This window comes from Zingiber officinale, chromosome 1A (genome assembly GCF_018446385.1).
Source record: "Zingiber officinale cultivar Zhangliang chromosome 1A, Zo_v1.1, whole genome shotgun sequence".
Classification (NCBI taxonomy): domain Eukaryota; kingdom Viridiplantae; phylum Streptophyta; class Magnoliopsida; order Zingiberales; family Zingiberaceae; genus Zingiber; species Zingiber officinale.
Window position 1 is genome coordinate 146,795,455 of NC_055987.1, and position 72,089 is coordinate 146,867,543.

General features: G+C 38.3%; 3 protein-coding genes across 5 annotated transcripts; 2 read left to right on the forward strand and 1 right to left on the reverse strand.

The window, feature by feature from the left end:
* The first annotated feature begins 18,227 nt into the window (after nucleotides 1-18,227).
* LOC122037881 (truncated transcription factor CAULIFLOWER A-like) lies at nucleotides 18,228-21,011 on the forward strand. The gene is made up of 8 exons (XM_042597338.1): nucleotides 18,228-18,412; nucleotides 19,220-19,307; nucleotides 19,433-19,494; nucleotides 19,628-19,727; nucleotides 20,186-20,227; nucleotides 20,327-20,368; nucleotides 20,576-20,697; nucleotides 20,826-21,011. Exons 1-8 carry the CDS (start codon nucleotides 18,228-18,230, stop codon nucleotides 20,908-20,910), a joined length of 726 nt encoding a protein of 241 aa, XP_042453272.1. The 3' UTR covers nucleotides 20,911-21,011.
* A 198-nt stretch (nucleotides 21,012-21,209) lies between these two features.
* On the forward strand, nucleotides 21,210-44,332 carry LOC122037879 (uncharacterized hydrolase YugF-like). 2 transcript variants are annotated; one of them, XM_042597336.1, is made up of 11 exons: nucleotides 21,342-21,509; nucleotides 38,303-38,397; nucleotides 39,954-40,051; nucleotides 40,119-40,168; nucleotides 40,398-40,493; nucleotides 40,590-40,679; nucleotides 40,918-41,010; nucleotides 41,128-41,223; nucleotides 43,636-43,701; nucleotides 43,833-43,953; nucleotides 44,079-44,332. In XM_042597336.1, exons 1-11 carry the CDS (start codon nucleotides 21,342-21,344, stop codon nucleotides 44,090-44,092), a joined length of 987 nt encoding a protein of 328 aa, XP_042453270.1. In that variant the 3' UTR covers nucleotides 44,093-44,332. The 2 variants fall into 2 exon arrangements, with proteins under 2 accessions (XP_042453271.1, XP_042453270.1); XM_042597337.1 differs by lacking the exon at nucleotides 38,303-38,397 and having other exon boundaries at nucleotides 21,210-21,509; nucleotides 40,389-40,493.
* Nucleotides 44,333-44,602: 270 nt separating this feature from the next.
* Nucleotides 44,603-46,658, reverse strand: LOC122037882 (squamosa promoter-binding-like protein 16). 2 transcript variants are annotated; one of them, XM_042597340.1, is made up of 5 exons: nucleotides 46,550-46,636; nucleotides 46,378-46,429; nucleotides 45,747-46,252; nucleotides 45,425-45,555; nucleotides 44,603-45,356 (listed from the first exon to the last, which is right to left on the reverse strand). In XM_042597340.1, the coding sequence occupies exons 3-5, from the start codon at nucleotides 46,160-46,162 to the stop codon at nucleotides 44,797-44,799; spliced, it is 1,107 nt and encodes a 368-aa protein (XP_042453274.1). In that variant the 5' UTR covers nucleotides 46,163-46,252; nucleotides 46,378-46,429; nucleotides 46,550-46,636; the 3' UTR covers nucleotides 44,603-44,796. The 2 variants fall into 2 exon arrangements, with proteins under 2 accessions (XP_042453274.1, XP_042453273.1); XM_042597339.1 differs by having other exon boundaries at nucleotides 45,747-46,429; nucleotides 46,550-46,658.
* Between the last annotated feature and the right edge of the window lie 25,431 nt (nucleotides 46,659-72,089).

Sequence of the window (72,089 nt, forward strand, 5' to 3'; positions counted from 1 at the left end):
GGTGGCGTTCACTCAAGAGGAGCTCGACGCACTTTTACAATCACGAGCGACAATATTAGTCGAGTAGCAACAACAAAGAGTGCTAGCCGATCTGCTGGCTCAACAAGCAATATCGGCCTCGGGAGGTCGAGCGACCCATGAAGACCGACCGGAGCAATTGTCCATCTAGGGGCAGAATAAAGGGCCGAATGACACTCACGGGGAGGCTCCTCCCGCGCCTATTCCATTCCACCAAGCCTTGTTTCAAACGCCCTCCGAGATTGCTCACACCCATCAAGGAAGGGACTCTTCTTCAGATGAAGCACCCGTGCGGGACGCAAGGCACCCCGAGCTTATTCGTCACCCGAGCGGGTCAACCGTCAATTCTCCGAGGCAATCCTACAAGATCTGCTGCCAAGACACTACACTCCTTTGGCGATCGGAGAATATAATTGGTCGACCGACTTGGACGACCATCTTGGTAAGTTCGATAACGCTGCCACTCTTCATCAGTATACAGAGGGAGTCAAGTGCCGAGTTTTCCTCACCACGCTCTCCAGCTCGGCACAACGATGGTTCAGAAGGTTGTCTGACGGGTCTATCCAAAGCTTCAAGGACTTCCGAATGACCTTCTTGCACCACTTCGCAAGCAGCAGACAATACCAGAAGACGAGCGTTAGCTTGTTTTCCATGAAACAAGGCCCCAGAGAGTCCCTCCGAGCATATATCCAACACTTCAATTAGGTGGCCATGGACATCCCATCGGTCTCGTCCTAGACCATGATGAATGCGTTCACCCAAGGGCTCGTGAACGGAGATTTCTTCCGGTCTCTCATCCGAAAGCTACCTCGAAACTACGACCACATGCTGAAGAAGGCCAACTAATGCATAAACGTGGAAGACGCCCAGGCAGCGAGGAGGAAGGAAACGCCATCCGAACCATTGGCGCCGACCGAACGGAGGCCGCCAATCAGCCATCAGGCACCACGAGGACCCCGAGCCGAAGGGGCGTGGCTACACCAGGAAGCAAGGCCTCATGCAGTTCAGCACGTGGCCGCCGAGCGTCCAAACCCGAAAGGAAAGGTATGGACCCCTATGTTCTGTTCCTTCCACCAGTCAACAACTCACAATACCCGTGACTGTCGCGAATTCAATTCGGTCGCCCAACCGCCACCCAGAAGTTATCGCCGCTGGTCTCCCTCTCCTGACCGGTGACACGGGCACCATGGCGTCGAACGGCGAGAGGAAGTAAGAAGATCATCGCAGCAGCCCCATCGAAGAAGCACCGAGCCCAATCGAGCCGCACGTGAGCGAAGCAGACCGTCCGCTCGGGAGGAGGAAAACAGGAGCAACGTGGCGTGAGGCAAGATCAACATTATAGCTGGCAGACCGACCAGCGGAGACTCCAACCGAGTCCGAAAATCATACACTTGGCGACTGGAGATCCACGTCGTTGGCTGCAGCAGGTGTTGGTTAGTTCTAGGAAAACGTACCGGTTCCACTGTACAAAAATTTTTTGTACAAGTGTCGAACCTTTCCTTAAATAACCTATTGTGTTCTTTAGAAGTTAAATTAGGAATCGCAGACGGAACTTAACATCCTTGATTCCAAATTTAACTTATCTGTTCTTAATGATTTAGATTTGAATCGCAAGCGGAACTTAACACTATTGATTCAAATCCACCTATGTTATTAATTCCATTAAATATTAATTTTCAAAATTAACTTCCAGGACTGCATAGCGAGTCACATGGCCTTCTTGGATATGGGAGCAACCACCACCGCCTAGACAAAGCCTTTTAAGGAAAGCTAATATTTAATTTCCTTAAATAACTCTAGGTTAACCAAAAAGAACAATCGAATCACAAATTCGAAAACAAAGAAAACACAAATTCGAAATACTAGATCTGATGTCTCTTGTGTTTGAAATTCTTATAAAAAGAAATAACTAACATGATGCGGAAAACAATTGCTAATTATACCTTCTCTTTGTAAACTAATGACCTCAAGATCTTCTGCCGTATTCCTCGCCTCGCCTGGGACGTTGTGTGGGCAACGATCCTTCAAGATGAACACCACCCAAAAGCTTTCTTCCTCTTCCTCTAAAATCCGGCCACCACCACCACCAAGGAGAAGAAAGCAAAGGGAAAAGAGAAGGAGAAGGGGTCGGCCACACCAAGATCTCCAAGCAAGAGAATAAGAGTTGTCTCATGAAGCCTCCTCACCCCTTCTTTTATAATACTTGCCCAAGGAAAATAAGAGAAGAATTTTTACAAAAATTAAAATTTTCCTCTAGTTTTTTCTTTTTTCTTTTTATTTTTCTTTTCTCTCCTCTTGATTGATTCAATCACCAAATCAATTTGGATGATGATTTATTTTTTTCTTTTTCTTTTCTTTTTAGCCGGCCACCTTGCTTGGGCACCAAGCAAGGGTGGGCATCCCCCATAAGAGGAAAGGAATATTATTTTTTATAAAATTTTACAAGAAGAAAAACTCTTATAAAATTTTACAAGCTCTCTTTCCTAAAGTAGGAGTTAAAAAAGGAAAGTTCTAAAAATTAAAACCATGTTTTAAAATTTTAAACTTCTCTTATAAAATTTCTTTTTTAACATGGTGATAGAATTTTAAATTTTAAAACTTCTCTTCCTTTTTTTTTTCCTAAACCATGAGGATGGTTAAAAAAGAAAAGTTTTAAAACTTTTAAACAATTTTTTAAAACATGTGGTCTAATTCAAATAAGGAAAGTTTTTAAATTTAAAATCTCTCTTTTAAAGACTTGTAGTTTTCTACAAAGAGATGATTTTAAAAATTCAAAACACCCCTCCTTGTTTGAATTATTTTGGTTGGTCCCTACTAGCTTGGTCACCAAGCAATAGGGCCGACCCCTATAGAAGAGGATGTGGCTGACCCTTGCTTGGTCACCAAGCATTGGACCGGCCCCCTTCTTGGACACCAAGATAGGCTTATATTTGGATGGACTTGAGGCTTTAATGAGGCTACGACATGGACCTGCTATGACATGGACCTAGAGGAGAAATTGGTTTTGACCTTCCGATGAGCTTGAGTATCCCGTGTTCACCCCGAACACACAACTTAAGTTCATCGATAATAACTCATTCCACCAGAGAGTTATTATCGCACTACCGCACCAATTCCAAATTATATTATGGGCTCCTTATTATCATGAGTGTGTTAGTCACCCTGTGTTTAAGATAACGAATGCCCATTAATTAAATAAGTTACTGACAACTCACTTAATTAATATCTAGCTTCAAGAGTAGTACCACTCAACCTCATTATCATGTCGGACTAAGTCCACCTGCAGGGTTTAACATATCAATCCTTATGAGCTCCTCTTGGGGACATTCTCAACCTAGATAACTAGGACACAAATTCCTTCTATAGTCAACAACACACACTATAAGTAATATCATTTCCCAACTTATTGGACATATTAATTTATCGAGCTAAATCTCACCCTTTGATAAGTCAAAGAAATAAATATTAAATATATATGATTGTTATTATATTAGGATTAAGAGCACACACTTCCATAATAACTAAGGTCTAGTTCTTTTATTAAGTCAGTACAAAAAGAACTTACCTAAAATGATCCTACTCAATACACTTAGAATGTACCAGTGTAATTTATTAATCAAGATAAACTAATACTTAATTACACTATGACTATTCCGATGGTTTGTTCCTTTCCATCTTAGTCGTGAGCAACTGTTTATAATTTATAAAGAACCGACAACATGATCTTCTGCGTGTGACACCACATACCATATTGTCTACTATATAAATTAATTAAACAATTACATTTAACAAATAAATGTAGATATTGACCAATGTGATTCTTTTATTTCAAAAATAAATATTTACAAAAGCTAGGCTTTTTGTATACGCTCTAACAACAGGGAGAATGCGAGTAGACCCGAGATTAGCTTCAACCCCAGAGATCTCGAAGGAGTCGAAGTGCCACAACGACGACACCCTCATTATCCGAACGGTAATTGCAAACTATACCATTCACTGTGTATTCGTTGACACAGACAGCTCGGTCAATATCATCTTCAAGAATGCGTTTGATGAACTCCAAATCGATCAGGGAGAGCTGCTGCCAATGACAACCCCGCTGTATGGGTTCACCGGCAATGAGGTACAGCCGATCGGCCAAATCAAGCTGGCCATATCACTTGGGGAGGAGTCGCTCCAAAGGATGAGGGCCACGAACTTCATCGTGGTAGACACCGCCTCAGCCTATAACGTCATTTTGGGTCGACCGACCCTCAATGAATTCAGAGCGGTCGTCTAAACTTTTTGTCAGAAAATCAAGTTCCGATAGAAGATCGGGTAGGAGAGGTAAAGGGCGATCAGTTGGCCGCTCGGCGATGCTACGTCGAGATGGTCAAGACGGAGGCCAAGTCCGCCCGGAAGACTCTCTGGCTAGAGGTTAGCACCATAATTGAAAAACCTCCTACTTTAATTTACGAAGAGAAGGAAGAGGTGCAGAACCACCCCAACTAAGCGGAAGCTACTACCTTCATAGTTGCCGATCTGAAGGTCGAGCAGAAAGCCGAGCTGATCGAATGTCTCCGGTGGAACCACGATGTCTTCGCGTGGTCGACACACGAGCTCCCTGGGATCTCTCCTAAAGTTGCGCAGCACGAACTCCATGTCCAACCGGACGCTCGGTCGGTGAAGTAGAGGAAGAGGGACTTTAGTGCCGAATAGAATGTAATCATCCGATCAGAGATAGAAAAACTCCTGGAGGTTGGCCACATTCGGGAGGTTCAATTACCGAGCTGGTTTGCAAATGTGGTGTGGTGCTGGTCTCCGAGCCCGAGAATAAGTGGAGAGTCTGCATCGACTTCAGAGACCTCAATAAGGCGTGCCCGAAGGACTTTTATCCTCTGCCCCGGATCGATCAAATGGTACATTCAACTGCAGGGTGCGAGTTGATATGCATGCTGGATGCTTACCAAGGGTATCATCAAGTGTTGCTCGCCCAAGAAGATCAGGAGAAGGTCAGCTTCTTCACGGCTGATGGAACCTACTGCTACAACGTCATGTCGTTCGGACTGAAGAACGCTAGCGCTACCTATCAGAGACTGATGAACAAAATCTTCCGGCAGCAGATAGACCGCAACATGGAGGTATATGTCGATGACATTATGATCAAATCCATCTGAGATGCTGATCTCTGCGTCGATATCAAGGAGACATGTCAGACGCTGAGGACATATGGGATCAAGTTAAATCCGAGCAAGTGTCTGTTCGGCGCAAGGAGTGGACGTTTCCTGGGCTACATAGTTACCGAGCGGGGCATTGAAACGAACCCGAGCAAAGTGAAAGCACTGCAAGATATGCCGCCGCCTAGAAATCTGAAGGTAGCCTAGCGTCTCACTGGGCGGATAATTGCCCTGTCGCGGTTCATCTCCAAGTCATCCGACCAGAGCCTGCCATTTTTCAAGATACTGCGCCGAACCACCATGTTTCAGTGGGACGAGGTATGCAACCGAGCATTTGAGGATCTTAAATAGTATCTCAACTCGTTGCTCATGCTCGCTAAGCCTGTTGTCGGCGAGCCGCTTCATATTTATTTGTTCTCAACCGAGCATACGGTCGGTTCGACACTAGTTAGGCAAAATGGTGATGAGCAGCCTGTGTACTTTCTGAGCCATATTTTAAAGGATGTTGAGTCTCACTACACCGGTCTTGAGAAATTGACTTATGCACTGGTGCTCGCCGCTCGGAGGCTCCATCCATACTTCCTCGTGCACACAATCATTGTGATGACCAATAGCCCTTTGGGAAGAGTCCTTACCCCAGAGGCGTCCGACCGATTGATCAAATGGACGACGGAGCTCAGCGAGTTCGACATCCAGTATCAACCCCGAATGACCATCAAAGCACAGTGCTTGGCGGATTTCGTCACTGAGGTACAGAATCCTGAACTAGAAGCTGTCTGGAAGAGATATGTAGATGGGTCGGCCACTCGGCAGGGGAGTGGGATCGGAATACTGTTGATCTCCCCCAAGAAGAGCGGATGTAGCTGTCCATTCGGCTAGACTACCGAGCGACCAATAATGAAGCCAAGTATGAGGCGCTCTTAGCTAGCCTACAGGTCGCTCGACACGTCAGAGCTATCCGAGTCCTCATACACTCAAATTCGCAGTTAGCCGCTCAGCAGCTGAACGGGACGGTCGAGATAAGCAACATGCGTCTGAGACTCTACGCAGAAGCCTTCAAAAAGTTGAAGGCCAACTTTTAGAAGGTAATCATATAAAAGATCTCCCGAGCGGAGAATCAAGCAGCAGACGAATTGGCCAAATTGGCCAGCTCTCTATCTCCGATCGTTATATCACATCGATCGAACATGTGTCCCTGGTAGCCCACATTGATCGAATGGAGGGGCTCACCTTCCCAAGCGGCTGGAGAACGATGCTGGTAGAGTTTCTGCGATCAGGAGCTACACCCTCCGATCGGGAAGAGGCTAATTTACTGAGGAAAAGAGCTGGTCGGTTCACTCTAATTGGGGACCAACTTTACAAAAAAGCCTTCACTAGGCCTCTGCTCAAGTGCGTCAGATCGGAAGACGTCGATTACATACTACGAGAGGTGCATCAATGATCCTGTGGCGGACACCCGGGCGGTCGTTCATTAGCAAGGAAGATCCTCCTGGCCGGATACTTCTGGCCGACCCTTCAGGAGGACGCCACTCGGGCAGTCACCACCTACTTGTCCTGTCAAAAGCATCACACCTTCTCGCATCGGCCGACCGAGGAGATGAAGGCGTCTATTGTGTCTTGCCCGTTTGACCAATAGGGCATGGATATCGTGGGACCCTTCCCTATGGCGACCGGTCAGCGGAAGTTCCTGCTTGTTGCAGTGGACTAATTCTCCAAGTGGGTTGAAGCCGAGCCTCTAGCGAGAATAACCGAGCAGATGGTTTAGAAGTTAATTTGGCAGCACATCATCTGCCGGTTCGGCATCCCTCGCCAGCTCGATCGGATAATGGTAGGCAGTTCGCCAGTCAGAAGCTCAAGGAGTGGTGTGAGGGGTACGACATCCAGCAGGCCATCACCTCAGTAGCATACCCTCAGTGAAATGGACAAGCCGAGGTTGCCAATCGGGAGATCTTGCGAATCCTATGGGCTCGGCTCGACCATGTCAGAGGAAGCTGGGTCGATGAACTCCCCAGCGTGCTGTGGGCGCTCCGAACGATCCCCAAAGAAGGAACGAGAGCAACCCCCTTACACTTGGTGTACGACTACGAAGCAGTCGCCCTCGTTGAAGTAGGAGTAGAGTCTGACCGGATACAACACTATGACAAGGACAACGCAAAGCGGAGCCTCCTGGAGCTGGACTTGGTGGACGAGGCGCGTGCTAAAGCCGATGTCTGTCTGATGGCCTACCGACAGAGGATGAGGCAGAACTACAATCGAAGGGTGATCCCAAGATCATTCCAGGTTGGTGACTTTGTGTGGAAGAAGGTAAAGTCGGTCGGCGACGTCACCAAGTTGGAAGCCCCATGGGCCGGACCCTTCAGGATCGTGGAAAAGCTCCACTCGGACGCCTATTACATGGAGGATGAGGACGGGAGGTGACTTGAGCATCCATGGAGCGCAAACTATCTCCAGCCATACCGAGCCGGATGAGAGGTGCGCTGATGTAATTAATGTATTTTCTATATCCCTGCGCTTTAAAGTGCAGGACTGAAAGCAAAAGCAAACGTTTGCCAAGTTCTTTGCAGAATGGCAAAAGCTCTTTAATGCTAACAAGATGGATTTACTTGGTATATATCCACCTCAAGAAGAGGTGACTAATCCAAGGATCTGTCCCTCACTCACACATCCACTAAGAATACTCCTTCTCATAAATATTCAGGAGGTGGAGAAACCTCGTACAAGACTCTCAATACAACAAGAGGAAGAAATAAGCAAATACAAAGAAAATCTTACAAGATTTACACAAATGAAACCCTAGCTAGCTTCTTCTTCTTGTTTGGGAATGCCTCTTGACCTTGGAAGTGCAGCAACACTTGTCTCCAAGAAGTTTCAAGAACTGGCGAGCTCGGTGAAGAGAGTGGAGAAGAAAACCTATGAGCAATCTCTCAGAACAATGCATGAAAAATCCTTTTATCGGGCGCACAACGACTAGTTTTCTAATCATAATCGATTACTCCAATCGATTACGCATGTTTGATCGACTAGCCTAATTGATTAGACATTCTTCTGTTCACACGAGAATAGCTCGTAAGCGATTAATCTTCCCTACTTAATCGCTTACCAAACTCTGTGTGCATTCGAGAAATCCAAGTTTAATCGATTACCGTAATCGATTAAGCATTCATAATCGATTAAGCATTCGTAATCGATTGGCCTAATCGATTACGACCCTCTGTGTGCACTTTGCGAAACCTTCTTAATCGATCCAGCCTTGGTAATCGACTAACATTGTCGATTACCAAACCCTAACTTCCAAATCTAAGTCTAGGAATCCTTTACCCAACATCCGGTCAATCGTGACCTATTGGAACTCCTCATTGCCTAGCATCCGGTCAATCTTGACTTACTGGGACTTCTTCACCAAGTGTCCGGTCAAACCTTTTGTTGGATCGTAGCGTTCAATAAAGGGGGGGGGTGAATATCGATTAAAAACTTGTCGAAAGTACGCAGCGGAAAGAGTAAAGCAAAGAGAAATGACACAAGTAATTTTTTACTTAGTTCAGAGCCTATGTCGACTCCTACTCCAAGGCCCACACACAAGGGTGCTTTTGGTGGGCAATCACTAATAATTCGAAATGAGAATTACAAAGAAAGTACAGGAATTATTAGAAAATGAAAAGACCGACAAAAAAAAGAATACAAAGTAAACTAGCGATTTGTCGGAGAGCTTTTCATAGCGTCGCAGGAGCACAGAAGATCAGATCGTGAGTTGTGTTGCAGCTTCAACCTTGACCCTCCTTATATAAGAGGTTCGGGGTGCCTGGAACTTTTAGGGTGCCCTGAACATGACGTAGCCGAGCCAACCAGGGCGCTCCACGTGGCGAGGTGACGCTGAGGATAAATTTTTGCCTCCGGACGCCCGGGTTCCTCCTGGGCGCCCGGATCCATCCCAGGCGCCCGGACCCCAGTTTTCCAACAGTTTCCTCCCTGTAAGACAACGTTAGTCCGGAGGTAAATATATAATGCATATATCCTGCAAAACAAAGTGTTAGCACAGTTCAAGTTTAACGAGTAGGGTATTAATTAGATTCCGTCTCTCCGAGACCGGAATCTAGTCAAGATCTCGACTTAGAGTTCCGAAATGGTTATAAGTCGGATCGGCGCCTAAGTTCCCTTTCCGGGAACGCGTCCTCACAGTCACTCCCCTCCAGTGACTTACCTTCACTTACCTGTCAGACGTCCGGTCAGCCCTTCGACCCGTCTGGGCTTCGTGCCAGCTATCCGATTAGCCCGTCGACCTAGCTAGACTTCATGCCAAACGTCTGGTCAGCCTGTCGACCAGTTTGGACTTCGTGCCAGCTATCCGGTCGACTCGTCGACTTAGCTGAGATTCGTGCCAGACAGTAGATCAGCCCGTCGACCTGTTTGGACTTCTTCTGCACACTTGATCAGAGTGTTAGATAACAACGAAACTAACTTAACCTATTTTGTCATTCATCAAAACTTGAGTTAGACCGTTAGTGCTAACTGCATCAACAATATCTCCCTTTTTGATGCAATGACAACCTGGTTAAGTTAGTGATAAATATGCAAGTAAAAGCCAAGCATAAGGTACTTTAACCTTAAGGTTGTTAAGTTAGCTTTTAAGTTTTGTTTGTTTTGTTTAACTAACTTAACCACCTAACTCTTCCCCTTTGGCATTCATTAAAAAATAACATAGAATAGCAAGGTAACTTTTTAAAAAAATGCAAGGTAAAAGAAATTTAGAAATGTAAGTCAGATTAGCTTGGGGGAGTGTAACATAGAAAAATGACTTAGGTTTTTAAATTTTATCTTTTTCAAAAATTTGTTACGTTTAACTTTTAAAGAGATAATTGTAACTGAATCTTTCAAAAAAGAGTTTTGTAATTTGGAAACATAATTTACAAATTAGGGTTAAGTTCAATTTACAAGTCAAGTTTTGAAACTAAGTAAAATCAAGTTTGAGTTTGTAAGAATTTAACTGAGTAAAATTTGTTTTCAACTCTGGGTTTGTAGCCTCCAATTTTAAAAATAAATTTTCAAATATATGTTTTTAAACCTAAGTAGAATACAATTTCCAAAAATACCATAATTTTCAAAATGAAGAATCCAATTTTCAAAAACCAACTTTTTACCTAAGTTTGGAGGTTTTTAATCAAAAACTAAGTTTAGAAGTTGTTATTTTCAAAATTGAATTTGAAAAGTTTAAAATTTGTAGGAAAAGCTAATTTTCAAAAATGATTTTAACTTTCAAAACTAATTTTGAAAATTTTAAATAGCTTTGTAAAATACTTAGTTTTGACTTATTTAAAAAGAGGTATTTTGTAAGAAATAATTTAAAATAAGTATAAAAATAGTTATCTTCTCCCTGAATCTGACATTACAAAATCTGTCTAACCAGTTAGCTACTCACTGACTATTTAAAGGATAGCATCTTTCACTTGGTTAGACAAGTTAAGTCTAAGCATCAGGTAGTGTTTGACTAAACTGAATGACTTAACTTGATTAATATCTGTTTGGTATTTTTTTTAAAAGAATTTTTAAAGAAAAAGAATTTTTAAAGTTTTTAAAAGATTTTTTAAAATAATTTTTTAAAGTTTTTAAAAGAATTTGTTTAAAAGAATTTTTTAAAGTTTTAAAAGAATTTTTAAAGTTTTTAAAAGAATTTTTAAAGTTTTTAAAATAATTTTTAAAATAAATTTTTAAAAGAATTTTTAAGGTTTTTAAAAGAATTTTTTAAAATAATTTTTTAAAGTTTTAAAAAGAATTTTTAAATTTTTTTTCAAAGAATTTTTTAAAAGAATTTTTAAAATTTTTAAAAGAATTTTTAAAGTTTTTAAAAGAATTTTTAAAAGAATTTTTTAAATTTTTAAAAGAATTTTTTAAAAGATTTTTAAAAGAATTTTTAAAATAAATTTTTAAAGTTTTTAAATGAATTTTTAAAGTTTTTTAAAGAGTTTTTAAAATAATTTTTTTTTAAAGAATTTTTAAAGGTTTTTTTAAAAGAGTTTTTAAAAGAATTTTTTAAAAGAATTTTGAAAGTTTTTTTTTAAAAGAATTTTTTAAAAGAATTTTTAAAATAATTTTTTAAAGTTTTTAAAAGAATTTTTAAAATAAATTTTTAAGTATTTTTTAAAAAAATTAATTTAATTTAATTTAATTTTAATTTAATTATAATTTTAATTGAGTTCTTATTCATCTCACCCGATCTACGTTTTCAATCAGGGAATCCTATAATTTTGTGAGATGAATTAGGTTCAATTTTGAGGTTTGGTTTAACTTTGTGTTAGATTCAGGTTTAGCTTTGGGTCCAACAAATATGCATTCTCTGGATAAAATTCTGGGCTATGGTGAGTCAGTTAGACATCATTAGAGTAACCATGCCTTCGAGGTTTTTCAAATAGTCCTATCCACTAACTTAGTACAAAATCTTGGTTTAACTGGTTAGGATCCATAAAGGGTAGCTTCGGTCAGTTCCACTTAGCCAAATGCACCAGGTCGAAGCCATATCTTCCTAGACATGTATAGACTGAGCTTCCCTAACGTACTATCATCCAAAACTTCAACAGTACCATAGGTCAAGTTAAACTTGATCCCTTTCTATTTAGTCCTAATTACCCTGTCGGGTAGGTTAGTTTTGGAGGTGCCAGCTATTCTGGAGTCTCCCCCTGAATTATTGGCCTTTAATTTTTGGTTCTTGGTTTATGTCTGTTCTTTTTGTAGTTGTAATTTACTTGATGATATTCTAAGTCTTGGTGTGGCTTAACATATTTAGATTTTGAATTTATTGTTCTAGGTTTGTATTTTAATTTTTGATTTAATTTATTTGATTTTATATAATGTATTTTTTCTTTGGGTATGTAATATTGGTTGAGTCCTACTTGCATGGTTAAGCACGCTTTCGGAACCCAAGCTTTACTTGATTGTTTGTGTTGAGTTATTAATGATTTAAATGTTTTATTTGAACTTGACTTATAGCCAAGTCCGGTTTTGTTGTAAGTTACTTTTTGATTATTTAATATTAGATCTAAATTTTTAGATCTAGTTGTAAATTTTTCTAACATTTCTTTTAATTTGTTAATTTCTAGTTTTAGTAATAAATTTTCCTCCTCAAGTGTGTCTTGAGTTGGATTTGGATTTTTTATTTGTTCCTTGAGATTTTGATTTTCCTCATGGAGTAATTTATTTTCTTTTTCTAGTTTAACTAATTTACTATTCAAGCATGAAATAATTTTTTTAAAAAATTATTTAAAATAAAATTTACCTCGTCGGAACCTTCGGAAATGAGTACGGACTCGTGGCTCGATTCGGGTTTGGACCCGTCTTCCGATTCTTCATCCGATTCTTCTTCGAGGGCCATCAGCACGAGGTGGCTCTGGTGCTTCTGATCTTCGGCCTCCGATTCGTCCGAGGAGGAGTTGTCCTAAGTCGCTTTGAGAGCCTTCTTCTTTGATGTCTTTGTCTTGTCGCTCTTCAATTTCGGACACTCGTTCTTGTTGTGTCCCTTCTTGTTGCATCCGAAGCACGTTACGTTCTTTGGTTCGGGGGAGTTGATCTTCTATAGGTCCTTCTTGCTGAAGCTGTTCTTTCTCCTGGCGAACATCTTCCTTACCAGGTTCACCAGGTACTCTTCATCTTCAGTCTCCTGATCCGACTCTTCTTCGGGTTCAGGCTTGTTTTTAGATCTCTCCTTGGAAGAACCTGCAAACAAGGCTACACCTTTCTTGGTCCTGGCATTAGTTTGCTCATGCAATTCTAATTCACAAAAAAACTCGTCTAATTTTAGTTTGGATAAATTTTTAGAGATTTTGTAGGCATCCACGATAGATGCCCATAAATTATTGCGTGGAAAAGCGTTCAAGGCATACCTTATTAAGTCTATGTTCTCTATTTGATGTCATATTGCGTGGAGACCGTTGAGGATGCCCTTGATCCTCACGTGAAGCTGACTTGCCGATTCTCCTTCCTGCATTTTAATGTTAAGTAACTTATTTAATAACAAGTCGTGTTTCGTTACCTTTGCATCACTTGTTCCTTCGTGTAGCTTGATCAATTTGTCCCAAAGTTCTTTCGCATTCTGGTGCAGTCCTACCCGGTTCAATTCTTCCTTCGTCAGTCCGCATTGGAGCATGTTGAGTGCTTTGAATTCCGTTGAAGCTTTCTTCTTCATATTCGGAGTCCACTGTTCTGGGTCTAGTGGGATTCCGGAGTTGTCGACCGACGTCTTGTAACCTCTTGTGACGCTGAACTATTGGTCGAAGTCCATCTTCAGGTAGACTTTCATCCGCTTCTTTTAGTACGAAAAGTTATCTTCCTTGAATAGGGGAGGACGTACTGTGCTGAAGCCTTCAAGTTGAGACATCCTGCACACAAGTAAAGAAAAAGACAAACAGAGTCTCAAGACTAGGTCTTGGATTAGTAGTGCAGGATTAAAATAAAAATAAACTGAAAAACTGATTTGGTGTTGCACAAAATCAGATTAATAGCAACGAAAAGAGTTTCCAAAAAGGTAATAATACCAGTTTGGGATAAGGACGAAAAATTGCAAATAAAAAAAAAAGAAACAAAATTACACCTCCCTGTATGATTGGTGGGTGCACCAAATCAGAGCGGTACCTGTTCTGATACCACTTGTTGAATCGTAGCGTTTGATAGGGGGTGAATATCGATTAAAAACTTGCCGAAAGTATGCAGCGGAAAATGTAAAGCAAAGAGAAATGACACAAGTAATTTTTTACTTGGTTCGGAGTCTGTGTCGACTTCTACTCAAAGGCCCGCACACAAGGGTGCTTTCGGTGGGCAATCACTAATAATTCAAAATGAGAATTACAAAGAAAGTACAGGAATTATTAGAAAATGAAAAGACCGACAATAAAAAGAATACAAAGCAAACTAGTGATTTGTCGGAGAGCTTTTCGCAGCATCGTAGGAGCATAGAAGATCAGATCGTGAGTTGTGTTGGAGCTTTAGCCTTGACCCTCCTTATATAGGAGGTTCGGGACGCCTGGAACCTTTAGGGTGCCCTGAACATGATGTAGCCGAGCCAATTCCAGAGCGCTCCACGTGGCGAGGTGACGCTGAGGATAAGTTTTTGCCTCCAGGCGCCCCGGTTCCTCCCCGGCGCCAGGACCTCCGGGCGCTCGGATCCATCCCGGGCGTTCGGACCCCAGTTTTCCAGCAGCTTCCTCCCTGCAAGAAAACGTTAGTCCGGAGGCAAATATATAATGCATATATCCTACAAAATAAAATGTTAGCACAGTTAAAGTTTAACAAGTAGAGTATTAATTAGATTTCGTCTCTCCGAGACCGAAATCTAGTTAAAATCTCGACTTAAAGTTTCGAAATGGTTCTAAGTCGGATCGGCACTTAAGTTCCCTTCCCGGGAATGCGTCCTCACAGTCACTCCCCTCCAGTGACTTACCTTCACTTACCTGTCAGACGTCCGGTCAGCCCTTCGATCCGTTTGGGCTTCGTGCCAGCTATCCGGTCAGCCTGTCGACCTAGCTGGACTTCGTGTCAAACGTCCGGTCAGCCCGTCGACCCGTTTGGACTTTGTGCTAGCTATCCAGTCGACCCGTCGACCTAGCTGGGCTTCGTGCCAGATATCAGGTCAGCCCGTCGACTTGTCTGGACTTCTCCTGCACATTCGATCAGAGTGTTAGACCGTTAGTGCTAACCACACCAACACCTTTGACCTACTTGGACTTCCAATCACAAGGTGTCCGATCAACCTTGACCCACCTGGATTTCCATTGCCTGGTTTCACTCACCAGGACTTCCTCACTGCCTAGCTTCATTCACTAGGGCTTTTCACCTGACTTCATTCACCAAGATTTTCCTTCTGCCTAGCTTCACTCACTAGGGCTTTCCACCTGGCTTCACTTACCTGGATTTTCCTTCTGCCTAGCTTTACTCACTAGGGTTTTCCAACTGCCTGCCTTTACTCACCAGAACTTTCCACACCAAGTGCCCGGTCAACACTGATCCACTTGGATTTTCTTCTTCTACCAACCTAGTCAATCCTAAACTATTGGGGAATTGCACTAACAATCTCCCCAATCGAACAATTGCTATTGCAATCTCCATACATTGTCAAATATCAAAACTTAAACATCAAGACTAACGCTTGAGCCAACTCAAGCTTAGTCAAACTGGTCAATTTTGACCTAGGGAAATTGCATTAACAAGGGGATCAACGCATTCGACGCATCCTCGTATGTGTCGGTCAGCTTCTTATTCTACCCATGACCGACTATATTTTCTGCTCGGTCTCTACCTCCGGCATGTTGTCTCACTGTTAACGCTGCAGGTTCATTTACGAGTCGCTCGATCATCGCCTGTTGTTGCTGTTCCAGCATTTTGTCATCTTGGGCTTGTATCAACATATCCAACTCCTCCTATGTCAGTGTCACCATCGTGATTTGTCCAACGCCCTCTATCTCCACGTTTCTAATACATGCTATGTTCCTACAGACGACGCCAATATTATCCTGTCCAAAAATCGTGAAGAAGGCTGGCTAGGGATGTGGCTGCTCTACTGACCTCGCGAAGACTCCGTTCTGATCTATAAAACAAGAAATCAGTGCTGAGCCAGGGAAGGGGTCCCCGATGTTGGCCCTCTAATGCTCAAGTCAATCACCGGAATAGTAGAAGAAGGTGGAGCAACAGTGAAAGCAGCGAAAACACAGGCGTGAACAATGAATATCACATACCTCCGTCGGTACATGAACCCCCTTTATATAGTGCCCCAGTGGACGACGTGCACACTCCTTAAGGCGCGGGTATGCTTTCCCAGCCGTCCTATGAAAGGACGTGTCAGAAAAGTGTCTCTGACACCATACCTTAACAAGCATGCAAATCCGTGATGAGATAGTAGAAGCTTCCGTCGTACGATTCGCCTATTGATCATGTCTTGTAGTCAGCGACATTACCTTCCAAAGGGATATTAAGAGATACGAGAATGGTCCCACTGTTTCGGCCGAGCGAGGTATCCGCTCGGCCGGGACTCCTTCAATCGGTCGACCTCTGCTACTTTTCCCGTAGTGACTTGGTTCAATATATTGTTTATGTTCGACCGGACAAGCGCTCCGATCATCTTAACGTTCCTATAATCCGTAATGAGTATTTGATGTTCTTGTTGTAGTGGTTTTGAACGTACGTGCGTTCTGCTAGGACAAGCTATTGGTCGATCGGACACTTCACACCCGATCAACAACTGAAGTCGACCTCCGCTCGGGAAACTTTTGGTGATTGATTTTCCGACGTTGACCACCTTGATTTTGACCTCCACTTTGATTGCTATCTCCGTCCTTGATCCGCACTTGGTGGACTTCTTTTATCACCGCATCAAGTGATATGAAATTATGACAAATACGTATATCAATCGAGAAAAAAAAATTTAAAAAATTGATCAATAATAATAACATATGATAAAATTTATTTAAATATAATATAATTTAATAAAAAATAAAATTTAATGACATAACAAAATTCATATAACCGATCATATAGAATAAGACTTTAATTATTATTGATATAATATTTTCTCATACTTTAGCATGATATTCTGTTCAACCTGGTCATGATATCCTCTTGTACGAGGACGAAGGGACAAAAAAAAAACTTACTTCGTCATAATTACTTTGCTTCTTGCATCGTACGTTCTCAATGGCTGCAGTTGCCTGATGCAGATGGAAACGCTGGAAAAGCAATTCCGTACGTCTTCGACGCGACAGCGGTGGGGCACCCGAGGATTGTGGATCGAAAGGCACGATATGGAGATCATGCAAAAGTTGGAACAAACGGGTGAATGCAGAACTTTGATTGATAATTTCGATTACAGTATCTAATTCCTAGCCTCTCTCGGCTGTCGGCAGTAAGTACATCAGGAAAGAGAATATGAATCCTCGTTCCAAAATGAGATGATTGGAATCTCTAGGTTTCCTAAATCACATGAGGAGCGATGATCTAACGCCAACACTCAAGGAACAGAATCAGTCCTGCAATCTTTCATTAAGATAGAGTTTCTGTTGTGAAGGAGACAGACCGAATGTATACGTGTCTGCCTTCTAAAATCCTAAAGTTGCGTGGACCTCATCGCCGCAGCCGCTCAGAAACTTGCCTTGCCCTCTCCAAACTCGACACGCAGTCGCCGAAGCCTTTTTTTTCTCATTTGGCGGGCTTCCCCTCCTCCTCATCCTTTAAGCGAAAATTAAACGAACGTCACGTCGCAACTTTACGAATCGCTACCTCTTGTAAAAAATATTAAATAGACGTCCTGCCAATTCTATTTATTTTCTCAATCGAATTTTAAAATTTAGAATTTCAGATATGATATATCTACTACATATAGATAGTTAGAAGTCTTGGGTCAGTTTTTAACAGGTATAAAATATCTCAGGTGTAGAGTTAGAAGTCTAACTACTACAGTAAGTTATAAACTATGTATTATGTTTAATCAAGGATGAAAATTTAATAATATTATACTTTCAAATTATAAAATTAATCGAGAGGATTCATTGAACATACTAAAATTAAATTATTTGACTATGATCTATTATTATAACTATCTGTTAGTTATTTAAATAATATCATTCTGATATATTAATTTTGGACCTAAAAAAAAGTATTTAAAAAATCTACTGGATGTAAAATCAATTGCTACTGTAATATATTGTTTTTGATAGATTAAGAAGGAAAGACCCGTGATTATGGTGCAGCGATTTTATATTTAAGGTTTAATTTTGACTGTGATGTACTGTAAGATGTTTTTTCTAATAGAACGATAAATAATATTGGTCACTTTAAATTTAAACTGTAGCTATGAATGATTTTAGAATAAAAATTAATTTAGGCATTAAATTTTAAAATAAAGAATTTAGAATGTTTAAAAAATAAAAAGATATTTTAGATGGGGATATAGCATCATTTTTGATATTTTTATGAAAAAAAACTCATTTGATGATTTAAAATTGGGTTTTGCCCATTTCATTTCTATGTGTCTAGTCAAGAGAGAGAGAGAGAGAGAGAGAGAGAGAGAGAGAGAGAGAGAAGATGGGAAGAGGGAGGATTGAAGTGCTGAGGATAGAGAACAATGTCAACAGGCAGGTGACGTTCTCCAAGAGGAAGACCGGTCTGCTCAAGAAGGCCTACGAGCTCTCGGTTCTCTGCGACGTGGAGCTCGGACTCATCATCTTCTCCGGTCGCGGCAAGCTCTTCCACTTCTCTACCGCCTCAAGGTTTTGTGTGTGTGTGTGTGTGTTTTTTTTTTTTTGCAATTTTATTTAACTTTTCATCTATAGTCCTCTAATCTTTCAGCATCTCTATTCTTCTTCCACTGTAGTTTGTTCGTGATGGCGATAAATAGGGTTGGAGCTGTTCATAATCCGATACATAACACAAGAAACCTAATTAGAAAATCACAAGATCTTCATAAAAAACTTTCTTTGTGATGGGACGCTTTTGCCCTAGTTTAATTAAGATCGTAAACACTTGTTTGTTGCTAACATCTACAGTTGTAAAAACAGAGTTGCTAGCTACCGGATGAGCTGCAGTTCTCTGATTCAATTGCGGAACTAATAGTCATTAGTCACATATCTGATTCAAGTAGTCAAACTGTATGCTTATCAAGATAAGATATTGATCCAATTATTGAATTCATTAGTCACATCCATCTAATCCAGATCCACTGTTTAAACTACAAATTCTAACTTGAAAAAAATGCATTCCTTCTATCACAATCACAATTTGGTGACAATTGATTGAAACCAAATACTTAGCCATATCTCAAAATAACTAATTAATATCCTATATATAATAACATAAATGAACCCGATAGAAAAGCCATAAAATAATTAAACTATTAAATAAACTAAACCACATACTGCAGTTATTACAATTAAATAACTCCATTTGTAATTTTATAATTTTTAGAAAAACTTGAGCTATTTTCACTGAAAGCTTCACTATTATTTTCTTAGGTTAATCTCTGTTTGCTCTGTTGTATGATATATTGTTTACCACTGATCTTTTTCCAATTGAACCAGTTTGCTTAACATAATTGAGCAGTACAGAAGGTGTAGCCATAACAATAATCCAACAGAATCCTGGGACTCATCAAATAATGAGACACAGGTGAATTAATGAACTACACTCCCTCTTCTGTTTAACTAATTAATTATGCTTTTGCATCGCCATTAAGTTCATGTATTCCTTGTATTAATCTCTCTTAATTTGTCTACCTGCATTGAAAAAAACAGAATAATTACCTTGAATTCTTGAGGCTGAAAACACGAATTGACTTTCTTCAACGTTCTCAAAGGTATTAATTTATTTGATTTTAATTTAGTTTCGCTTCATGAATTTGTCTCTTTCTAGTTTATATATATTTCTGTATTGTATTCATATTGCTGGAGAAGTGATTAATTATATATTAAGATAATCTGCTATTGCAGGAACCTGCTTGGTGAAGATCTACAGTCCCTAAACATTAAAGAGCTCGATCAGCTTGAGAATCAAATTGAAGTATCATTAAGCCATATCAGATCAACAAAGGTAGGTGAAATTTTAGAGGAATATTTATGCGAAGAGAAGTTTCTTTATATTTATGATGAGTTGTTCACTCTTTAATTGATGCAATTATTGGTTATATTTGGAGCATTAATCTTGCTCCAAATAACCAAAAGAAGAAGAAAATACACTCAAGATGTTGATCGGTAAGTTGACCCACAGATAACTCACAATTGTTGAAGTGAGAATGATGTTGAGGAGGCTCCATGCAGGATCAAGATATGAATATGCTTGTTCTTCATTCGATAAAATTTGGTTCCAGACCTATTCTTAGTGTCTGTACTTCTTTAAAGACTTGTTCTTCTTCACAATGTTTGTGTGTGCGTGTGGATATATTTGACATTTCTAAATTATATAACATTATAATATCGAAGAGGATCGATAGAAAGCTTTCCATTTAATTATATTTGATATGAAACTGCACGTATTTTCCTGTCTTGCAGAGCCAAGTAATTACTAATGAGATATCAGATCTTAAATGCAAGGTATTTCACAGTCCAGAATATTAATTGTTCTTACATTTTTTATTTTATTTTATTAAGACACATATCCTGTGTGACCACATCACTTGTAAATGTATGCAGGAAAACAAGTTGCAAGAATTTAACACAACCCTGAGAAAGAAGGTAGTTCATGAAGTTGCTTAGTTCCAAAATATTTGTTATCCATTTTTTAAAATTCTTTTTCTTAGCAATAAGAAAATCGATTTACATAGACAATCCTTTAGAGCATGACTTATGTGATATATATATATATATATATATATATATATATATATATATATATATAAAAGAAGTTATTTACATTCGTTTTTTTTTGCTTCTTGCTATCAGTTGCAAGAAATTGTTGCAGATGATTTCCTCCATAGCTCAATGCAAGAAGGTGACAATAGCAATATCAAGTCCGGTCGGTCAGAGTTTCACCCTCTGGAATGTGATCCTTCGGTGCAAATTGGGTAAATGCTCAATTATTTAGCTACTCTCTTCTGAAATCATAGATAGGGTAGTTAGCCTTAAGACATGCGGATTGATCTAACCTTATTCGTGTTCTAAGTTTTTTCCTTTTAATGGATATTATTTGCAGGTCCAATCCCTCTGTGGACCTATTGAGTGGAGAAATGGCTTTCATGGCCGAAGATGTTGATGAATTTGTCAGGCAATGGATGTGAAGATGTTCATCTCAAACTATACATACAGACTTTTTAAAGATATTTGATATTTTGAGAACATATGTGAAAAAGGCAATAAATGGTGTGCGTTTATGTAAAAAGATCACATTGTACAAATAATATTACAGACGGACGATGAGAAGAAAAAGCGCCACAGTCACAGTTTAGTCCTTAAACTTCAAGCTTTTGCCTCGGTGGACTCCTGAAGCGGTTTGATTAGCGGAACTGCATTTTCCAGAAGTAGTGTTGTTTGATAATTTAAAGTTTAGGAGCCCTTTTTTAGACATTTTTGAAACTTAGGAGCATGTTAAAAAAACAGTTAATAATAATAAATAAAATCAACAGGTTGAGTTACACTCCCGCTCTGACGCTGTACCCATCTTCCCCATCCGTATCTAGAGGGCCGTAAGACCGCCGCGTCGCTCTTGCAAATGCTGCTCTTCGCCCCCTCGACGGCCAGCGTTTCGTCGGTTCCCGGGATCCTCGCGGTTAGGGCTTCTGCGAATGGGTTCCCTTCGTTCCTTCCGAAGGAAGTGGAGAAACTCAGAGATCCCTTCGCCCGCGATATGGCCAAGCGGATCGTGCGGCTCCCGGTTCAGGTAGGCACTCCCCTCTACTCATTTTGCACGGGGTCACTATGAGTTCTTGGCCTAGTGTTAAATGCGTGTTTACGAAATCTTTTGTTGATGCTGGTCGCGTAACTGATTGATGTCGGGATTTGTTGCTTGGGAGTTGGAAGGATGAATGATTTGACATTGTCTTTGAGATACTTTTCTGGGCTTCTGTTTGAATTCCTTGCTTCTGATTAATCTTGCGCCATAGCCATTACTTTTGGTCGATAACCCTGTTTCAGTATTAAAAGACGAGAACTTTGTCCGAAGTACTAAATCGGTGAGTTAGAACTTTGCTTAAGAAAACCAGTAGATTTTATAATTAAACAATTTGAATTAATGAAGTTGAAGATGGGAGCAGAATTGGGAGATAGAAAACACTTTAGGTGATGTACTTATGACTAATTTTGAACATTCAAATATCATTAGTTATACAACCTTATGTAAAGTTTAACGATGGATGATTAGTTGACCCCAAATAGACAGGTGAAGTTTGATGATGATGGTTATGGCTCCCTATCAGACCTTTGGCAGGAGCAGTGATTGGAGCTGGTGGTGGAGCGATATGAGCATGGGCAAAATGATGGCATGACACCGTTTTGGCGAAGTCGAGACTAGAGTTGGACTCTATTTCTTTAAGACGAATTTGCCCCGCACACGGTGCTCACGGAACACGACAATCGTCTTCCCAAGATACAACGAATTTATCTTGCGATAGCAACATTGCAAATCGCAAGACCTCCGAACTGAAGAAGCTTCTTGAACTCTCCAAATGTAAATATGGAATGCAATGCTTACTTTGATTTTAATTGGAATGAATCAAATGAGAATGTGAGAGATCTTATTTATACCAAATGAAGGGGTAGAAGAACCTCTTGGCTCAATTATATCTCATCCATCCAACTTGAATTGAATGATCTAGATCGCATCCCTTCTTAAGAAACACAACGTCTCTTCATTTGGATGCCTTCCTTTTGAAATCAGTGGTTTAGATTAAAACATTTGAAGAGGCACTTATGCCTTCTCATTTGGATGAATCTGATTTGTCCATCTTAATATGACGATCCAGATTAAGCTATGTCACCAATCCATGTGATTTCTCATTCAGACACTAATTGATTCAAAATCAATTATTTTCCAACAATCCCCCACGTGAATGAAAATTAATGCATGCATATATGTTTACACCAAAGGAGAGTTCAATCGAAAGATTATTGTGGCTTTGAAACTTCCGTAGTAGAGAACCATCGTATTTACTAGGCTGCTTAGTGAACACGATGTCTTAAACTACTCAGCTATTTGTGTAAACCAAGACAATGATACATACACAATAACATTTCTCATTTTTGTCATAGTTCTCACTGTTTTGTCCGTTTTGGCTATGAACAATATTTTGGATTTATTAGTGTTTCATTGAAGCGGTCCGTCTTCACACTTGTATAGGTGATCTCCTATAAATAGTATCCTACCATACTCTATTTTTTTTCAAGTAAAGGAGTCATTAAAAGTTTATAACTTAAGCTCACTACATATCGTAGGCAGCACTTTTCCATCCTAGGAATGAGAGGGGAACTAGTCCAAGTGTTCACATCACATGAACTTTTATAATTTCATTGTCCCATTGAACCAAAATTTTGTGATCTCCAATCAATAAGGTTGGGTTACCACTATGAATATTTTTGTTTGTAGATTTTTAATATCATTCCTCTTGATGTGCAGTATATTTGATCTCTATTCAAATCTTTTGTAAACGGATCCACCAAGTTATCTTTTGATTTAACATAATCAATAGAGATAACACCTTTAGAGATCAATAGCCTAATGATATTATGTCTTCGACGAATATGTCATGACTTGCAATTATACATACTATTTTGTGTCCTTGCAAGTGCTCATTGATTATCACAATGTATTATCACGGTAGATACTGGCTTTGACATGGGATATCCTCTAAGAAATTACGAAGCCATTTGACTTCTTCTAAACTCAGATTTAATAGTTGATCGAGTTATGCAGGTTTGTTTTGTGGATTTCCGTGACACTGCTCCACCACCAATGGTATATATATCCACTGGTTGATTTAGAGTCTTTTGTATTAGATATCCAATTTGCATCACAATAGCCTTTTAGGACATCTTGTATAATGTAATCCATACTCTAAGGTGTATTTTAAATATTTAAGAACCCTTATTAATGCCTTCTAATGGTCATCATTTGGATTATTTGGATTACTGGTAAATCTACGTAATTTCTTGACCGCATAAGTAGGCTGTAAATGAACCAAGCATTCACGAATAAGTTTGGTGTTAAGCTTGGTAAGAACTTGTTTATGTTCGTTCAATATACACAAGATTAATTAAACAAACAAGCTTGAACAGCTCATTAAGCTAAACAAACAAGCTTGACCACATATGTGTTCAATTCGTTAATGCTCGTGAACAACGTTCGTAACAATGCTCTTGAACAATGTTTGTGAACAATGCTCACGAATCATATTTATTAATAAAACTCTTTTCAATATGCTAAATAAACAATAAAATAAATAAATAAATTTGAATTATCAAGCTCAATAAACAATCAAATAATTAAAAGTTTTAAACAATCAAACAAGCTTGAATTGAGAGCTCGATAACATCTAAATGAACTAAGCTCGAACCAAGCTCAAGCCAAGTTTGAATTGAGAGCTCGATAACAGCTAAACGAATCAAGCTCAAACTAAACTTCAAACAAGCTCAAGCTCATAAAAAATAAACCAAGCCAAGCTTGAACAATCATTTCAAAAGCTTGGTTCATTTTAAGCTCAGCTCGACTCGATTACCTTATCAAATAAGCTTGAACGCCCCAAAGCTCGGTTCGGCTAGATTCGTTTACAGCCCTACGCATAAGCAATATCCGGACGAGTGTAGTTAGTGACTACATCAAACTACCAATTATTCTCGAATATTCCAATTGTGATATGGTTCACCATCGTTCTTAGCCAAATGCAAACTTAAATTCATTGGTGTTTTTATTGGGGAAAGATGCATTAAATTTCCTTAGCATTGTCTCAATATAATGAGATTGCGAAAGGACAATTCCTTCTAAGGTCTTTGTTGAATACTTCCGAAGATCCCCTTAATTGTAGGGATTATGATTGATTTAGATTAGCTTGATTATAGAGATTGTGATTGATTGTAATTAACAAACATACCATAATTAAAGGATCCTTGTTCCCTCCTTATGTATATAAATATCTACGTGTAAGCCGATTATTGGGTAGAGAAATATATGATTTATTTCTCTTTTACATGATATCAGAGCTAAATTCTCATTCTCTGACCTAATTTTTCTATCACCTCTTGTTTCTGTTGCCGTCTCCTACTGTTGTTGTTGATTTCGGTGCCGACACCCTGTGCTGCTGATTTTGACACTGACATCCATTTTTGTCGATTTCGGCATCGACGCCTTGTGCTGCAATTTCTGTGTTGACGTCCTTTTCTGCCTCGGGTTCTTCGTGTGACCATGGGTGTATCTTCCGACACTTCGGCTATGGCTGCTTGTGGTTACGGGTTCTTTCGGGGTTGTAATAGTAGTCGTGGTCATGGTTGTGGAATTGATATCGCTAGGAGTAGTCGTTCGTGTGTTCACTGTTGTTGTTCCAACCATACCTCCAAGAAGTGTTGGACGAAGTTTTCTAAGCCTGACTGGCTAATAATGCATCTACTGAACTATCAACTCCATCACCAGACACTGACGGTCATGATGATATGGTCTCTGTTTCTCATACCGATTATGAGAAATTGCTTCGCTCATTTGCTAGCATTCCCTTTGTCACTGCTGCCTCATTCTCTCCAGGTGCGTTTGCTGTGTCTTGTGATAAGTCTTGGATGTTGGATTCCGGTGCGTCTACTCATATTACTGGTAACAAGTCTGTTTTCTCTTCCTCTTTTGTTTCCTCATCTTTATCCCATGTCCGTCTAGTCAATCGTACTTATTCTCGGATTACGGGAAGAGGTGTTGTCAGACCCACTGCAAATATTACTTTTGATAATGTTCTTTTTGCACCTAAATTTCCTGTTAGTTTACTGTCCATAAATTAGCTAACAAAAGCTCACAATTGTTCTGTATCTTATTATCCATCCTATTATATTATTTAGGATTTGCACATGAAGAGGATAATTAGTGGAGGACATGAGAGTGATTGCCTATACTATCTAGATTCGGTTACACCTGTAAGTTCTCGTGCACTCTCAGCAATTGTATCTCCTTATCAGTGACATTGTTGTTTAGGTCACCCATCTTCTTCGGCTGTCAAAAGTTTTGTTCCCATTCCATCTACCGATTTCCATTTTTTGTACATCCTTTGCCATGGATGGAAAGAAAGGAGTCGGGTTCTAATCCATCCTCGATGTCAATTGATTAGGTTCCATGTATGGGATTCCATTCCACTCCTAGCTCCCGAAGTACTACATGGAAAGACAAAACATATCCTACTGCTTCAAAGTAATAAGCTGCTCCTTCTTAGGTGGATGCTGCTGCTTTGGATCTGGAATCAGTCCCCGTACTTTCTTTATAGGGAAAAGACGTTCATATGGATGTGGCTTCTAGCTCAGCAATGACTCTGGCGTGGCTAAATATAGTTAGAACCAACAATGGACACTTCGACAATGCTGTTTATCTTGCCAAGATGCTATGGCGGGCGTACTAGGAGTTCACAATATTCAGAATCCTTGGGTAAGTGGGGTTATCGACAAAGGAATTGAAAAAGGATCTTGATCTAGCTTCTCCTTGGATGTGCATGGACCTTGAGATGCTAGCCGCAGGTCAAGATGCAATTCCTCTTTTTAGCTCATCGCTCCCCTTTCCTTCATTCAAAGACTGAGCCTTCCGTACTAGAACCTAGGCCTATGCAAGCCGCGTACCTTGGTCGCCCCTCTCCTTTCTCCCACTCAACTCGATAAAGATAGTGCCCGCCTTCTGTCCATTCTGCTCTAGAGGCTGGCTACTACTTTGGATTTGATTATCAAGCAAGCAAGCTCTCCCACCTCATATGGTAGGGCCCATAACTCTCGTCCGGATAAAAGAAAGAAAATCAAATAAAGAACTAAAATACGAGAAAAGAGAAGCAAGCCCAAGCCTAAGAGAAAATAGAGAATCATGCCCTGGCAGTGGATTGCTTTGATTTCACTGTGCTCAACTTTGCCAGTGCGGGAGGGTTCACTTCGACCAACCCGTGAGTCAAGGGCCAAGTGAAGGGATCAGAAGGACGCCTACTATGCATCGGCAAAGGCAAGTTGAGTTGATTCATATTCATAAGAGAAAAGAGGGGAGCGGGGAGCGGATAGGATAGATAGGCTAGTGCTCCTCAAGTAGGGGCAGAGTAGAGTCAAGCGACAACATGATCTTTGCCATCATAAAAAAGTGCTGTAATCTGGGCTTGAGACTTTTTTCTTCAATGAATGGTTGCGTTGCTTTAACTATCTTCAGGTAGCTCTTTGCTTTAACTATTTTAACTATATATATAGTGTTAACCTGAGTACCCTATTAATCAAGCTTTGGGTCCCATCCACGTCACTAGGGACTAGTAAAGTTTGTCACTATCGTTCGCTCCTCACCCAATTCTTGTGGCTACAAATGTGAGGTTCGCTAGGGGCTCTTCAGTGCCTTTAGAGTCCTTAGTCAAGTTCTTTGCGAGTGAGTTCTCATTGGAGCTGGTCCTGCCTTTCCCTCGTCCTTTCTGGCAATTGGAAACTACCAGAGTGCCCGTGCCCACACAGAAGTTGGAGATCTTATAGTGGAATTGAAACTTAGCAAGTGCCTTCCCTCTTGTATGAATTGAATAGGATAAAGTAGTGCCTGCCTGTGGGGCCAGGAGTAATAAGCAGTCAATCTAGGAACTAACAAGGACAATTCATTGTCTGTTGCTCTAACTCTAGTTGGTCTTAGCCGAAAGAAGTAGGCAAAGAACTTCCGGTAGATGCAGGGTGATAGAAGTTCTCTTCTTATTAGGGCACATGTGAGTCCTATGAGTTTGACAAACACCATCGTACTTATTTTCCTTCTAGAGTTGATAAATGTAGTTCTTTGCTTTTGAACTTGTTCATTGTGATGTTTGGAGACCTAGTAGAGTTGAGTTGAGAGGAGGTTTTCAGTATTTTATAATTTTTGTTGATGATTATTCTCGCACGACTTGGTTATATTTACTCAAAAATAAGAGTGAGGTTCATGAGATGTTAACATCATTTTATAACGAAATAAAAATTCAATATTCTTTTGTCTTGCTACTGATAATGCACTTGAGTTCACTCAGAAGACAGTGTCTACATTATGTAATTCTCATAGTATAATTCATCAAACCTCTTATTCATACACTTTCTAACAAAATAAAGTTGCTGAACGTAAATACCGTCATATTTTAGATATAGCCCGTACTCTTCTTTGTCACATGCGTGTTCCTAAGTTTTTGTGGGGTGATGCTGCACTCACAGCTTGCTTTCTTATAAATAGGATGTCTTCTACTTTGTTATATGGGGATATTCTCTTCTCTTGTCTTCATTCTGACAAATCTCTTTTCTCTGTGTCTCCTCACATATTTAGTTGTGTTTGTTATGTTCATAATTTTACTCCTGACTTGGATAAATTATCTCCTCGCTCTATTAAATACATCTTGCTTGGATATTCTCGCACATAAAAAGGATATCGTTGTCTTGACCCACTCACAAAACGCAGTTACACCTATGCTAATGTTACGTTTTTTTGAGTCCCAACCATACTTTTTCCCCGTGTAGCTCAGTGACATGATATATTAACATCTCCTCTATTACCTATCCCACCGTCCATGTCTTCCATTATAGATGCTCCATCTCCTAAACCATTGCAGGTGTACACGAGGCGTGCTCGGCCAGAACCAAATTCATGTCCCTCACCTCCTCTTCCTGCAGATCCTGATGCTCCTCGCCCCTCTGATATTGATTTGTCTATTGCTCTTTGTAAAGACATCCTTTTTCTAATCATATTTCGTTTGATTACCTTGGTCTTGCATTCCACACTTTTACTGTTTCTCTATTGTCTATAGAAGTTCCAACTTCCTACTCTGAGGCTTATCAACACTTGGCTTGACGAACAACAAAGGATAAGGAAATGTTTGCCCTTATCTCTCGTGGTACTTGGGAACTAGTGGTTGCACCACCTTCTGTTGATATTATCGTTTGTCGTTCGATATTTACTCTGAAATTTAAAGTTGACGGTACTATTGATCGATACAAAACTCGTCTGGTGGCCAAAATATTTACACAGACTTATGGCATCGATTACTTTGAGACGTTCTCTCCTATTGCTCGCCTGAATTCTATTAGAGTTATGTTCTCTTTGGTTGTCAATCAATCTTAGCTAATTTATCAACTAGATATGAAGAATGCCTTTCTTTATGACGATTTGCATAAGACCGTGTGTATGGAGCAACCTTGATGGTATGTTGCTCAGGGGAGAATGCTAATATGGTTTGCAGACTTAAAAAGGATATTTATGCTTTTAAACAAAGCCCCAGAGCCTGGATTGATAAATTCAGTAATATAATTAGTATTGTTGGCTTCAAATAATGCAAATCTGATCATTCTGTGTTTGTACGACAGAGCACGAATGAGATTATCATTCTTATTGTTTATGTTGATGACATCCTAATATCCGACAGCGAAATATGTGGGATAGACGAAACTAAGAAGTATTTGCAACAACACTGTGTGATGAGGGATATGAGACGTCCTAAGTATTTCTTGGGAATTGAAATTGCTCACAATAAATCTGGAGTTTCATTATGCCAACGGAAGTATGTTACAGATTTATTCAAAGAAACGAGATTGCTTGGAACGAAGCCGGTTGATACGCCTATAGATATCAAGTATTTGGGATGATACCGGAGAATTCTTTGAAGATAAGGCAAAATATAGATGGCTTGTTGGGAAACTCTTCTACTTAACCGTAACGAGACCTGACATCTTTTTTGTAGTTGGAATAGTCAGTCGTTTTATGGATAAGCCGAAGCAAGTTTACTAAGAGCTATCAGGATTCTTAAGTACATTAAGAAATTTCCAAGAAAGGGTTGTCATTTAAGAGAAATGAGCACATAAAGATCGAAGCTTATTCTGATGCTGACTATGCTGGATATAAGACTGACATACGGTCTACTTCTGGGCATTGCACTTATGTAGGGGGGAAATCTAGTAACATTCATTGAGCGTTTGCCAGTTTTAACGCTGACTGACAACCTAATGCAACCCTCCTTCTTTATCCGGGCTTAGGACCGACCATGATTGGTTCATCATGGCGAAGCAAAAAAATAAACTGTTGTTGCTAGGTCGACTGCCAAAGCTAAGTACAGAGCCATGACTCACACTGTAACAGAGATGTTATGGCTGAAGAATTTGCTTTAAGAATTAAGATTCATCTACAATGAACCACTGCCAATGTATCGTGATAATCAAGCAACTATTTACATTTCAAGTAACTCAGTTTTTCATGAGGACTAAGCATATTGAGGTTGACTGCCACTTTATTCGCGATTGTGTAATGAACCAGAAAATTATCACTCTATTCACATCATCATTTAACCATGTTGCCGTTGTCTTCACTAAAGCATGAAGAGGAAAACGATTCTCAGAATATTGTGACAAGCTAGATATGATTGACATATATACTCTAGCTTGAGAGAGAGCGTTGAATATTTTCGAAGATTCTCTTAATTATAGGGATTATGATTGATTTAGATTAGCTTGATTATAGAGATTGTGATTGATTGTAAGTAATAGACATACCATAATTATAGGATTCTCTTTCCCTCCTTATGTATATAAATACCTACATATAAGCGGATAATTGGGTAGAGAAATATATGGAATCTTTCTCTTTACAGTCTTAGTGATCTTAATCCCGAGTATAACATTCGTTATACCCATATCTTTTAAATCAAAGTTCTTGGTCAACATCTTGTTAGAAGTCATAATTATATCATGATTACTTTCCATGATAAACATATCGTCGACATATAGATAGATGATGACAAACGAGTCAAGTGTACCTTTAATTTATATGTATTTGCCGAACTCGTTTATTTTAAATCCATTTGACATCATAGTTTTGCCAAATTTCTCGTGTCATTGTCTTGGTGCTTGTTTTTAGCCTATATAGTGACTTTACGAGTCTATGTTGGTCCCTTGCGGCCGGCAAGAGGGGGGTGAATTGCCCTGCACAAAATAAAACAAAAATCTTTCTCAAACTTTATAGCTTGATTAAAATAAATACTTGCATAAAATGAATTAAGAAACTAATTAAAAAGAGGATGCACAAAGATTTTACTTGGTTTTCAATAAGGGGATTGCTAATCCAAGAGGTTGTAAAACCCACTAAAGTCTCCTTCAGGCGGAGAAGCCTCTTACAGCAGTCAAAGCTTATAATTACAAAGCTAAACTCAAATGAAATTGTTTACAAGTGTTGTTTTTAGCTTCTAGGATCAGAGCTGTATTTATAGTCCTGATCGGGGCGCCTGGAAGGGTTCTAGGCACTTGGACCTGGATAAAATTTTATCCAGGTCGCAACGGATCACGACACATTGAGTTTCGATAAACTTTTTATTCCGAGTGCCTGGAAGGGTTTCGGGCGCTCAGACGGTGTCGATACAGCCCTCACTAGGCGAGGCGCCCCAGGGGCGCTCGGACCGTCCGGGCACCCCGGACCAAAGTCAACCTCCCTGTTGACTTTTCAGTCTGGGCTTTTGCTCTGGTTCCGATCACTTGCGTGATTCCGGCTATTCGGAATAGGGCTCATCCGAATTCATTTTCCGGCCTTCTCGAGCAACCTTCCGCTTTGACTTCTCATTCCTAGAAACGCCGCACGCCTCCTTCTCGTCCGCCAGCGAACTATTCCATAGCACCTCGTCTCTCAGAGGCACTGAGCTTGTCGACTCTCTCCAGTGCCGTCCTTCTCGCTATCTGCGTCTTTCGTTCAACTTCCTATGCTCCTAAGTTCCTGTAGTCTACAGGGCATCAAAACATAACAGGACATAACTTGACTTAGTTGATCACATCAAAACTACCACGGGGTACTTATAATCTCTCTCTTTTTGATGTGAGCAACCCCAAGTTAAGTTAGGGTAAATCAAACACAAATAACAATAATAATGGCAAGTACATCTTTTGCAATTTGAAAAAAAGATCAAAAATGTACCCTCCCCCTTGACTTAATATTTAATTCTCCCCCTTTGATCACATTAAAAATAGGGGCAAGCATAAAATGACTTGAAAATAAATTTGAAAACAAAGTCTAAGGGATAAAAATATAGTGACAAAAAAAAATCATCAAGTTTTAATTCCGAAAATCTGGATTTTTATAAAAATTTTTGGAAAAAATAATTTTAGAGATAAAAAAGATTTTGAAAATTTTGACAACAAGGAAGTGGAAATATCCAGAGCTGTGAAAAAATTTTCACGAAGTTATGAATTTCATATAAGCATTAAAAAAAATTATTTTCTAAAAAAATTTAAATTTTTGAAAAAAAATTGTTTAAAAATACTTTTCATATTCAAAAGAATTGTGATAAATTTTCTGAAAATATAATAGAACATATATTTTTTCAAAAAAGATAAATTTTTAAGAATTAGAATTTTGAAAATTTTTAATATTAAAAATTTGTATTTAGATAAATAATTCATAGAAAATTCACCAACGGTAAAAAAAATTTCAGAAAAATTTTCTTAGATAGAGAAAATGATATAGTTTCACAGGAAAATAAAGTTAGCAACGATAACCTTGCGAAATAATTTTAAATTGAAAATTTTGAATTTTGTTAAAAAATAAATAGAAAAATAATACAATGGTAAAAAAATTTGAAATTTTTTTTAGAGATGAGTATTGAATTTCTCTTTCTCGGAAAAATTAGGATCAAATAGAAATTATATGAAAATATTATTTAGCCAATTCTAAGAAATAAAAATATTAAATCAATTCAAATGTAAGACATGCATAACAATTCAACCCAAGCATGATTTTGGTATCCAAAATAGATTCTTTCCTACTGGATTAATAAGAAATTTTTTCGGAATATGTTTTGGTGATAATTTTCTATGATATCTATAATATCAATTAAGTCCTGAATAATTTTGAGCTGATTGAACATGTGAGTATACAAAATTTTTAAAATTTTCTATTTCTATTTTCAACTTTTCATTTTCAATTTTTATCTTGTCAAAATCTTTTAATCGACCGGATGTTGCTAAGGTTAGTTTTAATTCATCATTTTCCTTTTTATATTTTCTATTTTCTATTTATAATTTACATGCATTTTTCGATAACATTTTTATGAATTTAAATAACTGGTTAAGAGGTAGAGACCATACCTGACTTACCTTGTCAATTTCTGATGCTCCCCCTGTAGAGTTGCTTTCTTCTGACGTTGCTCCCCCTTCATCGATGCTCTTGATGTTCATTGCGGAAGAGCTTGCTTCGTTGTTTTTTTTTGGTGACTTGCCATCAATGCAAGTTCGGTTTGGGCTTCGATCTCCGACTTTGACGATGTTTCGTCCCATGTCGCTTTTAAGTTTTTATGTTTTGACTGGATCGACTTCTTGTTCTTCTCTTTGTTCTTCAATTTGAGACAGTTGTCTTTGACGTGCCCTTCTTCATCGCAGTGGTAACATCTTACCTTTCTTCTTCTTCTTCTTTTATCCTGCACTTGACTAAACTTATTAGTTTTAAACAACTTTTTGAATTTTCTTACCATGAATGTCGTTTCGTCATTGTCAAGGGGCGTTTCAGATTCTGGTTCATCCATTTTTGCCTTTAAAGCAATGTTGTGCTTGGGCTCTTTCTTCAGATCTACACATCTAGTTTCATGAACTTCAAATATAGAAAATAACTCTTCTAAAGTACTTACTTCTAGATCCTTAGAGATGTAATATGCATCTACTAAAGATACCCATTCGGAAGTCCTAGGAAACGCGTTAAGCGCGTATCTTAGCGAATCTCGATTGGTTACCTTTTCTCCGAGATTCGTGAGTCCGATGATGATTTCCTTGATCCTTGAGTGAAGGTGTGCAATGGTTTCGCCTTCTTCTAATCGGAGGTTGCTGATCTAGTTTCGGAGCAGATCCCGTTTCGTTAGTTTTGCCTCCAAGGTCTCTTCGTGTAGTTCTAGGAATTTCTCCTAGAGCTCCTTGGCTGACTCGTAGACTCCGATCCGGTTGACTTCTTGAAGTGGTAAAACGCTAAGTAAATGAAACTTTGCTTTGTTGTTTGCCACGAAGTTGACTTGCTTCTTTTTCGTCTATTGGTATTCTTCTTTGCCATCTGGTGCTACAAAACCAAATTTCATAATTAGTAATAAATCAAAATTTGTCATAAAGAATACCTCCATCTTTTTCTTCCAGTTCGCGAATTCCCCCTTGAACTTCGGTGGATAGATGCTCGGTCCGGTCATCTCTTGTGCTTCGATCGGAGGTTAGTCCTCTTGAAGTGTCCTAGCTCTGATACCAATTGTTGTCCCTTGTGGCCGGCAAGAGGGTGGTGAATTGCCCTGCACAAATAAAACAAACAAAATCTTTCTCGAACTTTATAGCTTGATTAAAATAAACATTTACATAAAATGAATTAAGAAACTAATTAAAAAGAGAAGGAGGTATAGAGATTTTAATTGGTTTGTAATTAGGGGATTACTAATCCAAGACGTTGAAAAGGCCACAAAAGTCTTCTTCAGGCGGAGAAGCCTCTTACAGTCAAAGCTCACACAATTATAAACCTAAACTCAAATGAAATTGTTTACAAGTGTTGTTTTTAGCTTTTGGGATCAGAGCTGTATTTATAACCCTGATCGGGATGCCTGGAAGGGTTCCAGGCGCCTGGACGTAGATAAAATTTTATCCAGGTCGCAACGGATCGCGACACATTGAGTTTCGATAAACTTTCTGTTCTGGGCGCTTGGAAGGGTTCCGGGTGCTCGGACGATGTCGATACAACCCCCGTTGGACGAGGCGCCTCGGGGGCGCCTAGGTGATCCGAGCACCTAGACTGTCCGGGCGCCTGGACTTGGTCCAAGCGCCCGGACCAAAGTCAACCTCCCTGTTGACTTTTCGATCCGGGCTCTTGCTCCGGTTTTGCACGCTTGAGTGATTTCAACCATCCGGAATAGGGCTCACCTTAACCTATTTTCCGGTCTTCTCGAGCAACCTTCCGCTCTAGCTTCTCGTCCCTCGAAAACGCCACGCGCCTCCTTCTTGTCCGCTAACGTACTCTTTCGCAGCACCTCACCCCACGAATATTCTTGACTCTCCCTCAAGCCTGACCCAATTGTTTATCACCAACGGTCCAAGTTCTTGCACACTTAGATATAATCCGAGACCTAAGGACCATACGACACATTAAACTACCACGGGATACTTACAGTCTGCACATCTTATTTTCTTGTCTTGGAGCCACAAACTCCATACATATTTCTTTCTCTAATTCACCATTTAGAAATGTTATTTTCATATCCATTTGATGTATCTCAAGGTTATGTATTACAGCAATAACATTGAGTACTCGAATGGATGCAATCTTTGTTACTAGTGAATAGGTATTAAAAAAGTCAATGTCTTCCTTTTGTTTGAATCTTGTACTTATTAATAGTTCCATCAACCTTATATTTCTTCTTTAGGATCCATTTACATTTTAAAGGCTTGAATTTAGGGTAAAATATCCACCAATTCCTAAATATGATTTTGCATGATGGAATTTATTTCATGATTGATGTCTTCTTTCAAAAAGGAAGCCTTAGGACTTGATACGGCTTCACTTATTGTCTTTGGTTCATTTTCCAACATATAAATTATGAAATCATGACCAAATAAATTTACTATTTTGGTCCTCTTATTGCGTCTTGGTTCTTCATTCCTCTCTTTATAAGGAAAGATATCTTCAAAAAATATAGCATTCCTTGACTTAATTGTTGTTCAAATATGTACATCAAGAATTGTTGATTTGTGTATCAAAAATCGATATGCACTACTATTATTGACATATCCAATAAAAATATAATCGATTGTCTTTGGTCCTATTTTGATTTGCTTTGGCTTAGGCACTTCCATCTTAGCCAAACACCCCCTCACTTTTAGATATTTATAAGAAGGCTTATTACCCTTCCATAAGTCATAAGGTGTTGTATCTTTGTGAGGGATTTTATTGAGAATATGATTTGTCGATAAAATAGCTCCTCCCTACAAATTATGGGATAAGTCCAAACTTATCAACATAACACTCATCATTTATTTAAGAGTTCGATTCTTTCGTTCGATAATCTCATTTGATTGAGGAGAGTAAGGAGTTGCCATTTGATAAATAATGCCACATTATGTACAAAATTCATCAAATGGACCATCATATTGTCCTCCTCGATCACTTCGAATTTTTTAATTCGTTGACCAATTTAATTCTCAACTTTATTCTAATAATTTTTGAATGCTTTTAAGCTTCATCTTTGCCTTTTAATAGATACACATAATATTATCTAGTGCAGTCATCAATCAATGAAAGTAACAAAATACTTTTGTGTTCTCTAGTTTGCACGAATTTTAAATCACATATGCCATGAATTAATTCTAGAGGGGTCGTGCTTCTTTCCACTGAATGGAAAGACAACTTTCTCATTTTAGCTTCAACACATGTTTCACATTTATGTGTTGGATCAATATTAAATGTTGACAATAAATTTAAATTCACAAGTTGTAACAAAGTGTTATAATTTATATGTCCAAGTCTAACATGCTATAAATTAAAACACTCGACCAAATAAGCAAAATTTATAATTTTATTGCCATTGAAGTCACGATATACAACCGTTACATTCATTTTGAATAGGCCGTTTTCCATGTATCCTCTGTCTATGAATTGACCATTTTTTTATCAATACATATTTATTGGATTCAAACACTAGTCTAAAACTAGCTTTGACAAGAGCCGACCCTGACACTAGATTCTTTTGGATGTCAAGAATATAAAGCACATCAATTAGTGTTACTTCTTTGCTTGACATCATCTTCAATACCATCTTGCTAAGACCAACAATGTTAGAAGTTGCAGAATTGCATATAATTAATTTTCTCCCATTAATAGGGGCATAAGTTGAAAACTGGGTCTTGTTAGAGTAAATGTGTCGTGTAGTTTCAGTATCGACCCACTACTGTCTTAGATTGTCCACCAAGTTGGTTTCAAATACAATGTTAGTTAGGTCTCATTCTGACATGCCTATTGGCACTGACTTATGCACTTGAGTAGTTTTCCTTGGATGTCGACAATTTTGGCCTTGTGGTTTGGTTTGCCATGGGTTGTGGCATGTTTCTTAGAACTTCTTGACCTTTCCTTGGCTCTGTCCTGCCGCAATACTTTCTCTTCTTGCTAGAGTTTCGTTTCATCAGATTTGCCTTAGCATAAATAGGCATTTTTATTGATTCTAATTGCTTTCGATTATCTTCTTTAATCCACAACCTTACCATCAGATCCTTAAGTCCTATCTCCTTTTGCTTGTGCTTTAGATAATTTTTGAATTTCCTCTAAGAAGGTGGGAGTTTCTTGATTATTGCAACAACTTGAAAGAACTCATTCATTGTCATGCCCTCGACATGTAGATTATCTAGGATCAACTCAACTCTCTGACTTGAGTCGTCACGTTTTTGGAATCAATCATTTTAAAGTCTAAGAATTTACTTACGATGAATTTCTTTAGGTTGACATTTTTTGTTTTGTACTTCCTTTCAAGAGATTCCCATAACTCCTTTGCAGTTGGCATTGAACTATATACGTTGTATAACTTGTTGTCCAAGCCATTGAGGACATAATTTTGACATGAAAAGTCACTATGTCGCCAAGCATCATATGCCACCCTCTTTCCTTTATCAGTCTTGCCTTGAGATATGGAGGGAGCTTTTTCACGTAAGAACCTTGCAAGGTTCAACGTGGTTAGTAAAATACCATCTTTTGCCGCCACCTCTTGAAATCGGTACTTGTAAACTTTTTCGGTTTCTCACCATGCTCTGGGCAACAAGAGTCATCAATGATGAATCCCACGAAAAAATTCGTCTTAAAAATTGTTGGAGCTGGTGGTGGTGCAATATGAGTGTGGGCAGAATGATGGTATAACATCACTCTGGCGAAGTCGAGGCTAGAGTTGGACTCTATCTCTTTAAGAGGAATTTCCCCGCACACGGTGCTCACAGAACACAACAATTGTCTCACAAGATACAATGACTTTATCTTGCGATAACAGCACTGCAAATTGCAAGACCTCTAAATCGAAGAAGCTTCTCAAACTCTCCAAATGCAAGTATGGAATGCAATGTTTGCTTTGCTTTTAATTGGAATGAATCAAATGAGAATGTGAGGGTTCTTATTTATACCAAATGAATGGGTAGAAAAACCTCTTGGTTCAATTAGATCTCATCCATCCAACTTGAATTGGATGATCTAGATTGCATTCCTTCCCAAGGAACACAATGCTTCTTCATTTGGATGCCTTCCTTTTGAAATCAATGGTTAAGATTGAGCCATCCAAAGAGGCACTTATGCCTTCTCATTTGGATGAATTTGATTTGTCCATCTTAATCCGACGATCCAGATTAAGCCATGTCACCAATCCATGTGATTTCTCATTCACACACTAATTGGTTCAAAACCAATTTTCCAACGGTGATTGCCAAAACTCAATTTGAGACTTATTTGCATTATTTAATAGATCCTAGTGTGCACTAAGTCACATAAATTTCTGTAAATATATTACCTTTCAGGGAAGCTTTGCAAAAGGGTATATTATGAGTAGTTGCGTGAAGCCATTAAAAGAGCATGAAACAGAGCCATTAGTTCTTCTTCATGGATTTGACAGGTACACCGACTTAGATAACATTTTTCTGGCTGCTGACACTGACAGTAGATGATTCACGGTTAATGAATATTATGCACAATTTTAGCATGTTATAAGGCATACAAATAAGTATGGGAAATATCATAGTACCATTCTTCTTTAAAAAGAATAACTGTAATATTATTATAATGAAAAATGATTGCTCATTGCATGGCTCAGATCAGAGGTTAAAATCCCTGTAGCTGGAGAGGAAGGTGGTCAGTCTAAATCCTATCAAATTTAGAAGAGAAAGCAAAATGAGCAGAGCTCTGTATATGTTTTTCCTGTCTGTATACATGAGATATTCTTGTCTCATCACAATGCTAACCAAATCCAGTATATCAGCCAATAGATTAATGACAATCCATGGATGTATATTTTCTCCGTAATGCAATGTATTTGTAGTTAATTGTTAGGCGCCCATATCCTTTAAATCTGCACCCATCTTGCCTTTTTTAGACATCCAAGATTACCCAACAGCTTTACATTACTCTATTAATTTGTTAAAGTAACCTGCAAACTTCTCCCTAAGCAATGGCAATAGAAACCCTTGAAACAAAATCACTTACACCATCATTATTTGAAGGAATGTGAGAGCCAATTTTTGGCTTAATCTATCCATTTTCCTGTCTGCTCCAGCTTACCCATAGGCCTGTCATTGGAAAATTTAAAGTGTTGCCCTTCAAGTTAGCAGTTGTAGCATCTATAGTTTGTATTGTAAGAACATATTTACACATACAATATATCCTTGATGAATTTCTGTATTCCTTGCCTTCGGTAGCATATCATTAGCTATTAAAGTTGTAACAAAAATTGCATTTGCTTGTTTAACTTGTTGCAGCATCAAACTGTAGTTTAATCAACAAGGTTGCCAAAATATGAAACCAAATGTACACTCAAAAAGATGAGTGGAATACAAATCATTTGTATGCATGTAAGATGCATGGTTATCTACTAATCCTCTATTGAAGGAGTTCAAAAAATCTAACACTTATAATGAACATTCCGACAAGAGATTTTTTCCATTTAAAGGTTTTCAACTTCCAGCAGATTCCAATTAATATTCGAGTCTTGTTTGCTATGCTGAGTCCATTAATATTCAGTTTTAGAAGAAACCATTTTTCAAAATCATCTTTTCGAACCTTGGAGGAGAGTATCTGATGCAGGTTACCATGCCTATTAGAGTTGTATCTCTGCTCCATATAGTACCTTCTAACATCTCTCTTTTGGAATTCTAGCATATCTGCATCCGCCAACACAAACACAGAAGACATATGAATTATAGTACAGTCATTAGTTTTGTACTTGAGTTAATTTTTTACTTCTCCATACATGCAAAACAATCTAGGTTCTTATAGTCTTGAACACCCAAAAAAACTAATAGTTTGAATTAGTATATTGAAAGATGATGAGAGAAAGATCTACATAACTTTTGTAGCAGTATCTGGAGTTTTTTGGCCTATAACCTTCTATTGTTTGTTATAAGAACTACTAAGATTTGGCTTAAGGTTCCCTCCTATTGGAGTTTTTTTCTGCAGCTCTTGTTTAGAGTGGAGGTATTCCTATCCTTTGCTTGAGGATGCTGGAATCAATGCATGGGCTGTGGACATTCTTGGATGGGGATTTTCAGACTTAGGTACCATGTTTAAACAGTTAGATAGGATTTGTACGTGTGCTTATGTTTCATTGTTTCCATGTGTTAGAAATGCTTCCTTCGTGTAATGTGGCTGCCAAACGTGAGCACCTATTTCAGGTATGCATTGTACAGGATTGGTGTTTGGAACTTTAATTCTGAACAGATTGATATAGACCATGTTTTAGTGTATATAGATATTTCATACATTGTTGGTTCACCTTTGTTTGGTAGTGTCTTGCCTTTTCTACATATTACCCTTGTGATTTTCTGGAATCTGTCATGTATTATTACAGATTTTGACATATACTCTTGTATTTCCTCTATAAAATGTACTTAGTTATTGCAGTTTTGGAGTTCATATATAGGAAGGCCTATGGTATTAGTTGGGCCAAGCCTTGGTGCTGCTGTTGCAATTGACTTTTTAACCAACCATCCAGAAGCGGTGAACTAATCAATGATTCTTGTCCAATTCTTTTTTTTTATGAATTTGATTCATCTGCTTTAATTTCTCCTTTCTCTTTTCATAAAATCTTTACAGGTTAGCAAATTAATAATGATTGATGCAAGTGTATATGCAGAGGGCACTGGTAACTTGGCAAAACTACCTAGAATTTTAGCTTATGCTGGGGTGAGATTTTTTGCATTTAGTGTTAATTCCATTGGATATGTAGTAACCGTGGTAGATTCTTATGTGATTGCTCATCTTTATTCGCAAGATATTTTACATTACTATTTCCTTCACCAGAACAGTTCGTGTAAGATGCTGGACATCTTCTAATTGTGCTATTATGTTCTTAGCACTTCTCGTTATACCTGAAATTATGTGTTTTATTGCTTTTACATGCAATTTTTGTTTTTATTCATAGGTATCCTTTTTAAAGAGCATACCACTGCGAGTCTATGTGAATAGCTTGACTTTCAACAAAGTTTCATTTCAGACATCGTTGGATTATATGAATGTAAGAATTTTTTTTGAAGAATTACATAATTTACATGTTTATTACATTAAATCATTTTATTTAGGAGAATTAGCTTTCATTGTTTTCAATGAATTCTGACAATTTATAGTGATTTAGGTGGGTCGATTGCACTGTTTACTACCCTGGTGGGAGGATGCCACTGTTGATTTTATGCTAAGTGGAGGTTATGATGTCAAAAACTATATACAAGAGGTGAGGAATAAGTCAGTTCTACTAATTACTAAGCAAGTTGTATTATGAAGTTTTCCTAGCAATAGAAGTATCGAATAGATAACATATAACTGTTAGAGTAGATCCTCTGTAAGCTAACCGTCGGTTAGGACTTTATTGACTCTTATAAATAAATATCATTTATTTTAATATAATTCAATTCAGTATGACATTTACTTTATCTTTATACCTATATTAGATGCATAGATAAAATCCTTGAATATACTATAGTGAGATGTGGTGATACATATGATGACTATCATGAAATACATCAATATTCACTGGATATTCTAAATATGTTCCTAGTCAATTGGGTTGTTTAATAAATAAGGATAAAAAGTTGCTCGAGTTAGAGACTAGCATCTGTGATGTAGTGTACCATGTTTCATTGGTACAACTCTCATAGATGGATGCTTATACGATGAGTTCATCGGACAACCCTCACACAGACTTTCCAAGTGGTTATCATTTATTGAATGTATAAGTCCTTAGTTGTGGTTGTATAGTCCTTATAACCCGGGACAACACTGAGGCTCTATGTGTTAGGGCTGCACTTTGACTCATTTACTAACTTCATTATGGTCATCAGGTGGTGAGATTGGGTATAGTAACGAAACATATAGGAGTCAATGCATTGTACCCGGGGATTCACCACACACCCACGGGTGTGAATATATTGTTCTATAGTGTATGAAGTCTCTGATCAGAGCTGTAAGATGTGTTTTAGTAAAGGAGTTTCTTAGTTGCACATGTGATGTCACTATAAGATACATCACATGGTCGTTGAATCAATATACAACTTTTGACGTGCCAATGGTTGTAGATATGACCAAGATATTTGAAATGAAGGGACCAGACGTTAACCATAATTGACTGGTTCTTGCAAGCACTATTCAGTGATATCTAGGGAGTCATCGGGCGATATTGCTAGACGCTCTTACCTGATTTGTTGGGTACTAATTAGAATTAGTTTTGATATCCTATAATCAAGCGGTTAATCATAGGATGGGGCTATTAAGGGTATGATCGTATAAAGGACAAGTATAGTCTTGAATCATAAAGAGTTGTGAACTTATGGCTAGCTATATCCTTGAACCATTGAGGGTCACACAAGTATTGGTTTCCCTATTTCCAGTTGAGAAAGTCAAATTCAAGTAGTTGAATTTGGTGAATAAACTTTGATGTGATCAAATAGTGAATTGATAACTAAAGTTTGATATGATCAAATGTTATCATTAGTATAATTATGATGGACTCATATTATTGGGTTTTAGAAAAGTTTTAATATCCAATGGGCAAAGATGGAAGAAATTTAGGTTTAACTTGTTAGCCACACATTTCTTCGTCTTCCTTGGAGAGGTGAAGAGACACACATCTCTTCATCTTCCTGAGAGAGTTGAAGAGACACATATCTCTTCATCTTCCTTGGAGAGGTGAAGAGACATACATCTCTTCATCTTCCTTGGAGAGTTGATGAACTATAAAGAGAGTGACCATCCTTGGAGTTATTAAGAGGTTTTCTTCTTTCAAGTTGCCGCCCTCTCTCAGGAGAAAAAGATAGAGATCTTCTCATTTCTTCCATCAAGAGAAATCCGTCTCTTTGTCACTTGTTTGTCTTCTCCAAGAAGGATTGTTGCCACCCACTTTTCTTGCATATCTTTGTTGGCGCCGCCCCATGTTGGGGGCTCTTTTGGCAACCCCTTGTGAAGGGGTGGTTGGGCAACAATTTCCTCATTTTTGAGGAAGTCGTTACGACTGTCTCAACGAAAAACGACACTTGATCTCTTGCATGATCAAGTCTTGGAAAGGAGCCTTTGATCGTGGACTAGATTAGACGGAGGAAGCACAAGTTCAAGACAAACAAAGAATAACTATTTTGCTAAACCCGAAATAGTTGGAGCCATCCCCAAACAAAAGTTGTCTAGGAGGTATGTTTTCGCTTATGTTTTGATTTATTTGTATATTGATGCATGTGTTAATAGTTTTATTTAGATTATACTTAAATGATCTAGTATGTTTAAATTAGATAGTTTTGTATGTCTAAATAAAAAGATTGAATTGACATTAGATAAATCAATTAATTGATAGTTTATCTTTGTTATGTTTCAAGAATCTTACTTGAATGGTTAGATTGTAATGCATACTTAAATTAAAGATTATGCTCATGTTTGTTTTTGAAAAATCTATATGAACACTCTTTTGGTTTAATTGTTAAATCATAAAATAAGTTTTAAACTTCCATTGTGCATAGGGGTGTAGAAACACGATACCCGACTTTCGAATTCAATTCCAACAATAACCAACCCAAATAGTTAAAGACAGCTTAGACAAATCGAGCATGCATTTTCCACCCGAGGACTCCCACCTTTGAACTAATCTTACTCTTCTTCACAGATTAAGCAAAAGACTCTAATTCTATGGGGACAAGATGATCAAATCGTTAGCAACGAACTGGCACTCGTAAGGTTTCTAGCGTGTTGCTAAATTGCTTAACCTTGTTTGTGCCATCGAACACACTCTATATTGCTTATTCATCTGTGTTTAAACCGTTATATTTCACTGGGTTCACTTGGATGACATTAACCATGCAGAGATTGCATCGCGAAGTGCCAAATTCTACATTGGTTCAGATCCCAGGATGTGGCCATTTGCCCCACGTAGAGAAACCGGAAGTGGCGGTCGAACATATTATCAAGTTTCTTCGAGAAGAATGTAAGTCTGCAATTTGGTAGCATCCTCTATTTTGTATTTGTCGAGCTTTCAAATTTAGATTTTAAAATTTTTGTTTACTTTTTGTCTTTAAAATCTTTATCCGTCTCAAATGTCAATTATTTCAGGCCATGCTCTTTGATCAAGCTTAACTAATTGAAGCATGTATCTGGTTCTTCCCATTATCTCAGTTCATTCTATGCTTCAATGTATCAAGGTAATTCTAAAAAAATTTCTATGCTTCAATGTATGAAGAATTCATTTAGTCAGTGCAGGAAATGTTCCTAGGTTATGATTTCCTTGCAAGGAAGCTTGTAATAAATATCAATTAAATATATGATTAACTTAATCTGAACAAATTGTTCTATAATGCATAAGGTTTTTGGGAGTCAGTGAAAAATTATTTTAGACATGTTATTCAAATTGAACTTTCTAATCATACAATAACTATCTAAAGATTAATTTTTCCTTGCACATATTTAATAATTTCATTTTTATAATAACTAATTTACAGCCCAAGCTCTACTCGACATTTTTTTTTTTTTTGCTTTCTTTTCTGTCTCTTCTTCCCATTTAGCATGTCATCTTCTTCTTTAGTTACACTGGATTCCTCACATCATTATTTGAAGGAGTTGACAAGCCAAAGACCCAGTGAAAGAAACATCACTTGTATTATAGAGATGACGCATTGATACTACATGCTACATAGAATTCATGTTAGAGGCACTGGCAAACCACTTCGATAAGGCCCTAGCTAGAACAACTACACATCCTTGTCTAGCAAGACAGTAGGAGAAAGCACAGACCGTTCGGTATCAAGATGACATTGTTTTAGTAACAAATTCATTACTGCCAAGAGAAGGGAAGTGATTCCGAAACGCCACCAGGTGACTCCTCACTTCTACCTACACGAAACATGCCCTGGCATGGAAGACCATCAGCATCAGAAACTACAACTCCACCTACTTGCTCATCTTTAGCTCTCGAACGAGAGAACGCTGTCGGCAGAACACCTCTCGGTGGTTGCGTACCAGCGAAGTGCTCAAGACTGCTATATTGAGAACTCGAAATGAGGCTGGCAGGTAACATTTGCCCAACATGAACACTTGAAGTTTGAGTCGGGGATGACAGAAGAGAGAGAGCACAATCGGCGTCGAGAGCTTGCATTAATCCGGCCGAGAGAATCTCGTCGCTGCCGCCGCTTTCTGCTGAACAAACAATCTTGAGGAGTGGCTGACAGGGTTCTATTCCTGTCCCGTCGAAGGAAAAAACTTTGCCATTGTTATGACAGAAGGATTGATGAGCCTTCACTGCATTTTCTTCAGTTTTAACAACTGCAGACCAGTTGTTGGGCTTTGACAAATGAGTTTGGGAGATGGGAGGGTATGCTGAGAACCTCCTGGTGCCTGCAAGTAAATGGAAGCCTTTATAGGCCTGATATACCTACACAGCAAATAACCAGGCAAGTCCAAACCTTGCGGAATTGGAAAGAGGCTAGCTGAAGTAATTGACTCTGGTTGAGGTTTTCTTCTTCTTCTGTTGTGTCCATCGAGGCGTCTCCTGCAGCTTCTCTTTACCTCATCAAACTCCACCAACAAGTGAAACCTGCAAGCACCATCAATCACCAACGCCGTTGAAAACTCAAAAAAAAAAAAAAAAAAGGGAACTAAAAAGAGGAAGGATGACCTTTTTAGATACAAACAACATAGAAATTGCTTGTAGCAAGGATTCAATGAGCAAAACGTCTTTCATTCTAATGAAAGGATTTAACGTACTTGCTCTGTTTCATTCATTACCTGCTGCACTGCTGACAAAACCTCTGTTCCACGCCGCCCACCGTCACGACCGGCGTCTTCGAGTGGGCCTCGCAGACCTTGTGTCGCCGATGGTACTCTCTGCAATCACTGAGATCGTATTCGCAGCCGTCGACCGAGCACGATACGTTCTGACCGGCTGCGTTTGGTGCGCGAGCCCTCTTCGACGGACTGGATGACGAAACAGCCACCGTCGTCATCTCAGGTTGGTCTTCCCGCTTCTCCGGCGGTTCAGGATTGCCCGATCCCCCTGGCTTCAGATCAACCGAACAGTTTACGCCGTTAGCCTGACCTCCCAGACTGCAAATCGGCTCGACAGTTCCGCCAGCGTGGTTGGATTCAGCATTTTGATCCGTTTCTGCCAAATCCCATGGCGGAATCTTGTAACCCCATTCCATCGAAGCAGCAGCCTTGTTGGTCTTCTGCCCTCTTTCTAACGTAAATCCTCCTAATCTAGTTCAAATCCTCGATTCAAACTTCATCCGATTCTCAGGAAAAAGAAGAACAAAAAAAAGTAAGCTGGGAAAGGATCAGAAATTAACTGAACTCATGTCACACAAGCCCTAGAAGCATATAAATTAGGAATTTAGCAGATGAACACGAGAAGACATACTATATCCACATCAAGGTACAGAGAATTCCATCTGGAGATTAGGGCCGTGAGGCTGCAGCAAAAACAAGTAAACAAGCAAAGGGACGATGAATTTGAGAGGCGAAATAGAAGCATGCAAACATCAAAAGGAAATCAGGAGCCGTAGTTAAAGCAAATCAGAAGATTGCGATACCAAGAACAAGTGAGGAGGAAAGAGAAACCACCGATATTTGTTGACGTATTGAGAAACACCCGCATACATATAGACCCAAATGGCTTCTGAGTTCTGAGTGCATAAATTATTTATTTATACTTTAGATTTATCTGATAAATCATAAATGAATATAAAACAAATCATCTATCTCCCTTGTTGGAACCATGGGAAGGACTCAAACTTTAACGGGAGTTAATCGTCGATTTTTAGAATGTCGATTCTTAATTTTAATCGTCAAAATATATATATATATATATATATATATATATATATATATATATATATATATATATTATATTTTTAATTAATTTGATAGATTTATATAAATATAATTTGACAATTTAGCAGAAGATGTATTTAACTTTTTGAATTTATCAGGAGACCTACTATATTTTAATAATTACTAAAGATATATTAATTTATTTAATTTTTCTATTCTACCCCTTTTGTCAAATACATACAACCACAATCTTTCTCTCCATCTCTCTCTACTATTGTCTCACTACCTGTGGAAAACTAATATCTTTCTCATCTATCGATTTATTCTACTCAAATTTATTTTTTTTCAAAATACCTCCATGAGAAAAGACTAAAAATAATAATAGATAACATATTTGAACACCTTATCATATCAGAAATCTATAGAACTGATTGACCTATAGAGCTCCGATTACACTCATTTCAGGTCTTGTGAATTTCTGATGTTCCAAGAAGTTCAAATATGCTATCCATTATTTATTTTGACTTCTTCGGAGGAATTAAAATATTATTGAAAGAATCGATTGATATCTCATATACATTGGGCTTGATATAAAATCCTACTTTCGGAGAAGTCGAAAGAAACAATGAAAGACATATTTGGACTACTTGCAATCTCAGAACTATATAGGAACTGAAATGAGTACAATCGAAGCTCTCTAGGTCGATTAATGGATTTCGACCGAAATCGATCAAAATCAGTCGAAATCTCATGTTGAACCTGATATGATTTTATATCATGTCCAACGTGGGTCTGATATGAGTTCATATAAGGCCTGACGTGGGATTTCGGCCTATTTCGGTCGAAATTCATTAATCTACCTGGAGAACTCTGATTACACATATTTCAGATCTTGTGGATTCCTAAGGTTGCAAAGAGTCTAAATATGCCCTCCATTGTTTATTTTGGCTTATCTGAAGGTGAGATTTTATATCAAGCCTAACGTGAAATTTCGGCTGATTTCGATTGAAATCCATTAATTGACCTAGAAAGCTCCGATTGTATCCAGGTTCTGTGGATTCCTGAGGTTGCAAAGAGTCCAAATATATTCTCCATTTTTTAATTTGAGCTTCTCCGGAGGTGAGATTTTTTATCAGGGCCAATGTTGAATTCCAGCTAATTTTTCAAATAACATTTTAACACATCCAAAAAAGCCGAAATAAACAATGGATAACATATTTAAACTCTTTACAACTTAAGAAATTTACAGGACCTGAAATCGATGCAATCAGAGTTCTATAGGTTAATCAATGGATTTCGGTCAAGACCCATTGATTGCCCTAGAGAGCTCCGATTGTATTTATTTCAGGGTATGTGGATTTCTAAGTTTGTAATGAGTTCAAATATACTATTTATTATTTATTTTGGCTTTATTAGGCCTGATATGAACTCATATCAGGCCCAACGTGGGATTTCGATTAGTTTCGATTGAAATCCATTAATCGACCTAGAGAGCTCCAATTGTACCTATTTCAAGTCCTATGAATTTTTGTGGTTGCAAGGAGTCCAAATATGTCCTCCATTGTTTATTTTGGCTTCTCCAGAGATGAGATTTTATATCAAGCCTAACGTATGTGAGATATCAGCCGATTCTTTCAATAATATTTTAATACCTCTGGAGAAGTCGAAATAAATAATGGATATCATATTTGAACTCCTTACAACTTCAGAAATCCACAGGATCTGAAATGGGTGCAATCAGAGCTCTCTAGGTCAATCAATGGATTTTGACTGAAATCCACCGATTGACCTAGAGAACTCTGATTGCACCCATTTTAGGTCCTATGAATTTCTTAGGTTGTAAAGAGTTCAAATATCATATCCATTGTCTACTTTAGTTTCTTTGGATGTGTTAAAATATTATTTGAAAAATTAGCTGAAATTCAACATTGGATCTGATATAAAATCTCACCTCCGGAGAAGCTGAAATAAATAATGGAGGACATATTTAGACTCCTTGCAATCTCAGGAATTCACAGGACCTAAAATGGGTATAATTGGAGCTTTCTAGGTTGATTAATGGATTTTGACCAAAATCGGCTGAAATCCCATGTTGGGCGTGATATAAAATCTCACCTCTAGAGAATCCGAAATAAACAATGGAGGACATATTTAGTTTCTTTGCAACCTCAGAAATCTACAGGACCTAAAATAAGTGTAATAAGAGCTTTTAGGTCTATTAATGGATTTCAACTGAAATCAATCGAAATCACATGTTGGACCTGATATGATTTCATATCAGGCCCAAAGTGGGCCTGATATGAGTTTAGCCGATTCTTTTAATAGCATTTTAATACCTCCAGAGAATCTGAAATAAATAATGGATAACATATTTAAACTTATTGCAACCTCAGAAATCCATAGGACTTGAGTGTAATCAGAGCTCTCTAGGCCAATCAGTGGGTTTTGACCGAAATCCACTGATTGACCTAGAGAACTCCAATTGCATTCATTTCAGGTCCTGTGAATTTCTTAGGTTGTCAAGAGTTCAAATATGCTATCCATTGTTTATTTTGGCTTCTCCAGATGTGTTAAAATATTATTTGAAAAATTAGTTGAAATCTAACATTGAGCCTGATATAAAATCTTACCTTCGGAGAAGCCGAAATAAATAATGGAGGATATATTTAGACTCTTTGCAACCTTAGGAATCCACAGAACCTGAAATGGATACAATCGGAGCTTTTAAGTCAATTAATAGATTTTGACAGAAATTGGTCGAAATTCCATGTTGGGCCTGATATAAAATCTCACTTCCAGAGAAGTCGAAATAAACAATGGAGGACATATTTAGACTCCTTGCAATCTCAGGAATCCACATGACCTGAAATAAGTGTAATTAGATCTTTTTAAGTTGATTAATGAATTTCGACCGAAATCGGTTGAAATCCCACATTGGGTCGCCTTGGCCCTAATATGAACTTATATCAGGCCCAACGTGGTATGTTGGCCGATTTCGATTAAAATATATTAATCGACCTAGAGAGCTTTGATTGCACCTATTTCAGTTTCTGTTGATTCCTAAGGTTACAAGGAGTCCAAATATTCTCTTCATTATTTATTTCGGCTTCTCCAAAGGTGAGATTTTATATCAGACCTAATGTATATGAGATATCAACTGGTTCTTTCAATAGCATTTTAATCACTTCGGAGAAGCCGAAATAAATAATGGATAACATATTTAAACTCCTTGTAACATCAGAAATCTATAGGACTTGAAATGGGTGCAATCAGAGCTCTCTAGATTGATCAGTAGATTTCGATCGAAATTCACTGATTGACCTAGAGAGCTTCGATTCCACCCATTTTAGGTCTTGTGGATTTCTGAGGTGGTAAGGAGTTCAAATATGTTATCCATTATTTTTTTGCTCTTCCTTAGTGGAGATGTTTTGATAAAAATAAATTTGAATAGAATAAATCAATAGGTGAGAAAGGTTAGCTTTCCATGAGTAGAGAGAGAAGTGAAGAGAGATTATAGTTGCATGCATTTGATAGGAGGGTAGAATGGGAAAATCAATACATTAGTATGCCTTTTGATAAATACCAAAGTGTAATATATCTTTTGGTAAATTTAAAAAGATAGATGCGTTTTTTGGTAAATTGCCTAATATAATTTTATTTTAAAATAAATTATATTTTTTTATAAAAATTATTATTTAAATTAAATAATTGTTATAAAAAGTGATTTTTACAAATTTAATATTAAATAAATAAAATAAAATCATTCCGTAATTAAAAATATTATTAATTAAATAAGATTAATAAATTTAATAATTAAAAATAAAATAATTCCACGTTAAATAATTTAAAATAAATAGGTTGTGAATTAGTTCTAAGACCATCCACATCAGTTTTCCTATCCAAAATACATAATTTAGGGTAAAAAAGTTACTTTATTAAATTTAGATATCCACTTTTCAATACATGTATCAACTTCCCTATTTCTTCTCTCTCCTCTATAATGTTTAGGGAATGGAATCCATTCCCTAAATTTAGAGAAGTACTGTTCATAAATGCATAATTTAGGAAATCGATAGGGTAGCTGATGTAAAGATTTTTTAGCTACCCTATCCAAAATTTAAGGTAAAATTTTTGAATAGGGTAACTGATGCGAATGCTCTAATAGTCCAACATAAAAAAACTTTAAAGAATAATCTCGAAAATTTAAAATATATATGTTCAAAAATTAATTTAAATAGAAAAGTAAAATAGATTAAGTGAATGTGCGATTAATATAATTTAAGTATTATAAATATATTTTTTATTAACTTTAAAAATTACCAAACCTACTGTTTAAACTATTAGTTTGATGGTTTTTATTAGGTTGGAATGGTAACCGACCCGATTCCTTGCCGAACTAGTTATAGTTCCAGCATGACAACTGGGTCAATATGTACCCGGCTTGTTGATCCGGTTATGTGTTGGGGAATATGATATGGTGCATACTAAAATGCGTTTCAGAAAATATGTACAGTAAAAATAAAAATATAATAATTTCTAATTATTATATCACATACATAATAGCATGCAATGATATAACACGACAATACATAATCATAAAATAAAATTTTCTAAAATAATTTTTACTCGAGGTATACCTGATAGATGATGCGATGTGGAAAGGGCATTAACAAGCAAACCCAACAAAGTTTGCTTCTACTCGTATCCATGTCGAGTTGTTGTTGAGACGACTTCATGAAGCCATGAGTTGTTCGTCTCCGATCGATACTAGCTAAGCGTGAAGATGAAACAATCCAAAAGAACTCCCATGACATGATTTGGTGGGCAGTGTGACACTAAAATCTTTGACACCGAATTCGTTGGCACTGAATTCGTTAGCACCGAATTCGTCAACACCAAATTTGTCGGCATCGATTTCGATGGTTGGAGATGGCCGATGGTAACTCTTGGGCAGCAAGAGCTTGAGCGACGACTAAAGTGAAGGAGAAGAAGATGAAAAGAATCCTTAATTAAATTAGAGTTTTCTCAAAAAAAAAAAAATCACTCATCTTTTTTCCTCATTAAGATTAAATTTGATTCAAAACTAAACCATCTTAGTTTATAATTAAACAAAACTCTTTGATTTATTATTAAACTAAGTTGTTTTATAACTAAACCAAATCCCTTATGATTTATTATAAAACCATAATGAATCTATATCTCCTACAATAGTCATGGCTTATTTGTGCTTCCGTTCCGACAAATATCTTTCCATATTTATCCTTTTTGTTTGGTCCAACCAAACTCTATATCTCTCTTAATTTGAAAATCTAATTGTCAAGCCCCAGGTAGTCCTTGCCAGAAGAAATTTCGACAGCATCTCCCCTGTACGGGTGACAATCCGAAGCATTACTACATACAAAATATACCTCAGCCACACTCAGCTGGAATATATATATAAAATATAAACAACATGACACGCAGTTTAATATACTCAGCCTACCTAGCAGGACAAAAATGAAATAAACACAACCACATGATTTTTTAAGCCTACACGGTTGAACGTAAACACACAGCAGCGGAAGACATAAATCGATATGACCGTAAAACTAACAACGACACAAACAAAAATACCTGTCATCACAGACTTCACCCAAAATTCACATCGACTTATTGAAAAATAAAATACACAAAATCAATATACCACCTGAAACGATAACAAAACCAAAATGAAAACTATCCTCGAGTGTGACGTACGACCCAGGACTGGCAGCCGACATCTCTCTAAGCATCCATGACTCATCTATCTATTATCTAGCGAAAGAAAACCATTTGGTGGGGTGGTGAGTATTGGAACTCAGCGGGTAAGGAAAGAGATAGTGCATGAAAATAACACGTAAGTAGAGAGTGTCAATAGTATACAGCCTCATAAGAAGAATAGCAGATACTATAATAGAACCAAAATAAATGCTCATACCTAAAACCATATCCTAGGCTAGGTATAGTAGGTCAGAACTGGTACTAATATGTTACAGTACTGCTCATACTACAGAGGTAATCAGCAATGTATATACAAATTTCCAATGACTAAACATCTACAATGAGAATATATCTCAACCTAAGTAAGCATATCAACATATGTGAACAACAACAGTAAGCAATAACAGCATATATAGACAGCAGCAGCCAAAGCAAATATAATAACAGTGTATGCACGGATGGTCACTCCCGCCCACCTCTCCGCACCATGACCCCTGTATGGTCGAGAGGCCGGGTCAGTGATAGACTGTACACCACTCTAGCTACCACTCACACGAGTGGCCGAGGGGACAGTTGCATAGTAGCTAACTAGCTACATCTGCGACGGGGTCCCTACTACTCGTACTCCAGCTACCACTGCCCATGAGTGACCGAGTGCGGCACGACAGGACAAGCGACATCAACTCCAGCTACCACTCTCTCGAGTGGCTGAGGATGCGACCCCTTTTTAACGACTCTCTCGACCGCAAGGGAGAATTGGTCGTTGACATGCATGCCATGACAGGATGCGCCAAATGCAACAATCATCATACAAATATAAGCAAAAGATTTAGGTATGCTACATGAAGCCATCATGCTCAATATAGTATATAAATAAACAACAGTCAAAGCATACAAACATGGTATCTAATATCTGCTACTGATCATGGACAACAAAAAGAGACTGTATCGATATGAAAACGAATATCTCAAAGATCGAGTGGAAGTATCAAGCACAGGAAAAATAAGAGTGGAGTCAAGGTAAACAGTCTTTATCTAAAATAATTCATGCACTAAGGTCAAAGTACTAAAAGAAAACAAAGCAAGAAGTACCCGCCTTAAATGTAGATTGTATTAGAATAAATCCCTCGTTGTGATGTCGTCTCGAATCATAAACCTGCAATCCCATAATGTGCAGCTTAGTTAATCAGACTTACAATATTTAGCAAAACCCCAAGATCCAACTAAAAGGGAAAACCCAAGTCTAAACGATCCCTAATTATCCTAATTATGATTAACCTCAATTAATCTAATTCAGGGATCAAATTAGGATTAACCTCATTTAATCCTTCTTATTGACTAGATTAGGTTCATTCGTCAATTAACCCTAATCATCTCATGACCTAATTAGATTAGCTTATCCCTAAACATTCCACATCCAATTTGGATTTACCTTCAAGCACAAATCAAGGAACTACGTACCCAGATCCAATTGCACCATCGTCCATCCGTAACTGAAGAAGCTTGCTCCCGAAAATTGGTGGCCGGAACTAAGTAGAGTTGCTAGTCTCCAAATCAGGTACCCTTGATTAGCTACACCCTAGCTACCCCCTCTTTGACGGTGGACCCCCGACAGCACACATCCAGCGGTGGCCAAGGGGAAAAGAAGACGGCGCGCAAGTGCCGACAATGGAGAGACAACAGGGGTCGGCGGCGCTAGCTCAACGAAGAAGAAACAGAGAAGAAAAGAAAGATTCGGTGATGCGGCTGTGGGCAACGCAGATGAAGCTTCGGTGAGGCGTCGGCGTCGGGGAGCGTCCGTGCGGAGATGGCCGAGGAAGGAAGAGGAAGCCGGCAGTCCGGCAGAGGAAAGGCTTCGGCGCAGAGAGGAGAGGAACGAGGGTGGAGAAGGGGTCGGCGATGCTGCGGTGACGCGAGGAGGAAGTCGGTGACGGGTGAGGGAGGAAGAGAAGGGAAACGGCGTGCTAGGGCACGCGGCAAAAAAAAAAACAAATAAAGGAAAAGAAGAAAAACAAAAGAAAATAAACTTTTCCTCGCTTAAATAAGATAGTTTAAACAGGTTTTTTCCTAGTCTGACATTTATCCCCTTAACCTATATCATACGGGCTCCGATTAAATCTTAGAAAATTTCTAAAAATTCCTGAAAAATCCAATAAGATTATTTGTCAAATAACCTTATTTATTATTTTGTTCAGTATTTTACATTCTCCTCCACTAATAAAAATTTGGTCCCCAAATTTACTACTCAACTCAGGGACCCTCATCCAAGGATAACAACCAAGCAACATACTCATATACTAGTCCATCATAGTGTCATGATTAAATCCTTAACCGAAAAGGATGTTTCTGTGGGTTATAGATCTACCTTGTTCCTGCTACTCCCACATTGTTATCTAGCTAACTATGATATGTCAACTACCTCGGAACTTCATATCGCACTCTAGAGTACGGAGCATCGACAAGGTGGTAGATGTGGAGACATAATAGTCTTGAGAGATTACAGAAATGGTTTGTAACCTTAGTCAATCGAAGGAGGGATCATCGAAAGAAATTGTCCAACCAAAGATGAATAAATGTTGCTGCTTGAATTCTGCATGCTTGGCACGTCTGAAGTATCAACTGACCATTTTGAACAATCTATATGACACCAAAGGATCAAAAGTCCTGGAAGGACAATGGTCAACTAAGATGGAGTGAACAACCCCAGGTCTGGAAAACTTATCCTAGGGATCTCTCCCCTTATGGACATTCCAAGGGTAGGTGCACAATTCTGAACCCGAAGGTGTGACTTTAATTATGGAGTAGAAGAACCAGGACATCAAGGTGTGACCACTTATTTAAACATCAAAGGATCCACAAGGTTGAAAAGATAAATATTGCCTCCAACCACCTAGAAGCAGATGCACATGTATAATTTTTGAAAATTGAAAAAGATTTATTTGAACTAACCCAGGCACAATTTAAGAAGCGTTTCCACTGGCAACTATTTTAAACCAATGGATAGGTATAGGAATTCCAAAAATTGAACAAGCTCCAACAAGAGCACACACTCAGCAAATTAAATACCTATGCAAGTTTTAAAGCCTTATTGCTTACATTGAACCATTGATGGCAAACCAGGAGGTAGGCTTCTTTGTCATTAAACTTTTACTTCACCAACAAGAGTAAGTGAAGGCAAAACACTACTCACATGATCCGAGGAATTTGGCCGTCTAGTGTGCCTCTGAAATTAGAAATCATAGGTGCCCAGGGATCCACAACTATAATCACAGTCCAATCCACAACCTCACACCTACACTTGCCAACACTTATCAAATAGATAGAAGACATGCTAAGGGTCTTTGCTTCAGTTTCAGAAACTATTCTCAAATAGCCAGAAGAGCAGGTGCTTGTTAATTCTAGATGGAGTTGATGAAACCTAAAATGTATAAGAACCTTTTGAACACTGGCTGAATTGTATGCCATCTATAAAGTCACACAAATTCCAATAATAGGAGTTCTGACCACCATCACGTTACACACTGTCATTCATGGGGAGCAACTAAGGCTCAAGGCTCTATTGAAGTATCTACTAGTAAAACCAAGGTCTGAGGCCTAGTATTCCATCAACAAAAGAGCTTGAACAACTACTTGAGAGCTAGGAGGATTAACATTAAACAGAAGACTCATGCTAGATGAGAAGCTAAACCACGTGGTTGAGAATGAGCTTTGAATCAATTGAGGACCCAACACGTTACATATGGTATAAATAACTAATTAGGTACACCTGGTACAAATAACTAAACAAGTTCTAATAACGATGTATGAAGTACGCATGGTATAACCAACTAGCCAAGTATTAATAAATATGTATGATAACAGTATACAAACATACCTCCTATAGCTTGGAGATGTCCTGTCGCTGCCTGGTCCCAAAACTCAAAAGTCACATCGAGGGATCAAATTACAAAGGGCAAAACAAAACAATCGGAATACCGAAAATCATAAATCGGAACAAAACCGAAATCTCAAAACACAAAACACAACATTTGACTCGAACCATGCTTTGATACCATAAATGATTAACTCAAAGAATCCAAAACGAAAAACAAGTATCGTATACCTTGCTCTGATACCAAAAATTGGTATCAGATTAACTCGAAAATCCAAAACACAAAATGACAGGCATCACAACTTGGCTCTGATACCACTAATTGGTATCAGATTAATTCAAAAATTCAAAATGCGAAAAAAAAGCATTGCAAACCCACTCTGATACCAAAAATTGGTATCAAATTAACTCGAAAATAATCATAAATCGAAACAAGATCGAAACTGCTCTGATACCACTAAATTGTCACGCCCCAGGTAGTCCCTGCCAGAAGAAATTTCGACAGCATCTCCCTTGTACGGGTGACAATCCGAAGCATTACTACATACAAAATATACCTCAGCCACACTCAGCTGGAATATATATACAAAATATAAACAACATGACACGCAGTTTAATATACTCAGCCTACCCAGCTGGACAAAAATAAAATAAACACAACCACGCAGTTTTTTAAGTCTACACGGTTGAACGTAAACACACGGTAGCGGAAGACATAAAGCGATACGACCGTAAAACTAACAACGACACTAACAAAAATACCTGTCATCACAGACTTGACCCAAAATTCACATCGACTTATTGAAAAATAAAATACACAAAATCAATATACCACCCCAAACGATAACAAAACCAAAATGAAAACTATCCTCGAGTGTGACGTACGACCCAGGACTAGCAGCCGACATCTCTCCAAGCATCCATGACTCATCTATTTGTTACCTGGCGAAAGAAAACCATTTGGTGGGGTGGTGAGTATTGGAACTCAGTGGGTAAGGAAAGAGATAGTGCATGAACATAACACGTAAGTAGAGAGTGTCAACAGTATACAACCTCATAAGAAGAATAGCAGATACTATAATAGAACCAAAATAAATGCTCATACCTGAAACCATATCCTAGGCTAGGTATAGTAGGTCAGAACTGGTACTAATCTGCTACAGTACTACTCATACTGCAGAGGTAATAAGCAAGGTATATACAAATTTCCAATGACTAAACATCTACAATGAGAATATATCTCAACCTAAGTAAGCATATCAACATATGTGAACAACAACAGTAAGCAATAACAACATATATAGACAGCAGCAGCCAAAACAAATATAATAACAGCGTATGCACAGATGGTCACTCCCGCCCACCTCTCCGCACCATGACCCCTGTATGGTCAAGAGGCCGGGTCAGTGACAGACTGTACACCACTCTAGCTACCACTCACACGAGTGGCCGAGGGGATAGTTGCATAGTAGCTAACTAGCTACATCTGCGACGGGGTCCCTACTACTCGTACTCCAACTACCACTGTCCATGAGTGGCCGAGTGCGGCACGACAGGACAAGCGACATCAACTCCAGCTACCACTCTCTCGAGTGGCCGAGGATGCGACCCATTTTTAACGACTCTCTCGACCGCAAGGGAGAATTGGTTGTTGACATGCATGTCATGACAGGATGCGCCAAATGCAAAAATCATCATACAAATATAAGCAAAAGATTTAGGTATGCTACATGAAGCCATCATGCTCAATATAGTATATAAATAAACAACAGTCAAAGCATACAAACATGGTATCTAATATCTGCTACTGATCATGGACAACAAAAAGAGACTGTATCGATATGAAAATGAATATTTCAAAGATCGAGTGGAAGTATCAAGCACAGGAAAAATAAGAGTGGAGTCAAGGTAAACAGTCTTTATCCAAAATAATTCATGCACTAAGGTCAAAGTACTAAAAGAAAACAAACCAAGAAGTACCCGCCTTAAATGTAGATTGTATCAGAATAAATCCCTCGTTGTGATGTCGTCTCGAATCACAAACCTGCAATCCCGTAATGTGCAGCTTAGTTAATTAGACTTACAATATTTAGCTAAACCCCAAGATCCAACCAAAAGGGAAAACCCAAGTCTAAACGATCCCTAATTATCCTAATTATGATTAACCTCAATTAATCTAATTCAGGGATCAAATTAGGATTAACCTCATTTAATCCTTCTTATTGACTAGATTAGGTTCATTCATCAATTAACCCTAATCATCTCATGACCTAATTAGATTAGCTTATCCCTAAACATTCCACACCCAATTTGGATTTACCTTCAAGCACAAATCAAGGAACTACGTACCCAGATCCAATTGCACCGTCGTCCATCCATAACCGAAGAAGCTTGCTCCCAAAAATTGGTGGCCGGAACTAGGTAGAGTTGCTAGTCTCCAAATCAGGTACCCTTGATCAGCTACACCCTAGCTGCCCCCTCTCTGACGGTGGACCCCCGACATCACACATCCAGCGGTGGCCAAGGGGAAAAGAAGACGGCACGCAAGTGCCGACAATGGAGAGACAATAGGGGTCGGCGGCGCTAGCTCAACGAAGAAGAAACAGAGAAGAAAGGAAAGATTCGACGATGCGGTTGTGGGCAACACAGATGAAGCTTCGGTGAGGCGTCGACGTCGGGGAGCGTCCGTGCGGAGATGGCCGAGGAAGGAAGAGGAAGCCGGCAGTCCGGTAGAGGAAAGGCTTCGGCGCAGAGAGGAGAGGAACGAGGGTGGAGAAGGGGTCGACGATGCTGCGGTGATGCGAGGAGGAAGTCAGCGACGGGTGAGGGAGGAAGAGAAGGGAAACGGCGTGCTAGGGCACACAGCAAAAAAAAAAAACAAATAAAGGAAAAGAAGAAAAACAAAAGAAAATAAACTTTTCCTCGTTTAAATAAGATTGTTTAAACATGCTTTTTCCTAGTCCGACATTTATCCCCTTAACCTATATCATACGAGCTCCGATTAAATCTCAGAAAATTTCTAAAAATTCTTGAAAAATTTAATAAGATTATTTGTCAAATAACCTTATTTATTATTTTGTTTAGTATTTTACACTATTTCTCAGACTCATTTTAAGTCTCTAAGATAAACTAGTAATGCGTGTGACCTTATAAGTTTCCGGTTATGTTGGTCGTCCATAATTAATCATTAATTATAGAACGATCATGAATGATACTTAGTAGTACATTATGATCCTTAATTGACTGAAAAGTTACAGTTGATTCCAGAACCACTTCTGAATCCTTCAGCAACTACAATAAGTCATACCTCGTTCCTTTCACTAGTCTTATACCCACTTGGTTCTGGATATAGTTTGTGTGCCAGCCCCCACTAGGCTGACTATGTCACACCTTGTCCAAAGTAATACTTCTTTGTCCTGCAAATTCAATTTATTCGTACATGTGTCCAATAGTACAATACTCTTAACATATGATACATTGACCAAAGACTTTGGGTAACAATCCTGATAAGTGACTATAGTGTTAGACCCCATGGTTGTTTTGATGTGATCAACCAAGTTGGTTAGGTCTTGCGTTGTGTTTAATCCCTGTGTCTGAGTGTGCAGGAGCTTAGGAGAGCAGGAAGTCGAGCGGAAGATGCAGCTAGCGAGAAGGACGGCACGGGAAGGGAACCGACGGGCTCGGTGCGTCCGAAGGACGAGAGAGCTGCGGAAGAGTACACCGGTGGGTGAGAAGAACGTGCGCGGCGTTCGAGGGATGTTAAGCCGGGGAGGAAGGCTGCTCGAGGAGCAGGCCGGGGAATTGGGTTCGGGTGAGCCCTATTCTGGTTGGTCGGAATCACCCAAAAGAACGGAGCTTCGGAAGTTGAAGCAAAGAAGTAACTGAGCTGGTCAAGACTGCTCAAGGCGCCTTCATCTGGTCAAAACTGACCGTTTGTGCTGCGGATAAAGTTTTATCTACCCACTCAATGGAGGCGCCTTGGACCTTAGTTGGAGGCGCCTTGGACCTCCGAGATAGAATTTCCAGAGGCTATTTATAGGCCCCTGGAAGTAGGAATTAGTAATCAATTGTTCAATCAACTCTGTAAGTAATTCCTAACAGCTAGTGAGCTTTCTAAGTGTAAAAAGGCTTCTCCGCCTACAGCAAAGAAGACTTTCTTAGTGCGCGCTTTTCATCGCCTTGGAACCAAGTTAACTCCCGAGTCTCTGGTTTATTTCTGTTTATTCTTATTATAGTTGCTTTTATTTTGAGTTGAAAATTCTGAGGAGGGTATACTTTATTTTTTTTTAAGCAATTCACCCCCCTCTTACCGGTCTCCGCTGCACCTACAATTGGTATCAGAGCCAGACCACCTCAGAAGGACTAACTGTCGACTGAAGCACAACAATCAAGACGATGGCCGGAGCGAATATTCACCCCCCGAAGTTCGACGGAGACTTTGCGACATGGAAACGCTGGATGGAGGTATTTTTTAAAACCAACTTCGATATTTTACTAACTATGAAATATGGTTTCGAAATTCCGAAAGACAAAGAAGAGCATCAGTGGAGCAAGAAGGAGCAAGCCGAGTTTGTCGCCAACGGAAAGGCAGAGTTCCACCTACTCAGCGTCTTGCCGCCCTAGGAGGTAAGTCGGATCGGAAGCTACGACTCCGCCAAAGACCTATGGGATAAATTCCTAGAGCTTCACGAAGGTATCTCGAAAGCTAAGCTTGCGAAGTGCGACATCCTCTGGACCCAGTTAACGAACCTTCGGATGAACAACGGTGAGAAGGTAGCGCAACTTCAAGCAAGGATAAAGGAGCTAATAACTCAACTAAGCAATCTTGGAGAAGAAGTAATGAACCGGGACTCGATCCGGTACGCGCTCAACGCCTTCCCCAGAACTCCACAATGGGTGCCCTTAGTAGATGCATACTACATCTCTAAGGACTTCGAGGTAAGTACTTTAGAAAATTTATTTTCAACTTTTGAACTTCACGAATCTCGAATTGCAGAGCCCAATGGAGTAGAGAAGACTAGTCAGAACATTATCTTAAAGGCAAGAATAAACGATTCTGACTCCGAAGCCTCGATCGACCAAACGGAAGCGACACTACTAGTAAAGCGTTTCAATAAGTTTTTTAATTCTAATAAATTTAGATCGCAGACAAAGAGACATAAGCGAAAGAGAAGAATGGCTCGTTGCTACAACTGCAACGAAGAAGGGCACATCAAGGATGACTGCCCAAAATTAAAGAAAAAGAAGAAAGAGAAGGAAAAGACAAAATATAAGAAACCAGAATCCTCCAAGCACAAGAATCTGAAGGCCACTTGGTCAGATTCGTCTTCTTCCGAATCAGACATCGAAGCCTTCTCCGAATTAGCGCTGATGGCCAACCATCTTCCCGAAGATGACTCAAGCTCAGAGATGAGCATAGATGAAGGAGGAGGATCATCAGAAGAAGAAAGCGACGATGAAGGGGGAGTATCACTAAATCAGGTAACTAAGGTACGCAATCTAACCCCGACTCAGTCTTTTCGCTTTATTAAAGCTCTTTCTAAAGAGTTAGATAAATTAGAAAATGAAAATGAACATTTGAAATTAAAGAATGCAAAATTAAAATTAAAAATTGAAAATTTGAAATTTGCTGCATGTTCAAATATTTTACAAAAATCTAAATTAAGAATTTTTGGTAAATTAAACTATTATATCAGAAAGCATCAAGGTCAACTTAGGAAAATTCCCAAGAACCATGTGTGCCCTAAGTATTTGACTAATCCAGTAGGAAGGAACCTCTATTGGGTTCCAAAATCTGTCTTAAATTAAATATTTTTTTGGGCTTTCAGCGAGAAAATTAAACATTAAAATTTCTTTATAAAGCTTTGTCTAAGGAAGTGGTTGTTGCTCCAATAACCAAGAAGGCCGAGTGCCTCACCACGACCTGGAAGCTGAAATATTGAAATAATATGTTTAATTAATTTTCTAAAAAAGCATTAAAACTAGAATTAAATAATGCTTTGAAAGTTTTTCTTGGAAAATTCTAAAAATACAGTTTACTTAGAATTTTTTTTAAAAATTCTAAAAATTCATGTTTCTTAGAATTTTTTTTTTGGGAACTCAAAAATTCATCTTTTCTTACCCCATTTTTGCTGTGATCAAAGGGGGAGAGAAAGGTACAAGTTTAGAGGAGATTTTTTTTTTTTACTATTTGATTGTTTTCAATTGTTTAAAAATATTTTTGAAAAATTCTGTTTTAACTCGTAATTAAATAGTTGTAATTTTACTTATTGTAAATTTATGCTTAACATGTTAGTTTAGTAATTTTCCTTAAAATTACTTTTTGTCTATTTTCATCCTAACTTGAACTTGGATTGATGCACATCAAAAAGGAGGAGATTGTTGGACCCCATGGTTGTTTTGATGTGATCAACCAAGTTGGTTAGGTCCTGCGTTGTGTTTGATCCCTGTGTCTGAGTGTGCAGGAGCTTAGGAGAGCAGGAAGTCGAGCGGAAGACGCAGCTAGAGAGAAGGACGACACGGGAAGAGAGCCGATAGGCTTGGTGCGTCCGAAGGACGAGAGAGCTGCAGAAGAGTACACCGGTGGGTGAGAAGAACGTGCGCGACGTTCGAGGGACATTAAGCCGGGGAGGAAGGCTGCTCGAGGAGAAGGTCGGGAATTGAGTTCGGGTGAGCCCTATTCCGGTTGGCCGGAATCACCCAAAAGAATAGAGCTTCGGAAGTTGAAGCAAAGAAGTAACTGAGCTGGTCAAGACTGCTCAAGGCGCCTTCATCATGGCTTGAAGGCGCCTTCACCTTGAAGGCGCCTTCAAGGCTTGATGAAGGCGCCTTCATTTGGTCAAAACTGACCATTTGCGCTGCGGATAAAGTTTTATCCACCCACTTAATGGTGGCGCCTTGGACCTCCAACATAGAATTTCCAGAGGCTATTTAGAGGCCCCTGGAACTAGGAATTAGTAATCAATTGTTCAATCAACTTTGTAAGCAATTCCTAGCGGCTAGTGAGCTTTCTAAGTGTAAAAAGGCTTCTCCACCTACAACAAAGGAGACTTTCTTAGTGCGCGTTTTTCATCGCCCTGGATTAACAACCTTCTTGGTTGTAACCAGGTTAACTCCCGAGTCTCTGGTTTATTTCTGTTTATTCTTATTATAGTTGCGTTTATTTTGAGTTGAAAATTTGGTATACTTTATTTTTTTTCAGGCAATTCACCTCCCTCTTGCCGGCCTCCGCTGCACCTACACATAGGATATCCATCTCCTTATAAGGAGTGATGAATTCTTTGTTGGTTCTTCAAACACCTTTGAACATTTTGACTTATACCCAATCATTCTAGATCCACACCTTTACGGAGATGCTTGCTTAAGATGTCAAAAATATAAGTCTCCATGACTAAGGTGACTTAAATATCTCAAGTCGAAGGAAACTCACATTAAAATTGCAATGAGAACTTCATTGACCTACGTCAAGGCATATTAACATGCTAAGGAGGATAATGAGATCATGACCCATTATCTATAACCTTTCCTTCCCCATTATCCCCATAATATGCATTAGTATATAAAGGATTTTGGGTATTAAGAAAGGGGGTGTGGTGAAGGAAGATTACTGGAGGTTGTTGTAGATCGCTTGCGGAAGGAGTCGATCGTTCACAGTCGTAGATTACCAGGTTAGGGTTGAGACGTTGTGAAGTAGTGGTAATAGTTTGATACTCGTGATTATTATCTCGACTACGAGTTATTCGTAATTTTTGGAGTTTACGATAATGTCGATTGAGGTATATTGAGAACTCAATTAATTTTGAATTGGTAATCTATTATATGCTTCTGCTAAGTTGAAACAAATTTGACATAAACAAACATGTGGCTTCACCTTGGCTTAGAGCTCACGTTGTAAACTCTTGTGAGATGGGAAGAGAGAGTTTGAGGTTGCTGATGTTTTCAACTTTTCGAACTTTGTAAAAAGTTGCGATAAGAGTGTAGCACTATCGGACGGATTGACTGGTAAAAAACTCAGCATCTGACGGGCTGAAATGAGTCAGCTCACTAACCTAGCGGGATGAAACATCTCCAATCCAATCTAACTCAATATGTGTTGTAGTTTAGACATGTCAACCTATGAGCCCATCATTCAAAAAAAATTGAAAATTTTAAATTTAAATTACAGATTAAGTTGGTTAGCTCACAATTTCATTGAATTTTTTATTTTAATTTTAAATTTTGAAAAAAATTATCAATTTAACGATCCAATCCAAATTGATGACTCAGACAAATATCTATAAACTTGTATTGTGGACACACCAAGAAATTCTTGATTTTAGAAACTCTACTTCTTTCGTTTTTTAATATATTTTTGGAGAATCGAATGAAGTTGTTTCACTCTTGCAAGGATGCTCAGTACAAGGGAAAAAGAATTTGGAAAATGAGCCCTTTGGTAATTATCTAAAGAAGGCATTGGAAAAAGAAATAATGTAAACGAGTTCTACTTAGAACTCAACCAAAATGAGAGCCAAGCAAGACATCGTAAAGAAATATAAAATTAAAAGTCATCTTGAAAATTGGAGGTTCATTTTTTTTCTCATTCATAATTTCTTTATAATATGCATCCGCTCATGAGATAATATTTATTATACAAAAATAACAAAATATTACAGTTTTAGTTAAATCTATTATAATATCCTCAAAATTACTTTAAATAATTTTAGCCAAAGATTGTTTTAACACTAATTAAAACTATTTTAATTTAGTTAAAATTGATCCAACCTAATCAAAATTAATCAAATACTATTGTAATAATTTTGAATAAACTTACTAAAAAAAGAATAATTTTGACCAAAACTATTACAATGAATCAAAACTACTACAACGTAGGACAATCGACTAAAAATAATTTTAATCAAAATATTTCATGCAAAATTATTTTCGACTAAAATTACTATGACATAAAATAATTTTAACTAAAGAAGTTCCATATTATAAGAGTTTTGATAAAGATATTTCATATCATAATAATTTTGATAAATTTATTTTAATTATAATAATTTAAATCAAAACTATTAGTATTTTGGTAATACATATATGTTACACAATGTAAAACCTTGGACAAAATCAAGGTTGTTTGTGGTGAATTGAGAAAGTATTATACTCGTACACAAGTCAACTTGATTTAGTGTAATTCAAGCCTTAGATTTACACCCTCTTATGTACCCACACATGAGAGAGAGTCTCTCCTTATACATTTGTTCACACCATACAGCATGTGCCCCAATATAAACCAACCAATATACTTTAAAACTCTCAATGTGGTACTAAAATCTCATTCATAATGTAAACTCTTTTCTTCTTACCTCTTTTTCATTCATATATATCCAACAATATATCGCTCTTTGAACCGATTAAATATGGAGATAACTAGTTTGGTCCTATAAAAATTTTTCATCGACTATGAGGGTAAATTTTGAAAGCACAGATGGATCCTGACGGACGATCCAACATCATGAGTGATTCAAACACTATGGATATATAAGGTGCCATACATGAATTTTAAACCCTCATTATATGAGACTCCATCCTACCTTTTACAATTACACCATATCGCAGGGCTAATCAAAATTATTTTAGTTTTAACAAAAATTATTCACATTATAATAACTTTAATTAAAATTAGTATAATATTTTAATATTAAAAAAATAGGATAGTATGTAGACCCGATCATAGGTCGGGTTTGAACTGAACCCGACTGAGGCCCGTAATTTATTCAATGGGCCAGGTATCCATTGATCTAATTTTAGGTCAGAAATTGTAATCGGCCCAGCCCACTATCAGGACGATTACTATTCCAGCCCATCAAAATGGACAGTTTAATTTATTTTTTAATATGGATGAAAATTTATTTAAAACAATGGTATAGCCAAGACTTTGAACTTGGTCTATTGAGAGAGAGCCTAGCATCATAACTATAACATATTAACATTTTTAGCTGTTAGTTAATGATTTATTAATTAATTTCTTTTGTTATATCATTATTCGTAATAGTTGAAAGAAAGTAAAAAAAATAAGTTTTTTTATACTAGTATGATTTAAAATCTTGAGGGAAGGAGTAAAAATAATTTCGACAGTTAGATGGTTCTTATTCTTACTAATGGCGATTTAGGATATTCTTATAAAATTATAAGTTATACATACTCAAGTACAAATCTTTTTTTTATTATTTTGTTTATGAATTTATAATTTTAAATATAATAATTTTTGAACCATGGTGAACCATGAATGAATGGTGAATTGACGGTTCCGAACCGTGAATCATAACCATCTTGGACGGTTAAGGTTAAGGGCCGACTTGATCGTTGACAATGGTAATCGTGAACCATAATCATTATTGGATAGGTGGTGGTGCAATCTGAGCGTAGACAGAATGATAGTATACATTGCTTTGGTGAAGTCGAGGCTAGAATTAGAATCTATCTCTTTATGACAAAATTTCCCCTCATACGGTGCCCACAGAACATGACAATCATCTCCCAAGATACACCAACTTTATCTCGCTATAGCAGCACTGCTAATTGCAAGATCTCTGAACTGAAGAAGCTTCTCGAACTCTCCAAATGTAAGTATGAAATGCAATGATTGCTTTAGTTTGAAAATTGAATGGATGAAATGAGAATGGTACCTATTGGATCAATTAAATCTCTTCTATTCAACTTGAATTGGATGATCTAAATTGCATCCCTTCTCAAGAGACACAATGTCTCTTTCATTTGGATCCCTTCATTTTGAAATTAATCGTTGAGATTGAGCCATCTGAAGGGGCACTTATGCCTTCTCATTTGGATGAATCTGATTTGTCCATCTTAATCCAATAATCCAGATTAAGCCATGTCACTAATCCATGTGATTTCTCATTCACACACTAATTGGTTCAAAACCAAATTTTCAACAATCTCCACATGGATGAAAATTAATGTATGTATGTATGTATGTATGCTAACACTAAAGGAGAGTTCAATTGAAAGATTATTGCATCAGGAGAGGTAAATTATGATTTTGAACCTTCCGTTGTAGAGTAACATTGAATCTACTAGGCTGCTTAGTGAATATGATTTCTTGAACTACTCAGCCATTTATGTAAACTAAGACAATGGTACTTATACAATAACTGTTAGGACATGTAGAGAGCTAGAGGAGGGAGGGATGAATAGTTTTGATTGCTTCTTTGAACTTGGTTTGTAGTAGAAAACTTGAAGCACTGCTACCACATCTCGTTTTACTTGGTATCCACCTCTTTAGATAACTAATCCAAGGGTCTGCACTTTACTCTCACATACACACTATGAAAACTTCCTTCCTAGAGGCAGAAAAGCCTTGTACAAGCTCAAGCATGAGAATATAAAGAGACAACATGAGAATACATCAAAACAAGAAAGTAAATATAAATACAATGAACACCTTACTCTTGATATCTTGTTGCTTGAAAATGTCTCTTGTTGACTTGGAAATGCAACAACACTTCATTTTAGAATCACCAAGAATTGTCCACTCAGATAACTCATGAAACCCCTTTTCTAGGGTTTCTCTCAGGCTAGAAAAAGCCTCCTAATCGATTAGGCTTCTCATAATTGACTGCTATGTTAGACCACCTTTCAAAAACCTACAGAAAGGCTTTTTTTCGAATACCTAATCGATTGATGACTCATACCAATCGATTAGGAAGCCTCTAATCGATTGCCTCAATCAATTATAAGACTTTATGTGCTATCATGAAAAGACCCTCAATAGATTACCCTAATCAATTGGTTTGACCTTAATCAATTGCCCAATCAATTCTAATACCTTTTGTGTTGTCACAATAAAGCTCCTAATCGATTGGGCCATGCTGAATCGATTAGCCTAGTCATTCAACACCTTTTTGTGCTTCACAAAAACAACCCCCAATTGATTAGGCAATCAACCTAATCGATAAGAACAGTTACCAATCGATTAGACAATCTACTTAATTGATTCAACACTTTCTGTTTTCATGAATCAACCTCCCAATCAATTGCCCTAATCAATTGGCGGGCCAATCAATTACCTTAATCGATTACCCAACTCTAACACCTAGAATTAGAGTTTAGGGTTTCTTTGCTCAACTTCTAGTCAACCATGACTCGTTAGGACTTTTCATTGCTTGGCATCCGGTCAACCTTGTCTTGTCAGGACTTTTTCACCAACTGTCTGATCAACCCTTAACCCACTTAGACTTTTCATCTTGTGCTTGTAGGACCGATGACATGTTAGGGGGGGGGGGTGAATCATGCATCTTTAATTTTTTTTCCCTTTTTTGAACTTTTAAAATGAGTGCGCAGTGGAAAATACGAATAAGTAGGAAAGAAAAACTGAACACAAAAATATAACACTATTAATAATTTACTTGGTTAAGAGTCTTTGACGACTCCTACTCCAAGACCCAAGTCCTTTGGATCTTTTCAATTGGTAATTCACTAATTTTGAATATTGAATACAAAATATGAGAAAAATGTAGCACCCTACACTTTCCTTTTGCAAGTATATTAAGTATGCATAATAATAAATTTGTTACCAACATGTAGATATCGAAATGGATGCATTCATGTGTTGGAGTCAGCCTGGCTATAGTGATCAAGCATAGTATAGCCAAACAGTCAAGAATGAATGTAGAAAAGTGTTGCAAATGATGTCTTGATGCTGCTAGTCAAAGCTTCTTATATAGGCCTTTACAAGTGCTTGCACCACTTCTGTGCGCTTGCACTGGAGTCTATCCAATCCTATTTCAATGTTGTGTTATCCAACTCTGAGCGCTTGGACCACCTTTTAGTGCCTAGACCGCTGATGTGGCTGCATCTTAGTGAAGCTCTATGCATCTTGCCTCTATCCAATCCCGGTTGCCTGGACTCTGACGTGTGTTGACCAATCGAAGCATGTCAAGTCAATTACACATGTGGCTGATCCAATCCAGGCTCTTAGACCACCTCGAGGTGCCTGGACCTTTGGGTGCTTGGAAGTTCTTTTTCTAGCAAACTTATAGTTTTGATTTCCTACATCATAGAGTTAGCACAACAAACATAATATGAATTAAAATTATTAATTAGATCCTATTATACCAAGACTAAGATCAAATCTTTGTCTCAACTTAGACTTTTAAAATGGATCTGAGTTGGACCAGTGAGTACAGCCTCACTGGAGTTCATCCTCACTGGATCTCTCTCCTCCAGTGTTTATCTCACTTACTAATTATAACTTTACTCAACTCTTGGCCCACCAGGTCTTCCTGCCATATGCTCTATCTGGACTTCAGCAGTTGTTAAGTCCTCCAGACCCAACTGGACTTCCTGTTAGATATCAATCTATCTAAGCTTCTTGCCAGTTATCGGGTCCTCCAGACCCAACTGGACTTTAGCCTGGTGTCAGGTCCCATCAAGTCTTTTAGTCTAGAACACTTGGTAAATAGGTTAGAACACACAACATCTAACTTTAAACCATTTATCATATATCAAAACCTGAGTTTAATTATTAGTGCAAACTTCACCAACAGTGCAAACTTTCCGTTGGACTTTCGATCACTAAGTGTTCGGTCAACCTTTGACCCACTTGGGCTTTTCCCTTGCCTAACCCAACTAGGACTTCAATTGCCTAGTTCCAACTAGGGCTTCACTGCTAAGCCCCACTGGAATTTTCACTATCTAGTTCCTAACTAGATCTTCACTACCTATCCCCGGTAGGACTTCCACTGCCTAGCTTCACTTATTAGAGCTTTTCTGTTGCCTAATCTTGAGTTAAGACTTCCATTGCCTATCCTACAATTAGGATTTTCACTGCTTAGCTTCATTTACTAGGGATTTTCTATTGCCTAACCTCTAGTTAAGACTTCCCATTGCCTAACCTTCAGTTAGGACTTCCTAGATAAGCATTCGGTTCTCCCTTGTCCTACTTGCCTTTTCTCTCACATATTGTCAAATATCAAAATTCAAGCTCGAATCAACTTGAGTTTTAGTCAAACTGATCAATCTGGAGTCGAGGATGATTGTACCAACAATCTATTCCTTTTTGATATTTGACAATATGTTTAAGTTAGGCTTGTAAGTAGCCCGTGGTAGTTTTGATGTGATCAACAAAGTCAAGTTATATCCTATTGTGTTTTGATCCTTGTGTCTAAGTGTGTAGGAACTTAGGAGCACAAGAAGTCAAGCGAGAGATGCAACTAGAGAGAAGGATTGCACAGGAAGGAGTCAACGGGCTTAGTGCATTTGAGGTACGAGGTGATAAGAAGAGTACCCTAGCAGATGAGAAGGAAGTGCGCGACATTTCCAAGGGACGAGAAGCTGGAGCAAAAGATTGCTCGAGAAAGCCGGAAGATGGGTTTGCGTGAGCCTAATTCAGGATGAGCGAAATTACCTAAGCGAGCAGAGCAAGAGCAGAAGCCTGGACAAAAAGTCAACTGGAAGTTGACTCGTGTTCGGGCGCCTAGAGCTATTCTGGGCATCTGGAGCTACTCTGGGCACTCGAACCACTTTGGTCCATTCGGGTGCCTTGACTCCTCGACACTTGGATTAGCATCAACAAGAGTCCGGGCGCCCGGACAGGGTCCGGGCTCCTCGAGCGGGATAAATTTTATCCTGCATCCGTTGTGTAGCCATTTATGAGAAAAATGAGATTTGCCATACTAGGGACATTTGGACTGTGCCATGTCAGCAAATGATCAGTTTTGGCCAGTGGACTATAAATAGAGCCCTGGTCTTCTTCTTTTCGTAGAACACACTTTGTACTTTGAGTTTCTTCCTATCTTTTATTTCTAAGCATCATTTTTGTGTACAAGGCTTCTTCGCCTCCAACATTTTGTTCAAGAAGGAGATCTTCTTACTGAGCCAACTTTCTTTGGACTAGTAATCCTTTGATTGCAAACCAAGTAAAAATTTGTGTCTTATTCTCTTTTAATTCCATTATATTTTGATTAAGTGTGTAATTGATAAAGCTCGATTGTTTGAGAAAGGTGTTTGCTATTTTATTTTGTGCAGGAAAATTCACCCCCCTCTTGACTGCCATAAGGGACATGCAATTGGTATCAGAGCAAAGTCGTCTCAGAAGGACTAACTGCCAACTGAAGCAAAGATGATGGTCGGAACAAGCATCCATTTGTCGAAGTTCGAGGGAGACTTCGTCCACTGGAAGAAGGAAATGAAGGTATATTTTAAAATCAATTTTGATATATTTTTGATTTTGAAAAATGGTTTTGCAGAACCTACCGATAGCAACAGTGAGTTAAAGAAAGAAGAAAGTTGGACAAAGAAAGAAGAAAATGAGTTTGTGGCCAACAGAAAAGCAGAATTCCATCAGATAAGCACGCTGCCACATCAAGAGGTAAATAGAATCGGAGTCTATGAATATGCAAATATCTCTGGAAAAAATTCCTGGAGCTCCACGAAGGATCCTCTAATGCCAAGCTTGCAAGATGAGATTTACTTCGGAACCAACTGACAAATCTATAACTAAAGGAAGGTGAAATAATTGCTCAACTGCACGCCAAGCTAAAGGAGCTAGCTAGTCACCAAACTCACAAATCTCGGAGAAAAGGTAACCAATCGAGATTCACTAAGGTATGTACTTAACACTTTTCCTAGAACACCTGAATGATCAACTCCAGTAGATGCATATTACATCTCTAGAGACTTAGAGGTAA

Excerpts from the sequence above, each read along its gene's own strand:
- LOC122037882 (XM_042597339.1), bottom strand. The coding sequence starts at position 46,162 with ATGGAATGGGGTTACAAGATTCCGCCATGGGATTTGGCAGAAACGGAT. Across the intron at positions 45,556-45,746 it reads TTTTGTCAGCAGTGCAGCAG|GTTTCACTTGTTGGTGGAGT; the intron begins GTAATGAATGAA and ends TGGTGCTTGCAG. Across the intron at positions 45,357-45,424 it reads CCTCTTTCCAATTCCGCAAG|GCACCAGGAGGTTCTCAGCA; the intron begins GTTTGGACTTGC and ends ATTTACTTGCAG.
- LOC122037879 (XM_042597336.1), top strand. The coding sequence starts at position 21,342 with ATGCTGCTCTTCGCCCCCTCGACGGCCAGCGTTTCGTCGGTTCCCGGG. Across the intron at positions 40,494-40,589 it reads TAACCAACCATCCAGAAGCG|GTTAGCAAATTAATAATGAT; the intron begins GTGAACTAATCA and ends AAATCTTTACAG. Across the intron at positions 41,011-41,127 it reads CATCGTTGGATTATATGAAT|GTGGGTCGATTGCACTGTTT; the intron begins GTAAGAATTTTT and ends ATAGTGATTTAG.
- LOC122037881 (XM_042597338.1), top strand. The coding sequence starts at position 18,228 with ATGGGAAGAGGGAGGATTGAAGTGCTGAGGATAGAGAACAATGTCAAC. Across the intron at positions 18,413-19,219 it reads CACTTCTCTACCGCCTCAAG|TTTGCTTAACATAATTGAGC; the intron begins GTTTTGTGTGTG and ends CAATTGAACCAG. Across the intron at positions 19,728-20,185 it reads GCCATATCAGATCAACAAAG|AGCCAAGTAATTACTAATGA; the intron begins GTAGGTGAAATT and ends CCTGTCTTGCAG.